Source organism: Drosophila innubila, chromosome X (genome assembly GCF_004354385.1).
Source record: "Drosophila innubila isolate TH190305 chromosome X, UK_Dinn_1.0, whole genome shotgun sequence".
Taxonomy (NCBI): domain Eukaryota; kingdom Metazoa; phylum Arthropoda; class Insecta; order Diptera; family Drosophilidae; genus Drosophila; species Drosophila innubila.
Window position 1 is genome coordinate 36,874,413 of NC_047626.1, and position 72,089 is coordinate 36,946,501.

At 36.9% G+C, this 72,089-nt stretch overlaps 2 protein-coding genes across 3 annotated transcripts; one reads left to right on the forward strand and one right to left on the reverse strand.

Annotated features, from left to right (window-relative positions):
- Nucleotides 1-3,030: 3,030 nt before the first annotated feature.
- On the reverse strand, nucleotides 3,031-25,725 carry LOC117793863 (sodium leak channel non-selective protein). 2 transcript variants are annotated; one of them, XM_034634293.1, is made up of 15 exons: nucleotides 24,832-25,725; nucleotides 24,662-24,774; nucleotides 24,490-24,600; nucleotides 24,287-24,430; nucleotides 22,695-24,227; nucleotides 21,707-21,832; nucleotides 21,278-21,616; nucleotides 20,461-21,211; nucleotides 20,100-20,399; nucleotides 19,841-20,035; nucleotides 19,535-19,721; nucleotides 19,224-19,478; nucleotides 18,889-19,162; nucleotides 4,600-4,762; nucleotides 3,031-4,544 (listed from the first exon to the last, which is right to left on the reverse strand). In XM_034634293.1, the coding sequence occupies exons 1-15, from the start codon at nucleotides 25,723-25,725 to the stop codon at nucleotides 3,777-3,779; spliced, it is 6,153 nt and encodes a 2,050-aa protein (XP_034490184.1). In that variant the 3' UTR covers nucleotides 3,031-3,776. The 2 variants fall into 2 exon arrangements, with proteins under 2 accessions (XP_034490184.1, XP_034490183.1); XM_034634292.1 differs by having other exon boundaries at nucleotides 21,278-21,643.
- Nucleotides 25,726-69,215: 43,490 nt separating this feature from the next.
- LOC117789428 (plasminogen receptor (KT)) lies at nucleotides 69,216-70,108 on the forward strand. The gene is made up of 3 exons (XM_034628459.1): nucleotides 69,216-69,364; nucleotides 69,438-69,678; nucleotides 69,731-70,108. Exons 1-3 carry the CDS (start codon nucleotides 69,275-69,277, stop codon nucleotides 69,862-69,864), a joined length of 465 nt encoding a protein of 154 aa, XP_034484350.1. The 5' UTR covers nucleotides 69,216-69,274; the 3' UTR covers nucleotides 69,865-70,108.
- The last annotated feature ends 1,981 nt before the right edge of the window (nucleotides 70,109-72,089 follow it).

Below are 72,089 nucleotides of genomic sequence, written 5' to 3' on the forward strand. Positions count from 1 at the left end.
GCAAAAGACAGCTTTCCCGTGACCCTAAACAATTTTACAAATTTGTTAACTTGAAGCTTAAATCCCCCAGTTTACCTTCCTCTTTTTTCATGGGATAGATAATGCCACCAACGACTCTGCAGCCGCTGTTCTATTTGCTAACTTTTTGAATCCACCTACTCTCCAATCTCCACTTCCAACTCATCTTATCCGTATTCTTTTAATCAATCAAACACTATGTTTGCTCCCTCTATTTCTTACAGCACTATAATCTCTTCAAAATCTTCTTTCATTCCTGGGCCAACCAACATTCCTATTTGTATCCTTAGGGACAAGCATAAGCTTTTCAATCTATCCCTTGAATCTTAAGTCTTTCCATATCTTTGGAAAGAATCTTATATCATTCCCCTTCACAAAAAAAGTGGTAAGTCTGATATTTCGAACTACATAGGCTTTGCATAGCTATCAGCCATTCCTAAATTATTTGAAAAAATCCATGTTTCTTATTTGCAGCATATCTGTTAATCGATAATTTCCCCTGCACAACACGGCATTATTAAGGGTCGGTCCACTACGACCAACTTGCTTGAATTTACCACCCTGGTAAATGATGCATTTTCACAAAAAAAGCTGATGTCATATTCACTGACATCAGTAAAGTCTTTGACTCTGTGAGCCATGACCTCTTACTTTACAAACTTAATTGCATAGGTTTCCCTCCCGCCTTTGTACGTTGGGTTTCCACCTACTTAGAAGGTAGGACCCAAAAAGTGCTTCTTAGGTCAACCATTTCGAGTTCGGTTCACGTTACTTCTGGTGTACCTCAAGGTAGTCTTGGGCCGTTTATTTTTTACTAACGATTTACCCATTATTCTGTCTGTTTCTTATATTTAAATGATTGCAGATGATGTAAAGCTTATCTTTTCATACACTGATCCCCTTCTGCATATTCGTCTGCAAGACGATTTGAACGCTATGCAACTATAGCTCTCGGCCAAAAAGTTGCATCTTAATTGTTCAAAGTGTATGTTCACGACATTTAGTCGTACTAGGCCCTATTAAGGTACTTATACGATTGACAATACCCCTTTGCAACGTATAAAATCTGTAAAGGATCTCTCCCTCTCCCTTCCCTAAAATCTGCAATTTTCCAATACCTTTCGTTAAACTCCTGACCTTAATAATTCTAATAGCTTGCTATATTACATTATACTAGTCTAAAATTCATCCTATTACTATTAATAAAACTAATCTTTATTGATCTGATTGGGTTTTTCTGGGTTTGCCCAAATCCTTGCAACAGATGTTGGATTATTTATAAATTTTGCAGGGGGTATGCAAAAATGTAACTTTAATTATTTTCTTTACAGTTCTTAATTTATATTTAATTTTATTTTTATTTGTAATCTTTAACTTAATTTTTATACCTGTTAATTTTTTCTTTGCCGACTGCTTTAAGTCATGCATAAATAAATAAATAAAAAAAAAAGTTGCGCTCGAAAAGTTAGAGAAATTGTAAAAACTGCGGCATTAGTTCGTGATCTGGCTTTCGATTCTTTATTCCACCTTTGGGCAAGTGCAAGTAGTGTGTCGAGATAACCGCCGGCCAAACACCCTGTTGCGCGGAAAGCATGTAAGTTTGTTTGTGTCTGTTTTCCATTGATTTCTTTTGTTGAGGCTCGTCATGGGCATTCAAAGAAGGTGAATTTCGAGAGTGAGTCGGATACCCTAACTTTGGCGGTTTTGTTGGGAGTACTTGTTTTGAAAGCGTTTTGGTTTTTTGCACAAATATAAATTTCTTGTGGAGAAACCCCTGGATAAAACTGAGTTTATTACCTCAGCATAAATTCACTAATTTACAATTTATGGTAGTGTTTCGATCAAATATTAAAAGCAAACTTAATCTGCATACCAAGTTTGAAGTCTCTAGCTTCAAACGCGATAAACAGACGAACATGGCTAAATAGACTCGGCTATTGAGGGGGCCAGCCACGCCTCCTTCCGTTTAGCAAGTTTTTTGTTTAATTAAAACACAATTTTTTTATTTAATTTTTATTTTATTCTTGTTCTTGAAAAAAGTGGCTTGGCTTTTCTACGTTTGTTCTTTTACAGTGTAGAGTGTAGACAATTCGATCGGTTCCAATGTACTGCCTTGAGTAATAAGACAGATGTGAAAAAAGTTTTATCGAGCTTCAAAAATTAAAGTCGCATAGAATCAATCGGACAAACAGACAGACGGACATTGCTATATCAAATCATCATTGCTATATCAAAATATGCCATCCTAAAATAAGGTGCGACCGTACTTGAATTCATACCGTTTCGTTCTTAAAATTTTAAGATTGCTGTGTACTAAAAATCTTGAATTAAGTATGAATCGATCTTAAATTTAGAATTCGGACTTCACATTCCTATGGCAGCTATCCGAAATAGTAGTCCGATTTTGTCCAAACTTAGTCAGAATATATAAGACCATGATAAATATATAATCTGTGAGTCTCGTAAAGATACCTCCAGAAGCAACTAAGTTATTTGTGGTTAAAATAGTTTTTGTTAAGATTGAAAAGAAGTTAAAAATTAGATCGTTTCGTACTAAAAACAAGTACGTTTTGGGATATTTCTTTTTTATTGTCGCACCTTAGAATTCTCAAGTGGTTCTAGCTAAGCAGACATGACGCTAAGGTTGGATCGCTGGTAAAATCAGCACCTATTTCGAAAGGTCGCTAACCAAGATTAAATGGTATTTAATTTCGGTATTTTGCCTAATTTTAGTACACATACTAGAGTATGTTTTAAGATTAAAGTTAATTAATTATGACAATGTTTTGTACTAAAACCAAGTACATTTTGGGTTTAGTTCAAGATTTTTGTGTACTTAAAGTAGTATGCTTACAATTTTTTCAGACTTAAGTTAAACCCAAAGCGTACTTAAAATATCCCCGAAAAATCTCATTTTAAGATTTCCGTACTTGCGAAAACCAAACTTGAAATAAAATTTTTGTTCTCAACTTTAGAAATTCCAAACTTAGACAGCTTTTGAGATCGTTTGTACTTGAAAATGTCCTGTTTAAGTACGGAAATCTTGATTTTTTTCCTGAGTGTACTTTATGGAGTCTACCACGTCTAATGCGTTACAAATTCGTGACAAAAATATAATATAAGGGTATAGAAACGGATTTAGTAGAGGTGGCATACAAAAGATAAAATATACATCATCTGCGTATGGTATCCAGAAAATACCAGGAGATCGACGGGTTCATTCAGGCAGACGGACAGGGCCAAACTGTCTGTACCCTCTTTAGTCCAAACGCTGTAAAAGCAAAAATTTGTAATGGAATGAGGGTACTTGATTTGTGTACCAAATAATTGATAAAACCCCTTTCAATAGACTTTATATGGGCATGGGTGTAATAAATAAAAATCATCTAGTATGTTATATCAACATTTTAATTACCCTGTCTCCAGCACCACTGGTATAGTCATGTCCGTCTGTCTATCCATCCGACCGCCCGTCCATGTGGGCGTCTAGATCTTAAAGACTTTAAGTGATGGAGAAACCGAAATTGGCAACCTCAACCGTTTTTAGAACATACCGTTATATATATTTTTTTTTTTTTTTGGTAATTAACATTATCTTTTATTATCTAATATTCAAATGAATCGCAACAATATTGGTTAGTCTTTCCACCTAGTTTTAGACTGTAAATAGTTCTCTCATCTAAAAGTAAAATCTCTTCGACTAATTTAGAAAAAAAACAATGTTAACAACAGTTGCATTGATCATTGATACCATTTTTCTAAACTTCATCGTCGCTGGTTTGCGTGCACAAAACCTGCTCTTGCCACCAGTCATGTACTTCATAAACCGCGTTAGCCTGATTGTTGAATGGTAACAGCTTGCCACTACCGCCAATCAGTTGACTTATCATAGCGGAGGGACTACTCAGTGTCCCGTGACGATGGTGGTGATGATCCCCATAGCTATGCATGGCAGCTGCAGCTGCGACAGTCGGATTAATTGTCGGGTAGTGAAACAGGCCAGTTTCATTGTTAACTTGAGTAAAAAACCCAGATGCCTTGTTTGTGTCGCGCTGCTTACCCATCTGGGAGATATGTGGAAGGGTGGTCATCGAGTTCTTTTTACGCTGCTGACTGCTAATATGCAGTCGTTCCTTATCGCTTAGCGTGGAGCGCTGTTGTGGATCACTTGAAGTAGGCGCCAGAAATTTTCTTCCAGCTGAACTACCTGTGGAATCACTGCGATTAAGGACATAATTGCGTTTGCCCACTACCATGACATGGCGAACACTTGAAGCGTGTGCTTCAGAGTGAGGAAGTGCTATACCGCTACTGCTAGCATCCTTTTCATCATTTTCCGTAGAGCTTAACGTTGGTGAGAAAGCATCACTAGAAGGCGGGCAGGTGCCGGCTACCGCACCACTTATCGTACTAATTGTTAATTTATCTATGACTCCACTAGCCACCTTGTCGTCTTGCATATTAGGACGCATCACAGGTTGTTCATTGGTGGCGCGAAGTCCAGCAATCAGCGAGTTTTGTTGTTTCTAAAATGAAAATAATTTGAGTAATTGAATAGATACAAATGTAATTGGAGTTTACACTGGCATTTTGTGCGCGTATTTTTTTGAGACAGCCTTCCAGCCAGGTACGTATTGTCATCTTAGCAACCTCCTCTTCTACCAGGTACTCGAATTCCTCACGCGCTAGGAGTTCCTCCAGCTGCAGTGCCTTGCGAATATCAACAGACCGATAGGATAACATGCTAAATATATATTGTTTTAAATGGTTATGATTGGTTTCGATGACCACGGTAAATACAAAGTTTTTCAACTGAAGCAAGTCGATGTTGGAAGCTTGTACTATATAATTTGTTTTGGCGTCGTCTGTCTAACCTATTGGTGACAAATCACCATGAGAATTTATACGATTGAGCAAAACTACCAAATAATAAAATCTATTGACAAAATTAATGTTCCATAGCTCAAAAATTTCGTGGTACGTCCGAAAAATCTTTATTAATTACCGTAAATGACAGGAAGCGAAACTTATATATGGTAAGCTAGATAGCAATACATCCATAAGAAGTTATTTAAATTCTCTAGGATTGTTCTTCGAAAGTTTTCTGAATTCGTAGGTCTGTTTAAATGAGCCGGAAAGTCTATATAACATAGGCCGTCGTTCAAATTTAGTAGCAGAATCATTTACAAAGGGAAGTATGAGGTGCTAAGAAGCAAACATAATGATATACATGTACATTTTTTAAATAAAACTAGGGAGCACAGTTTTTCTACAATAGGTGGCCTAACTATTTCCTAAATAAACAGTCAGTTAAGTGCCAATGTTACTTCTTTTTTATTCCAACTCGAAAGAGAGAGCAAGCTATCCTGTTGAATTATCAGTGCAGGCCATTAGGCATTTACAAATGATATCAAATTTCAAAAAAATTATTTTGGGCCGGCTTTTCATTGTCTACTTAAACCCTATATGATAGTCAATTTAGTTTTTTCCAGGAACGGTAAATAATGATTATTTTGTTGTTTTTTTTCCAATTGGAAAAGTCATTCACTTCTAGTAACTTTAAAAGAGCGTAAAATATAGTATACCAATCCTTTTCTAAAAGGGTAATCTACGCGATCTCACAATGATCTTCAAATTTATGATTTTTATTTGGCCACAATATACCTAAAATAATTTCATCGTGAGATAAGGCGACGTTTTTGGAAATTCGACTTGCGCTGAGTTCGAGGTCAAAGTTTGCATTAATTTTCCAAGACTTTATTTTTAGACCCCGTACTTAAAAAAAGTACAGGGGTCTATTGGGTTTGTTTTAAAGAATATGTGCGTAACAGGCAGAAGGAGGCGTGGCAGACCCTATAAAGTATATTCTTGATCAGCGTCAATAGCCGAGTCGATATGACAATGTCCGTCTGTCCGTATGTCCTGACGTCTGTATGAACACCTAGATCTCACAGACTATAAGAGCAAGAGACACCAAACTTAGTATGTAGGTTCCTAATTTTGGAAGCAACCGCCCACATTATAAGAGCAATTTAAAAGCTAGAGACACTAAACTTTGTATGAAGGTTCCACCTACTTGCAAGCAGATAAAGTTTGTTTTAGAATTTAGCCTAAAAATCCACTTAGAAATTTTGATATCCATATTATAAGCACAATCTAACAGCTAGAGATTCCAGAGATGTAGAGATTTTGGCTAGACGAAGCGGGAAGTCATAGATGTTTGCTGAAAATTTCACTCCGATCGGACAGTAAATAGGGAAGATATTCAAACCATAAATTTTACTGTTTGATTTGATGAGGGAAGGCAAGTAATTAAATATTGAATATCTTGATAACATGAAAATTGAGTTAACATATTATGTAACAAATTGGCGTCCGATCAGTCATGGGCTTCTGTGGCGTAGTGTGATAAGCGGAGGAAAGTCAGACAATGTTCGTGGGTTTAATTTTTATTCTTTTTCAATTAAAATTCAGTGTTTGGTCAGGATATATAAGACTGACTTTAATACATTCTCTATCAGATTGGTTGAGGTATCTCAAAAAACGAAAATGTTTTTAGTAATAAAACGTGATTTTCGACCTACCGTAAAAAACCCCCATAATTACAGATACCCAATTTTGTGAAATTTTAAGTAAAACTAGTGGGCAGGTGCTACAGTCGAGAATACTCGACTGTCGGAGGCCCCGTACTTACTTTGGCAAAAACTAATAGTGCATAAACTTAATAAATATTTACTTAACTTAAATGCATATTCTATCTGTTTGGTTACGATATCTCATTAAACAAAGAAGTTGCTCATACTAAGACTTGATTTTCGCCCGATCGGTCCTATGACAGCTGTATGATGTAGTGGTCCGATTTGAATCAGAATATATAAAACCAAGTAATAGCTTATTTTATCAGTTTGCTTTAGAAATCTCATAAAACAAAAAAGTTTTTCATACTAAGACTTGATTTTCGCCCGATCGGTCCTATGACAGCTATATGATATAGTGGTCCGATTCAACTCTTATAGTCTCTGAGATCTAGGTGTTCATACAGACGGACGGGCTGACAGACAGACGGACATTGCTATATCGACTTGGCTATTGATGCTGATCAAGAATATATATACTTTATAGGGTCTGCCACGCCTCCTGCTGCGTGTTACGCACATATTCGTTAAAACAAACCCAATAAACCCCTGTCCTTTTTTTAAGTACGGGGTCTTAATAAAAATAAATACAAAATAAACACGAAAATTTTAATTTTGCACTGTGCGCAAAAACGGTGAGCTACCACGAACATAAAAATTTATTTTTGCGCAGTGCCGAATGCCAATTTTCGTGTTTATTTTGTTAAAACAAACCCAATAAACCCCTGTATTTCTTTAAGTACGGTCTTAATATAAATAAATACAAAATAAACACGAACATAAAAATTTATTTTTGCGCAGTGCCGAATGCCAATTTTCGTGTTTATTTTGTATTCAAAAGCTGTCTGCTACATAGGTTTGGTGGTATGACACTTTATTGCTGCTGTCATCATTGAACTCTTTGTAATATAGATAAATAAATAAATAAATTGTTACACGATATGTGTGATATACCAAAAAACGCGGAGTTTTATTGACTAGAACATATTGAAATTTGATTAAAATGTCATGTGTCATTTATCAAAAATCTCCCAAATTTAAGGTAGAAAACCATATTTCACCTTTAAAATGTTACCATAGTACTTAAAAAAAGAGGTACTGTTAAAAGCTCTCAAACATACATTTTCAATGATATACGTACATGGGACATATATAGGTTGGAAACTGTGGGGGTTTCAATATTAGAGGGACTTAGCGTTTTCCGCTTAACTAGCGGGAAATTCAAAAAGTCGTAAAACAAAAGTTTCTAGATTTTTGAAGGGGAATCAATCCCCATCATTAAATCCACTCTTTTTTTTAGCGCTTTGATACAAACAGACAAGCAAACTGACTTTTAATTTTATTTGGAGAAGTCCACTAAAAATTGTAAATTTAATTATCTTTTGAGCTAGTTGTCGGAAAATAAAAATTTTTCCCAAAAGGCCCCAACGGCCCCATTAGCTGCAATCATTTAAATTTTGCACCTCCCACTTACACCCCCTTATCTCATGAAGGGTGCGAAACGCGACTAACAATATATACATCTACATATATTGTTAGCCGCCTTTCGCACCCTTCGTGCTGCCTTTGTCACTAGCGAGGACTGCCGTCCGCAGTGATCATTAAAAAAAACGTAAGGAATCAAAAATTTAAAAATCATAGCGAAAATGCAGAGATTGTAAAATTATAAGGGTCTTGGTGTTAATCATTATTTTCTATGACAATTATAAGTTGGTGTTTTTTTATTACAAAAAATAAATCATTATTTTGGAAAAATCGACCTACAAGTGCGTTTAATTCGAGGTCAAAGCTCGAGCCTATTTTGAATTTACATTTAAAAGTGATAAGCCAGGCCGCGGACTAAGTGCCTAAGTGGCGCAGAAGATGTTGTGTTAGACTCAGACGCAGGGGTCGTGAGCTCGAATGACGCTTCAATAGACGGAGAATTTAACATATGTTTATTCATGAACAACATATCTCCTCAAATATCTATTAAATGTATTTTCTTAACTTATCTGGAAGTTATTTTGTAGCTATTCATTGTATAAAATTATCTTTATGCAAAAAAATTCCATATGCAATTTCAGTCTATCATTCGACTTATCACTGCGGACGGAGAATTTATTTTCTTATGTTAAAAACAGGGACCGTAAATAAGTGTTATGTTAGCAAATTTTAACTACATAAATCAATAGGATAGAATTATGTTCGGATAACATGCAAAACATCAAAATTTCTTATTTTTGTCGTAATTAGCGATCTAAGCTAAAAACTTTTATTTCCGATAAAAAATAATAAAAATTCATTTTAGCTCTTATTTTTAATTTTTATTAAATAAGTAAAAAAAAAATAATTTTTATTTAAAAGTTGGAAAATAACACTTATTCTTGATTTTTTCAATAAAAATTTAAAATAATAATGATAATTTTTTTGAGATATCTTAATCAAGCTGATAGAATATGCATTTAACTTGGTTTTGTCCTTCCTGGCCGAAGTTCGTTCAAATCAGTTGACTATATCATATAGCTGTCATAGGGGAGCCCCCTTGTTGATTCTTATTTTAAATGTCACAAATAAGAGTTATTCAATAACATTTAAGTAAAAATCAATGCCTTTGAACCTTTTTGGTGGAAAAAGCGCCAAGTCTTTTTGGCACAAATAGAATAAGAATATTTTTAAATTTTTTTAACACACCAATTGACTCAAAAGACATTCAAATGAATTTTTTTCTTTTTTTTTCTTAAATGTTATTGAATACTTATTTGTGACATTTAAAATAAGAATAAAAAATAACACAAATTTTAAATTTTTATTGAAAAAATCAAAAATTAATGTTATTTTTCAATTTTTAAATAAAAATTATTATTTAATTATTATTTATTACTATTTTAATAAAAATAAAAAATAAGTGTTATATCGTAACTTCTAAATAAAAGTTTGGAAATAATTGTTAAGTTGCAATTTTAATTTCTAAAACTTAAAGCAGTTACCGTCCCTGGTTAAAAACTATTTGACAGAACAATGAAACACACTCTCGCTAATAAATTTGAACACAAAAAAAATTTTTGACAGCAACCAGCGCGCAGCAGCGTTGAACCTGGAAGTCATCACCCGCGAGTACGCTACTCTACTGGGCTATTCCAATGCTCATGGTAAAAAAAAAGAAAAACATATTTCGGCAGTAACCGGGTTCAAACCATGACCTCCTGCTTTTAAATCTGTTGTTTTAGTCTTAGAGCAAAGCGCCGCTTGGATACCTGTCCGAACTATCAGGTTGTCCGATTTATTAAAATTGTATAGTAATTTATTTTTGTGTTAAAGAAGTTTATTTAATAAAAGTAAAGGAAGTGCTCCCCCTTTTTACGTTTTAATTTCGAGAGCGAAGCGAGTATATTATATTTCAATATAAAAGAAAAAGCAAACTGGATCTGCGTGCACAATACAGCAGTATTATCAACAAATTTGGTAGCTCTAGTTTTAATAGTCTCTGATATTAAATCTGAGTGTAAATCTGCACTTGAACTAAGTCGCGATGTAAGTCGCAGCGTTAGAACTAGTGTGTAATAGAGCTGGGACTTTCCGATTTTTTTTCGAATTGATTGGTTTCATTTTTCTTTTTATACCCAGACCCTATTGAAAATGGTCAAAAAAGGGTATAATGTGTGTGGCAGAATGTACGTCACATGCAGCAGAGGGCGTGGCAGACCCCATAAAGTATATATATTCTTACTCAGGACTCGATTGAGCCATTTCCGTCTGTCTGTCCGACTGATTGAACACATCGATCTCAGAGACCATAAGAGCTGGGACTTCAAATTTGGTAAGTAAGTTCCTGGATACCGTACGCAGATCAAATTTTTTGTTTTTGTTTTGGATCGGACTTCTATTTCATATAGCTGCCATAGGAACGATACATCGAAAATGAAGTTTTAATATTAAAAACTTATAGGTTTTTTGAGATATCTCTGACACACTATACATCTTTGAGGGTAATATACATCCTGACCAAATTTGGTTCAAATCGGACTACTATATCATATAGCTACCATGGAGATGCTCAGTCGAAAATCAAGTTATAGTATAAAAAAGTTTATTGTTTTTTTGAGATATCTTACCAACCACATTTAAGTTGGTGTTATATATCCCAGCCAAATTTGGTTCAGATCGGTTTCCTATATCATATAGCTGCCATATGAACAATCGGTCGAAAATCAACTTTCAGTACAGAGTACCTGGGCACAGGGTATCCTACTGTCGAGCGTGCTCGACTGTATCCGCCCACTTGTGTTCTTATTTAAAGTATATTTTAGTTCGAGTTCATCATTTATACCAAAATAAAAACAAATGAAAATATTAACATAAATATAAATAAAAAAAAAACACATGAGATCCAAATTAAATCACTACAAAATGAAAGCTAGCTTAATTCGTATGACGAGAATATAGAGACTAGGCTTTGTAATAACTAAATTTAGTTCAACAATTGGTTTTTGTTACACAAACCACTAAGCAACTAACCTATAGAGTTTTCATTTAATGCAACGAAAATTACGTAAGTAACACCCGTGGACGTAATGTCTGAGGACATTTTCGTTGTATGAAATCCAAACTTTAAAGGTTACTAGGGGGCTCCACCCCCTGCTCGCTTCGCTCGCTGCTATTATACGCAGTTTATAGTTTTACCTTTTTCCCCCCTTTTTCTGTTTTACTTTCATTTTATTTTTGTAATTTTTGTCATGGACTAAAGTCTCATTTGTCCTAAAAATATTCTTAATTTTGCGGGATAGTCATTGGACTAAAGTCTAATTTGTCCTGAAAATAATCTTGTTTTGCGGGATAGTCCACAGTAGGTTAAAAAATCGATTATGTGCCATTACTATTGATTTTTAAAGACGATTCAATGTAGCCCTGTCCGTCTGTCTGTACCGTACGCAGATCAAGACTATTTTTTTTTTGTATCTGACCTCTATATTATAAAGCTGTCATGGGATCGATAGATCGAAAACTAAGATTAACCCGAATATTCCCAGCGTTACCATATGGAGCAATAGGCATTTACTAAAACTAATTTTTAAGACAACATGTAAACATTAGAATAACTTTATTATGATATTCTAGGAGTAAATTGTTGTCTCTAACTTATAAAAAGTTGATTGAAACATTCTCTTGAAGCTAGCTAATCGAAAAATGCGCTTTAAGTTACTCACTATATTCTGCAGTGCAAAATTTCAGCATTTGGCAATTCGTCGCAAGTAAATTTAAATCGTTTTACTAATTTTAGTACTGAACTATAGGCAATGCACACATCATTAGAAAGATAAAAGTGCTCTTTTCAATTATAAAAAAAAAATCGCGAAAGAAAACACTTTTTTCGGTAAATTTACGCTTATTATCTTCGTGTTACCATATGGTAACGCTGGGAAGTACAGGGTACAGGTTTTTTTCCATACATTTTACTCGTGTTTCGGTACTGTTTTGTTCATAAAATATAATTGTGCCTATGACAGCTATGTGATATAGTAAGCCGATTTGATCCAAATTTGGTCAGGATGTATAAAACCAACTTAATCGTATATTCTGTGAGTTTGGTTGAAATATCCCAGAAAACAAAAAAGTTTTCCACACTAAAGGTGAATTTAACCCCGATTGTTCCTATGACAGTTCACTGTATCTTATGATATAGTGCACCGATTTGAACCAAATTTGGTATATATATCAAGGAGGAGCCCCCCCTGTTGGATAAAGCTGTGTTTATTAGACTTTTTCGCAAATATTCGTATTTTTTAGTTTAAAAAAAAACTGTACCCTTGTATTCCCAGCGTTACCATATGGTAACGGCCGAAAAAATGGTCCTGTCGATTATCCTGACAAGGACGAATAAAAAGAATGTCATTTTCGGATTCAGCAACAAGTCCTAAAAGTTTCATGAAGAAACACGAAAAACAATTGCCCAGGACGATTCGGGTTAAGTATGATAAACTTCTTTGTTTTTGGTTTTTCCAACCAATCTGACACCATATACATTTGGCTGGTATTATACATCGTGAGCAGAAAATTGCATATTCAAATTATAAGAACAATTTGAGAGCTAGTGACACCAAACTTGGTATGTAGATACTTCTATATTGCGGGCAGATCAAGTTTGTTTCTTTTTTTTTGGTCTGACTACTATATCATATAGCGACCATAGAAACAATCGGTCGGCGTTAGTGACGAAAGCATCACGAAGGGTGCGAAAGGCGACTAACAATATATACAGCTAAGTTGGAAAATTTGCTACGACTGTCCGGTCAGGTCAGATTTATATACCGATCGAAAGGTTTAGTTCTAACTTACAAAATGGCGTACTAAAACTTTTTCTAACCAACCTGGGTCATGAGATACAGGGGTGTAAGTGGGAGGGGAAAAATTTAGGTGATTGCAGCTTATGGGGCCGTTGGGGCTTTTTGGTAAATTTTTAATTTTTTAAGAATTCTACTTAAAAATACGCGTCGATTGATACCTCAATCACCCAAATCCGATAACTGGTTCAAAAGATAAATAAATTTGAAAATTTTAGTGGACTTCTCAAAATGAAATGAAAAGTCAGTTTGTTTGTCTGTTTGCATTAAAGCGCTAAGGAAGCTTAAATGTAATGATGGGGATTTATTCCTTTTCGAAAATCTAGAAATGTTTCTTCTACGACTTTTTCAAAAAACCGCTACACTTTATTTCTAAAGTACTCAGGTAACATTTTACAGGTGAAATAAAGTTTTTAGCTTACATTTTGGCGATTTCTGAAAAAACGGCTCTAACGATTTCTGTTAAATTTTAATATGTTGTTATACGTACAATTTCGCGTTTTTTGTTAAATTTAAATGCGTTAAATTTGGGTTGAGGGGTTTGGAAGATATTACCTGTTAAGTGAATAAATACATTTTTTTATCGGTCGAAAATCACGTTTTAGTACGAAAAACTTTTTGGTTTTATGAGATATCTCAACCAAACTGATACAATATGCATTAAACTTGGTTTTATATATCCTTACCAAAGTTGGTTCAAATCGGACCACTATATCATACAGCTGTCATAGGACCGATCGGGTCAAAATTAGGTTTTAGTATGAAAAACTTATTTGTTTAATGAGAAATCTTAACCAAACTAATACAATATGCATTTAACTTGGTTTTATATATCCTGACCAAAGTTGGTTCAAATCGGACCACTATATCTTATAGCTGTTATAGGACCGATCGGTCCAATATTAAGTCTTAGTAAGAAAAACTTTTTTGTTTTACTAGATATCGTAACCAAACTAATAGAACATGCATTTAATTAAGACTTATATATCCTGACCAAAGTTATATAAGTCTGGCGAAATCCAAGTCTTAGTATGAAAAACTATTTTTTTTCATAGTAAGTACGTGGACAGTAGAGTATGCTCGGCTGTAGCAACGCGAGCAAAGCGAGCAGGGGGCGGAGCCCACTAGTTTTTCTTTATAATTAAAGAAAAAAATTTTTTTAATATGAAATACGTTCAACAACTAAATTTTTATATTTTACTATTTGCCTGCATTAATGATAAAGTTACAATGTCAAAAGCAAAAGCAATTGCAAAAATTTCTGATATCCCACAAAAAAAACCTCTAAACGAGGTAAAAGTCTAGTGACGAAAGCAATTTCTAGCCCCAAAATTTCTAATATCCAATTTTATGACGAACAAAATTCAGTTCAATCTAAAAATTTAAAATAAAAATATAAATTGATAAAAAAAAAAGCGAAAATTGGCTATCGGCACTGCGCAAAAAGTAATTTTTATGTACAAAAAAGCTCACTCTCTTTGCGCACAGTGCACAATGCAAATTTGGTGAACATCGGGTAACTATATAATATAGCTGCCATTGGAACAATTGGATAGAAATTAACTCTTAGTACGACAATTATTTTGTTTTTTGAACTATCTCAACCAAACTCACAGAATATGTCTTTTTTACTAAATGTTACACCCTGATAACATTTGGTCTAAATCGGATGACTATATAATATAGCTGCCATATGAACGTCGGTTTCAAACTTTTTTAATTTTTGCAATTTCAAAATTTTTTCTAAAAACTGATAATAATTGCATCGTACGAACGGTAAAAAACGTATAAGTCTGATTTGTATAAGAAGGTATCATGACATTTAGCAGGTTCTAATTACTGACCTATCAGAAGTAAAAAATAATAATAAACTGATAAAACACGTGCTGTATCAACCCAATTTTAGAAATAACGACTCTTTGCTCTTAAATGGCAGAAACTGCAGTTTAAATGCCTTTATTTGCACATATTTTTGTTACTTATATTTTTTTTCTTACATACAAACACGTTAATGTGATCGGGCTACAGAATATTTTATATATAAAAATTGAGTGTCCGAATTATTAGGTTGTCCGAATTAACAAGTGTCCGAAATTTTGAAATGGTACAGTAATTTAGTTTTGCGTTAAAGAAGTTTAGTCAAGACAAATATAAGAAGTGCTCCTCTTTTTCACGCATCAATTTCGCGAGCGAAGCGAACCGGGGGTTGGCAAGCGAAGCCAGCAGGGTGCGGAGCCCTCTAGTTGTTTTATTAAATTGTCAATTAAGAAAATCAGAAAGCTTTATTCCGTTAATAGAATAAAGATATTTTCTGATGGATGTGGAAGTTAATTTAAAAATAAGTATATTCTTAGAAACATTCCACAATTCGTAAAAGAATGTGGTGTAAATTGTTTCGAATGGAGTTTTTTCGCTACTTCCCATTGAAAAGGTGCGGCTAACGGTGTTGGCGCTGTTGTTAAGCGAAAAGTTTGGCAAATAGTAAAAGCACAAAATATGATATTAAGAAATGCTAAAGATTTTTTCAAAAATATAAGTGGCGTTTCATTAATTTACGTTTCCAAAAATTATGTAAAAACTGTCTCTGAAAAAAATTAAAAAAAAAATGGACTAATGTAAGATTTTTGAATAACATACATAAATATTTTTCATTTACACAATTTGGCTTGATGGAAAAGTGTAACGTCCGTAACGCAACGTCCGTAACAGACACAAAATACGATTTTGTTTAACGGATTTTATGTTTATGCAATTTTTTTTTTTGTTTTTTATGCAAAATAAACCCTGAAAAACATATGAAAGAAATTAACACTATTAAGGGAAAATTTAACCAAAAACTCAAATAACCTAGCATTAGGGTAATTCATAATAATTCATAACAATTCATTTAATATCTAAGCTTATTATTTACGAAACGACCGAACAAGTTCCCCTAGCCAAAATAATGATGAAAAACACAAATGATATAACACATTAAAGAAAATTAATTGATGATCTTGAAAAAGACGGCATTCGCCTAAAGGGTCTACACTTCCATAGCTTTAGTGAGCATTCAAATCTAATATTAATTATGATTCTTATAATTATTGTATTACTCATAGCTAACTCGGTTCTCAAAAAAATGGGTACTAGTGCCTACTAGATTCGTGACAATTATGGTACACTACTTTGAACACCTTTATCTCCGAGACTATAAGAGCTAGAGCAACAAAATTTGAAGACAATACTCCGAGGATGTTGACCTATATCAAGTTTATTTTAAAATTTAGCCACGCCCACTTCCGCCCACGTAAATGATATAAAATCTAATAACAGGAGCAATTTTAAAGCTACAGCCTTGAGACTTGGAACAGAAGTGGGGAAGTCCTGAGGTGTGCTGAAAATTAATCGATATCGGATAATAAACAGGGGAGATAATTGAGAAAATATGATATAAGGAGGACATATAATAACCTGGATCTCAGAGACTATAAGAGCTAGAGCTACGGAATTCGGTGAGAACACTGCTATGTTGGGCACGCAGATCAAGTTTGCTTTAGAATTTTGTAATTGACAAAAAACTAAAATATCCAATTACAAGCCCAATTTAATATGTAGAGGTTTCAGTTTCCAAACCATAGAAGCTACAGGTATTTATCATTGGAAAAATGTGTTTGAAGGCTTTTAGGCGTACCCTTAATCTTTTTTCTTAAGTCCGCAGGTAACATTTACAGATGAAACAAAGTTTTTTAGCTTACATTTTGGCGATTTCTGAAATAACGGCTCTAACGATTTTTATTAAATTTGAGTATGTTGTAGTATGTAAAATTTTTTTTTGGTATATGAAACAAAAACTTCGGCTGAGGGGTTTGGAAGATATTACCTGTTAACTGAATATAGACATTTTTCTATCGGTCGAAAATCACGTTTTAGTACGAAAAACTTTTTGGTTTTATGAGATATCTCAACCAAACTGATACAATATGCATTTAACTTGGTTTTATATATCCTGACCAAAGTTGGATCGAATCGGTGAACTATATCATATAGCTGTCATAGAACCGATCGGGTCAAAATTAGGTTTTAGTATGAAAAACTTGTTTGTTTAGTGAGATATTTCAACCAAATTGATGGCATTTGCATTTAATTTAGTTTTAAAAATCCTGACCGAAGTTAGTTCTTATCGGACCACTATATCATATAGCCAATCGGTCCAATATAAAGTCTTAGTATGAAAAACTTTTTTGTTTTAAGAGATATCGTAACCAAACTAATAGAATATGCATTTAAATTAGACTTATATATTCTGACCAAAGTTGGTTCTAATCGAACCACTATATCATATAGGTGTCATAGCACCGATCGGGCGAAATCCAAGTCTTAGTATGAAAAACTTTTTTTTTTCATAGTAAGTACGGGGTCTCCGACAGTAGAGTATGCTCGGCTGTAGAAACGCGAGCAAAGCGAGCAGGAGGCGAAGCCCCCTAGTTTTTCTTTATAATTAAAGAAAAACTTTTTTTTAAATATGAAATACGTTGAACAACTAAATTTATATATTTTACTATTTGCCTGCATTAATGATAATGCTACAATGTCAAAAGCAAAAGCAATTGCAAAAATTTCTGATATCCAACAAAAAAACCTCTACATGAGGTAAAAGTCTAGTGACAAAAGCAATTTCTAGCCCCAAAATTTCTGATATCCAATTTTGTGACGAACAAAATTCAGTTTAAACAAAAAAAACTTCTACACGAGGTAAAAGTCTAGTGACGAAAGCAATTTCTAGCCTCAAAATTTATGATATCCAATTTTGTGTAGAACAAAATTTAGTTTTATCTAAAAATTTTAAATAAAAATATAAATTAATAAAAAAAAAAGCGAAAATAGGCATTCGGCACTGCGCAAAAAGTAATTTTTATGTTCAAAGAAGCTCACCCTTTTTACTCACAGTGCACAACGCCAATTTTCGCTTTTTTTAAATTAATTTATATTTTTATTTAAAATTTATAGATAAAACTAAATTTTGTTCTACACAAAATTGGATATCATAAATTTTGAGGCTAGAAATTGCTTTCGTCACTAGACTTTTACCTCGTGTAGAGGTTTTTTTTGTGGCATAAAACTTACACCATAATCATTACTTTTAATAAAAAAAACAAATTAAAATAAAAAACAACTAAATATTAATCATTACTATTGATAAAAAAAATCAAAAGTGATCATTATTATTGATAAAAAAAAATCAAAAATTATTTTTTTTTTCGCTGAAAAAAAAAACTCAACTGTGATTTACGGATTCTGTGTTCGACTTTTCAGCAATATTATTGCATATCCTTATAAAGGAATCACAAAACTAAGCCCCGGTACTATTTTCGAGTTTTATTTTGAGCAAAAAGATAAAAATCATTTTTTATCATCATAGCTGATTTTTATTTTTCTTTTTGATCAATAATAATGATTATATTTGATTTTTATTTATTTTTAGATTTAAAATAATGGTGTAAGTTTTATTAAATTACTCAAAATTAACGATTATTCTTGATGAAAAACATAAAAAATTTTAATATAATCATTACCAAGTAATTATAGCCTGAGCAGATGCTTTAATGCAAAAAGTTTCTTTCGCTTATATTTTTTATGATTTTTCGAAAATCGCTAAAAATGACAATTTCGTCTTCCTTTTCATACAAAAGTTCTCTAAAATTATCACATACAAAAAATAATAAAAAATACAAGCGAAGAGATTATTGGAAAAATATTGTCTCATACTTTTATCAAAATACTTATGCCCACTATTGTAGAAAAAATTTAATAGACACTTGAACTTTTTTTAAGTATGGAATCTAATTAGAAACTCTTTATAATCACAAATACAGTTTGATTATCCATTGCAACATCGACATGCTCTTGTTGAGAAACCCTTTAGAATGACCTACTTTATAACATCGTGAAATGTTACATCTTCGCCATTATGAAGTTTGTCAAGCTCGTAGCACATGTACTTGAAAAGTAAGCGATCCTTTTGCGGATCACACTCTAAGCGACCTTTCAAAAGTCGCAAAATGAATTTTACCCTTCTTACGGGTATAACTCCACGCTGATGTATGTCGACGATGTTCCAAGTGTTTTGAAAGTTCCGTATGTCTGCATAGGACAATAAGGCATCCTCTTCATTTGAGTAAAATAAGGAAAAGTTCTCCATGATAATAGCTAAGTAAGAAATGTCGTGACAGTCTTTCAAATGCTTCAACTATATATCTATGCTTCTTACCCACTAGCAGATTAAGGACAATGTACGTAATTATCACGTAGAAAGTGCAAAAATATATTAAACTTGCAGTAAAGTTTCCACAATCAGTTTCCCAGTAATTTTCACCCAGGGTACAATATGGTGGCTGAACCATACAGTCGTGCATAATTTTATTCCAATCCTCGCCAGTAACAATGCGAAACAGCATAGCCACGCCAGTCACCGGAGATCCAAAGTTAGCACGTCTTCCTATACCTTCACCATATTTAACAGTACCTTAAAAAAATACATTAAATTTAAAAGAAAATTCTGTTAACTAACACCAGACTTACCAAATAGTATGGTTCCGGCTAACGCATAGAAAAAGACCAAAAGAAACATTCCAAAGATGATGAAGAATGACTTGCACACTGACACACCTACCGTCAGCATGAGCATTTTTAGCGTGGTATGCTTTCCAGTTATTGTAAAGAAACGCAGAATAACTACCATAAAACCGAAAAAATATGACAAATCGTTCTACAAACCATAAGATTTAGGGATAAAAAAAATAAGAAAATATCGGTGAAAAGAAAAGATATGTAGTATTATAATATTGATAAGTTTTTTTCATTATTCTATGTATATTCAAATCATACCCTAAGAATTGTTTGCAGTATAATCCAGATAACTCCGGCAACGGTTACAAGCAGATCGTATCGATTGCGTCTGGACTGCCAGTATCCGCGAGGCGTAAAGGCAATATTTTTCATGACCACCTCAATTACAAAAACAAAGGTGAGCACGGCGCTCACAATGACCAAACGTTCTGTGTGCACCTCACCCTTAATCCACTGTAAATAGGTAAAGTGGTTGGATTCAATTAAATCCATTCTACTGCCTGCTATTGAAACTCACTGTTATAGACAACAACATACTGTTGATCAACACCACCACAGCAATAACCCGCTTGAAAATAATGTGCTGAGTAATATCGTAAGTAAAGGCGCGGATCTTTCGACCATCCGGACGCGGGGGCAGGTGAAGTGGCTGAGCGATTTTAAGTCGCTTCTTTAGGTCACACCATCGACGCTGGTCGACAGTCAGCAACGCTGTGCCCTTGTTCTCTGAGTAGTTTGCAATGACAACACCCACGAAGAGAGTCAATCCTATCATGCAACCTAAAAATATGTATATGTGAATGTAGATTGCATGAATCTGAAATGAAATATGAACTTATCAGGAAGTAAAATTAAATGAGGAAGTCGATTTGAATTACCGGTCCGACAGCTTTAATAAGTACATCGCGCACATCCAACCAGCCCTTGAATGATAGTACCTCGAACAGCGTTAACATGGCATCGCCAATGTTGTCAAAATTAAAGCGACGAGGATTGGCCCAGACTCTTGGAACCAACATAGCTGGGTAGGACTCATCTGCTCCCGGTATCAGCTTCATTTTCGTCACAAAGACGCGCCGCATAAAGACACCAACACAATCCTCACGATGAAGTATTGTAGGATCATTACATCGCGCCAAACGACCTCCATAAAGCTGTACACCGTAGCTTGCAAAAATGAACATAAGCAGAATAAGTAGTGTGGATACCAACAAGATTTCTTTAAAGCCACGGCATAACTCATAAACCACTTTTCTCATATGGGGAACTAATGTAAAGATTCTTAGGGGGCGCACACAGCGAAGAATCATTAGCAGCTGAGCTGCCGAACTGGTGGGTATGTTGTGTGGCATCCAACAGAGAAACGAAGTTGATACTACATAAATGAATACGTCTAGAGCAGCAGCAACGTCCTTAATATATGCCTTGGGGGTGAAGAACAAGCCATCAGCCAGAATTTTTAAAGCAAGCTCCAGACTCATAAATATCACAAAGCCGTATTCAGCAATCTGCAGCGTGGGATGATTCATTAAACGATAGCTGGGTGTCTCAAACATCATGGAAATGCACGAGAGTGTTGTGGCAAATATCATTACCCAGTCTAGATAGGTGACCAGACCAAGGAAATTACTATAAAATTGAACGCAATAAGATAATATTTATATATGGCTAGAAAAAACGTGAATTTCGACTCACTGCAAGCTTTTGTACTGCACTTTACGCTCCTTTCCAGTAAGTGGATCCTTAAGCCTCGCATCATACCGTGCATGAACGATTTTCTGGAAAATCTTACGAAAGCGACTTTCGCGCGGAACTAGAAACAGTGGGGTGTCAAAAAACGGATGATTCTCACGTAAATCCTCCTCTCGCTGATTGCGTCGCATCTCTGCTTGCTGTCGTTTTGCTTGCAGTAACTTGATATCCAAATCGTGAGGCCTGGCTCGACCAGAATTAGCACGTGGTGCGGCCGCAATGTCACCGTTTTCCATTAGATGCTCATAGGTCTGCTTGAGTTTAATAGAGCCAGAGCGTACGCTGCGGCGTATGGAGCGTGAACCAAATCTGTGAATTGGTAGCGCACACACATCAAACGAATCATGCCACCTACGGGCAAGAGGTACTTACTTTTTTTGATCAACCCTCCAAGGCTTTGAATGTGTAATAGTTCCCTGTGATTTGAGGCCGCCTTTGGTACCTACCACTGGTAACATCGCCGAATCACCCAACATAAGACGCTGATTGTTGCTATCGCTGTATAAATGAAAAAATCTGTAATAAAATCATGTAAATTGTGCTGTTAATCAGGGCTTGATAATGCTTTGCTACTTCGTAGTTTTGTAGTTTTTCCCTTGCTACTGCTCTGACTTTGTATAGAGCAGTAGCAGAGCACATAGCATAATATTTGAATAGCATATGCTATGCTTTGCTCTCCGCTATGTTTCATATTCGAGCAGAGCAATAGCAGTTGCATAAAAATTTAACAATAAGCTATCTGTAGTTATAGCAATAGCAAAAATTTGATGCACAAAAAGTAACAGAGCAATCAATATTTTCGACTCCTGCTACTGCTGCTGCTATAGTCATAGTTTTAGTTCTACTACTCCCGTAACTACTCCCGCAGTAGTTCTCCAACATGCTCCCGTAGTTACTCTGGTAAATGCTATGAAAATTTTAAAGTCATAATTAAAATATACAAGCTTTATTCCGTCACTTCTATTTGAAGACATATAGCAGCTACGGGAGCAAGTACTAGAGCAACTCCGAGAGAATATTGAAGAGCAAATATAAGATCTACTACGAAAATTACTACGGGAGTAGTAAAACTATAGGTAAGACTATAGCAGTAGCAGTAGTCGAAAGTTTTGATTGCTCCACTACTTTTTGTGCTACAAATTTTTGCTATTGCTATAACTACACATAGCATATTGTTAAATTTTTTTGCTACTGCAATTGCTCTGCTCCAATACGAAATATAGCAGAGTGCATAGCATAGCATAGCATCTGCTACTGTTTTATGCAAAGTTAGAGGAAGTAGCAAGAGCATAGCAATTTTTGTACTGCTCCTGCTGCTTTGGAGTAGTAAAGCAAGCCCTGTTGTAAATATGTTATTTACTTAATTATATGAGTAATTGCCAGCTTTCGGAGGCTGCTTCCAGCGGCTCGCACCTTGGCAGTTTTGTTCATAATGCGCACTGGTTTCTGCTTTCGAAAAACAACATTGGACTCCCAGCATTCAGACATGGGCCGCTTGCAGTTTTCAACCAGCGACGGGTCATCTGTTTCCAATTCAATGACAAAGTGTTTCATAAAACTTTCACGCACCTTAGGCAGTATAAAGTCATTGGGAATGCGATGAAGAATCGTCATTTGTGGTGAGTCTGGGAACTTTTCGAAAATGCGCAGACGAAAGGGAAGAGTCTCTTTGATTTCAGCACTTTGCTCACGAAACTTGAGTTGTTTAAGTTTCTTGATATCCTCATCTAACTCCAGATTGTCCAAAATAACCGCCACGAAAAGACTGAGCACGATCAGTGTAACAAATAGATGATAAAGTATAAAGTATACTGCTACTAGTGGCGTCAGGGTCTTACTAGTTCGTATCATGGTCTCATCCATGACCTCTACCCACGCCTCTTGCGTGAGAATCTGAAACATGCTCATAAAGGCCTCGGGGAATGACTCAAACTTTGTAAAATCACACAAAAAGCAAAACAGTTGCATTGATATGCTCGAACTTATAATTAGTAAACACATGGTGAAGATTATCAGGGAGCCTAGTTTTTTTCCTGGTCCAAATATCTTATAAACAAATCCTTCCAGCATAGGTGAGGCCTTAATTAGTCGCACTACTCTGAGCACTTGAAAATATGTTAGTCCAGACAGATAGAAGAGAGGAACTATATGAAGTGTAGTACCCGCTGCCAGCAACAGCTCGAACTTGTGAATTGAGTGCTTATAGTAGCCACGCCAACCCAAACAATAAATTTTAAAAAGAGTTTCAAGATCGAGCAGACACGTAAAAGCTACTTCGATGTAGTAGTATTTCTCGTAGAATACATGGCGTGGTCTTCCATCATGCTTAAAAGCCATAGTAGCTGTCACAATTCCATTGGCAAGGATCACCGTCATAACTAGCATTCGGAAGTATGGAGATCGTAATATGGCATGGCAGGTCTCTGGAGCCAATCCGCCATGCTTATTGTCATCAATTGTAACCAACCTCCAGCCCGAATCGTTACCGCTGAGTATTTGAGAAGCAGCCGTTTTCTGTATGTGACCTCTAGCGCCCCACATCTGCTGGAACTGAACGCGAATTTCATTGAAGGTCTCCGTTATCACAGCTATGAAAACGTTTTTCACAAGCCATGCCAGAAAGAAAATCATAGTACTAAAGTAAAAAGCGGCACGCCAAGCCGGCAGCGAATCTATTGCCCGGTACATTATAAAAACCCAGCCCTCTTGCGATGCAGCCTGATATACTGTAAATATGCTTGTCGCAATGTCCTCGAATCCATTAAATCCAATCACATAGCTGCTCAAGAAGTCCATCTTCATACAGCGCATGCCTGGGGAGCACTGATAGCCCGAATCAGGATCCATCGAACAGAATGTGTCTGGTATGGCCAACGAGTTAATTGTTAATTTACTGTAGATAAACGTGTCGTATTAAATTTAAAATATCTGTGATTTATGCGCCAAACTTACGGTCTGCCCAAAAGATCGTACTCTGTATTGTTCATCACACAGTGATTTTTCAGCTCTCCAAAGAACTGCACTCCGAGCAGTCCATATAACGACATAAAGAACAAGAAGAAAAGAGTCACATTGTAGATTTGCTGGCTCGATCGTCTTTAAATAAAAAAACATTCTGTGAAACGATGCATTATGTGCTTGAGGTCAATACCTACTTGAAAATCTGATTGATGCGACTCTTAGGCATACTAAACTTAAGAAAAACGCGTAGAAAGCGTATCATAATTAGAGGGCGCGGTGCCCGCATTATAGATAGGTAGGAGAATCTATAAATAAAATGTATATACATATAGCTAAGACGTTCGTGCGTGAAGTATATATACTTACTTTGGCACAATTTCAAGCACTTCAAAAACTTGCAATATGATGGAGACCCACAGAAAGCTAACCATGGAAGCATCGAACTGACACCAATGATCTTTCAGATATGGTACTTCACCCTGAAAAGTATGCAAAGATTATTTTAATACCTGAGAAACAGAGCAGGACTAGCTCACATGCAAAACGCCACGAATATGCATTTTAGCAATCATTTCAGCCGTAAAGAGAACCGTTACCGCTGTATCCGAAACAAAAGTTATGTACTGCAGCGAAGGATGACGTTCAAAAGTTTTGGGCGTATTTAGTGAGACGGAAGTTAGTGAGACCAGAGCACACAAACGCATCAGCCGTCGCACCCACAACTTGTTGACCCACTCAATGTCGGCGCTCTCATTAAGCGATTCCTCCGGTCCGTAATCTGCTAGAAAGGGCTCTCCACCCTTCAGACTTTGTTTTCGGCCCAACATAATCTTATTTCCAATTCCAGTAGCGATACCCAATCCAATGGGGGGTACGCCTGTAATGGCAGCGCTGCCCACAGTGCTACTAATCCCGCCACAGATTCCCATTCCGGCGGTAGCGGTACCACCGCCCAGGCCGCTTATACCTCCCAGAATATTGAGACCACCTCCTACGCCTCCCACTGGACAGACTGTTGCTCCTGCTCCATTATTGTGGACGTTAGTCGCCGTTTGACTGCTTACGACCGCCGTCGGACCCGTCCCTATTCCCGTTGATGTTCCTCCAATTGGCTGCTGCATTCCGAAGACAGTGCCGCTGCCCGAGTTCACAATGTTCGTTTGACTGTTAAGCATGCTAGCCGCATCTTGACATGTACCCAGTCCGTTGCCAGGACTGCTAGCTGGCGATGGATGCGGGTGTTGATTCTGATGTGGATTTGGTAGTGAGTGCTGATGCTGTTGCGGTGTTAAGCAGTTTCCGCTGGAGGAGCTGGTGCTAGCCGTCGCTGGCGTCGTAATGCCGCTTGCCGAGTGAAAACTTCCACTACCTACCGTGCGTTTATTTTTTGCAGCTGCACCCAAGCGACGTATTTGTAAGCGGTCAATCATTCAAGCAGCGCATTTTGTTCCTAACTGTGGCGTAGTTTATTGTCACTGCGTCTAAAAAAACACATGAAAATCATATACCAATCAATTTATCGCACAAGGGTCAACATAAATCTCCATAAATTTCTCGCCGCTCAAATAACATTCAAATTAATGCATATTAAGCATATGTAAACCATTAACATACAGAAACTAAATTTTCAACTTGAAAAATGTTGAAATAAGCTAATCACTTTGGATGTCAGTTTATTTATGGGTGTTTAAAATACTCCAAGTAACAAAGAAACAAAAATCCATATGCTAACAAAATTAAATGAAACAAATTAAGAAAACCAAAATATTATAATTTAATCAAAAACAAGTAGTCTTTGTTCTCTCCAGGGTCCCCCGGCCCCCTTCAGTCGCGGTAAGGTGTAAGGCACCTGGATTCCGCTCGGCACGCCAAAGATATTATGCTCTTGTATTAAATTTTCGACTGTTTGTTTCAATGACAGCTATATAGTATTATATAGTCAACCGATTAAAGCCTTATAAGGTCAAGACTTAAAAAAAAGAAAACATTAGAATCTGCGAATTTGCTTTCGGGCCTGGCCGCTTTTGTGCCCAACTTTGAGGCAAAGCCTGAAAAACATTTAAAATTAACGATCTAAACTCAAAAAAAAAAAAAAACAAAATCTTTGCGTCAATTCAATTTACCTGAAACACTAGGCAACAAATTTGGACTTTTTCCTTCTGAATTGAGCCAAACCCACTTTTTTGGATAGATATGGGGCCCTAAACGAGAAAAAATATTTTTTTTTTTCCTATAGCAGGGGTTTTATTAGAATTTTTAAAAATTGGTTTTTTTTTTTGCCGTTTTTTAGAGGTGCGCCCAATTTTGTCACCATTACTCAAGAATGCCACAACTTATTTTCAAAAGCTTTATTTTTCCTAAAAGCTTATAAATATATCTGTAATTCATCCATACACAGTCTAAGATTTAAGCCAGTAGTTTAAGAGCTATTAGTTTTTGAATTAAGAAAATTTGGTTTTTTGTAAAGCTTTTTTAATTAATCAACAGTTTTCAAACCATAAAAGCTACAGATATGTTCTATACATCATTGGAAAGGTGTGTTTGGAGGCTTTTAGGCGTATCTTTAAACATTTTAAAGTAAAAGTAAATGTTAAAATAAATTCTTAAAATTTTTTTAAATTTTTGAAAAATTTTAAGTAAATAAAAAAATTTTAACATTTGTTTAATTTATATAGATTCATAATATATATTTTAATTTTTAACATTTTTAAAAAATGTTATAATTTTTTAACATTTTTATAAAATATTAACATTTTCCTTAACATATTATTTAATTTTTAAATATTTTTTTACATTTTTTTAAATTTTTTTAAAATTTGATTAAATTTTTAGCATATTTAAAATTATTAATTTTTTAACAAACTTCTAAAATTTGAACATTTCTTAACATTTTTAAAAAATTTTAAATTTTTCTTAAATTTTAGCAGTTTTTAAATATTTTATTAAATTAAAAAAAAATGTTTACGTTTTTCCAAAATTTAAGAATTTTTTTAAATTTTTAAAAAAATTTTAACATTTTTTAAGTATTTACATTTTCTTTATAACATTTTTCATAAATTTTCAAATTTTTTAACATTTTTCATAAATTTTCAAATTTTTTAACATTTATAAAAAAATTTTTAAGTTACCAAATTTTCAAATTTTTTTATTAAAAAAACTCAATGCTTATGCTAATTAACATCCGATTTTATTAGCAATATACAATGCCCAAAACAAAAATAATAAATTGATTTTAAAGCAATACTAATTAAAAAATTTTCGTTTTGGTTAAATTCAGAATTGGGCTGTTGGCAATTGAGATCGAATGCTTTAGAAAGTTATTTTATATCGATGGGTATAGGACCAACACTTCAGGTGAAACTGTTGCCTGAGTGTCTTAATGAGAATGAATGAGAGGCTTATATCTTGAAGAAATGCATCGGAATTAATAATAAAAATTTTCCAGTCCCATCACTTTTATCACTGCTAAACTTATCATCGCTTCTACCGAAACTATCAACTCAAGCAAATGTTCAATTAAAATTACTTACAAATTTATATATTTTATAAATAATAGACACTTAAATTTAAGTAAATTGCATATTTATGGTTATATTATATGCATATAAGTTGGTCTTATGACTCCTTACCAAAGTTGCTTCAAATCGGTCTACTATATCATATAGCTGCCATAGGGCTGATCGGTAGAAAATCAAGTTTTAGTATGAAAAACTTTTTTTGTTTTGGGAGATATCTCAATCAAACTCATAAGTTGGCTATCTTTGATTGCCCACTACATCCTAACCAAATTTCCATAGATTTCAATGAATCTTTGCCTGAACGACGAGTAATTAATGCAGCTATGTAAACAAAAGAGAATATGAAATGTAATAAATTTTTTCGACTTATCCTAGAATTTTAAACAACAAAAATTTAAGAAAAAAAAATCAAAAAATCGTAATTTTCTTAATTCGAAAATTTATGTCTCTTAAACTACTGATTTAAGTCGTAAACTTTGTATTATTGAATTATAGATATATTCACTAGCTGTCAGAAAAAGTAAAGCTTTTGAAAATCGGTTTTGTCATTCTCGTGTTATGATAACAAATATGGGTCCACCTCTAAAAAAAAGATAAGAAAACAAGCCAGATTTTTAAAAAATATTTATAAAAAAAATCTCGTCATATGGGGCCCCAAATCTATCCAAAGAAGTTTGAAGTTTGAAAGGGCGCAAAGTAACGGTAAGGACCTAAATTTTTTTAACAACTTTATAATTTTCTAAAAATAAAAACAAAAAATGAAAAAAAAAAAAGTTTTTTTTTTTAAGTTTTTCTAAAATTTTGTTATCGCATTTTAAATGTTGAAAAACATGAAACTTTGCGTTTGAACGTTTATTTACTCCGTTTTCCATGCCACGATTTTTTTTGGTCTAAATTTTCTTTGAAGTGTTAAGAATATACACGTATATTTCAAATTTTAGACCGATATCTCAGCGGGCTTAAAAGTAACATATTTTTGCCACCTAATTTCTGAAATACGCCATAGTGCTTCGCCATAGTGTTCACTTTAAAAATCCGACTTTGTCCGATTGTGCTTTCTGTTTTCGCCTAGCGTATGCAACAGAATGCGAATTCAAGTAAAAGCGAAATTAAAGTAAAAACTACTCGTTGCATTAACAACAACATGGCTTTGTTATTGCAACGCTTCACGATGAGGTATTGGAAATAGGTTTTAAACCTATTTTCGTCTATCAACAATGAAAAAAAGATCGCTCCAGTTACGAACCCATCAAAAAAGCGATATTATGATGATTTTGGAAAAGAGGAAAAGATGAATCTAATAAATGCCGATAAAATGAAGAACGCAGATATGAATAAATATCAAATAAATTAAATAAAACTTCCTTTCAATGATAATATAAAATAAATTAAATCACTGCGGACGGCAGTTCGCGTTAGTGACGAAAGCAGCACGAAAGGTGACTAGCAATATTTACAGATCGATCAGATCGAGTTCTCGAAAGGTTTAGTTCTAACTTACAAAATGGCATACTTAAACTTTTGCTTACTCATCCAGTTCATGAGACAAGAAGGTGTAAGTGGGAGGGGCAAAATTTTAATGATTGCAGCTATTGGGGCAGTTGAGGCCTTTTGGTAAATTCTTATTAAAAGTGCGTGTCGATTGATACTTTGTAATCGTTTCTATGGCAGATATATGATATAGTAGTCCGATTCAAAAAAATAAACAAACTTGATCTGACTATGGTATCCAGGAGCCTACATACCAAGCTTTAAGTCTCTAGCTGTTATAGTCTCTAAGATCAAAGATTTCAAACAGACGGACAGACAGACGGACACATAGACACACTCACACATAACCACGTACACACAAATACAAATAATACAGCAGTCACCGTCCTTGCTCTCAGTGAGGTTCGTCTAAAGTTGATCACGGTGTATTCTGGTACTTTATACAAAAAGTTGAATTTCGACGGATTGTTCCTATGGCACCTATATGATATCGGGAACCGATTAAAGCCAACTTTGATCTGGATATATAAGAACGACCTTTATGCATATTCTATAAGTTTGGTTAATTTAAAAAAAAAACTCAGGGGCTCCGCCACCTGCTCGCTTCGCTCGCCAACCCCAGGCTCGCTTCGCTCGCGGTGCTACTGTCGACCATACTCGACTGTCGGACTTCCCGTACTTACTATGAAAAAAGCAAAGACTGCTAAAAATTAAAAAAAAAATAGGTTACTAGACGCCCTTGCAGAGCGCTTTATTAAATTTTCGACTAATTGCTCCAATTTTAATTGGTAAGGATGTCTACGACCAGCTTAACAGCATATTCTGTCAGTTTGGTTACGATTTTCGCCGGATCGATCCGATATGAACCAACTTCGGTCAGGATATATAAAACCGAGTAAAATATTGTAATAGTTGGGTTGAGATATCTCATTAAACCAAAAAGTTTTTTGCACTAAAACTTGATTTTCGACCGATTGTTTCTATGGGCGCTATATGAAATAGTGGTCCGATTCGAACCAACTTTGCACAGGATATATAAAACCAAGTTAAATGCATATTCTATCAATTTGGTTACGATATCCCATAAAACAAAAAAGTTTTTGGACCCCGTACTTCAAAAAAGTACAGGGTTTGTCTTAAGGAATATGTGCGTAACAGGCAGAAGGAGGCATGGGAGACCCTATAAAGTATATATATTCTTGATCAGCATCAATAGCCAAGTTGATATAGCAATGTCCGTCTGTCTGTCTGTCTGTCTGTCTGTCCATCCGTCTGTATGAACACCTAGATCTCAGAGACTATAAGAGCTAGAGACCCCAAACTTGGTATGTAAGTTCCTCTATATTGCAAGCAGATCAAGTTTGTTTCAGAATTTGGTCACGCCCCCTTTACCGCCGTAAAATCGACATAGAAAATTTCGTATCCAAATTATAGGAGCAATTTAAAAGCTAGTGACACCAAACTCTATATTGCAGGCAGATCAAGCTTGTTTCTTTTTTCTATTAGACCACTATATCATATAGCGCCCATAGGAAGAATCGGTCGAAAATCAAGTTTTAGTATGAAAAACTTTTTTGTTTAATGATATATGATAACCAAACTAATAATATATACATTAAACTTGGTTTTATATATCCTGTCTAAAGTTGGTTCGAATCGGACCACTATATCGTATAGCTGTCCTAGGACCAATCGGCCGAAAATGAAGTCTTAGTATGAAAAACTTTTTAGTTTTATGATATATAGTAAACAAACTGACAGAATATGCATTTAGGTTAGTCTTATACATTCTAACCGAAGTTGGTTCTAATCGGACCACTATATCATATAAGGTAATCAGAATATTTTTAAATTTTCAGCAGTCTTAGCTTTTTCTATAGTAAGTACGAGGTCTCCGACAGTCGAGAATGATCGACTGTAGCTCCGTCCAACTAGTTCATACTAAGACTTGATTTTCACCCGATCGGTCCTATGACAGCTATATGATATAGTGGTCCGATTCGAACCAACTTTGGACAGGATATATAAAACCAAGTTTAATGCATATAATATCAGTTTGGTTACGATATTTTATAAAACAAAAAAGTTTTTCATACTAAAACTTGATTTTCGACCGATTGTTCCTATGGGCGCTATATGATATAGTGGTCCGATTCAAAAAAGAAACAAACTTGATCTAGTCTCTAGCTCTTATAGTCTCTGAGATCTAGGCGCTTATACAGACGGACATTGCTATATCGACTTGGCTATTGATGCTAATCAAGAATATATATACTTTATAGGGTCTGTCACGCCTCCTTCTGCCTGTTACGCACATATTCGTTAAAACAAACCCAATAGACCCCTGTACTTTTTTTAAGTACGGGGTCTAAAATTGTTCATACTAAGACTTGATTTTCGCCCGATTGGTCCTATTACAACTATATGATATAGTGGTCCGATTTGAACCAACTTTGGTAAGGATGTAAAAGAATAACTTAAATGCATAATCTATTCGTTTGGTTATGATACCTCAGAAATCAAAAAAGTTTTTCATACTAAGACTTGATCGCCCGATCGGTCATATGACAGCTATATGATATAGTGGTCCGATTTAAACCAACTTTAGTCAGGATATATAAAACCGAATTATATTCATTTCGTATTAGTTTGGTTGATCTGCCTGAAATATAGAGGAATCTACATACTAAGTTTGGTGTCACTAGCTTTCGATTTGTAGGCGATAAAAGGAGCTTGGCCGAATTTAGAAACAAACTTGTTCTGCTTGCAATATTGATTAGCCTACATACCAAGTTTGGTGTCTCCAGCTCTTATAGCCTCTGAGATCTAGGTGTTCATACAAACAGAAGAACAGACAGACGTTCAGACGGACAAACGGACATTGCTATATCGACTTGGCTATTGATGCTGATTAAGAATATATATACTTAATAGGGTCTGCCACGTCTCCTTCTGACTGTTACGCACATATTCGTTAAATCAAACTTAATACACCCCTGTACTTTTATTAACCCGAATCGTCCTGAGCCACTTTATTTCGAGTTTCTTCATGAAACTTTCAGGACTGATAAATTTGAGGTCGCTGAATCCGAAAAAGATATTATTTTTGTTCGTCCTTGTCAGAATAATCGACAGGACCATTTTTTCGGCTGTTAAAATATGGTAACGCTGGATATAACAGGGTACAGGTTTTTTTTAAGCTACAAAATAAAAAAATATATAAAAAAGTCTGATAAGCACAGCTTTATCCAACAGGGGGGTTCATCCTTGATATATATGACCAAATTTGGTTCAAACCGGTGCACTATATCATATAGCTGTCATAGGAACAATCGGGGTCAAATTCACCATTAGTATGGGGAACATTTTTGATTTCTTAGATATCTCAACCAAACTCAAAGAATTTGCATTTAAGTTGGTTTTATACATCCTGACCAAATTTGGTTCAAATCGGCTTACTATATCAAATAGTTGCCATAGGAACAATCAGTCAGTCAAAAGTCTAAAAAAAATTTTTTATACTCGAGATGTATCATACCAGCCAAATGTTTATTGTGTCAGAATAGTTAATAAACATCGAAATCCAAGAAGTTTATTGTACTAATTTTAGTTTTCGATCTATCGATGCCATGACAGCTTTATAATATAGAGGTCAGATACAAAAAAAAAAAAATCTTTGAAGAAATCTCATCTCTTAGATATCTTAAGAAACTAAAAAGTTGTTCATACTAAAGGTAAAGTGAAGCCTATTGTTCCTATCTTGACCAAACTTGGTCAGGGTGTAACAGGCTGTTTCAAATAAGCAATCTTTGAGTTTGGTTAAGATATCTTTAGAAACAAAAAGTTTTCTATACAAAAACTATATTTTTCCATACAAATGCCCTGTGGTGACATTTGACCCGTTTTTGGGTCCATGAAATGATCTCCGATCGGGCTTAAATTATTCAAGTGTATTTTAGGGGTAAAAACGAATATTTTTCAGCCAGGCGCTCATTGATAACGCCAACTTGATAAAATTCCATATATTCCATATATTAGTGACGAAAGTAATTTCTAGAACCAAAATTTCTGATATCCAATTGTGTGACGAACAAAATTCAGTTTAATCTAAAAATTTTAAATAAAAATAGAAAATAATAAATATAATGCGAAAATTGGCATTGTGCACTGTACATAAAAATTACTTTTTGCATAGTGCCGAATGCCAACGCAAAATTGTACGTATTACAACATATTAATATTTAACAGAAATCGTTAGAGCCGTTTTGTCAGAGATCGCCAAAATGTAAGCTTAAAAACATTATATCACCTGTAAAATGTTGTTAAAGGTACGTATAAAAGTCCTTTACCACACCTTACCAATTATATATAGAACATAGCTGTAGCTTCTATGGTTTGGAAACTGTTGAGGTTTCAATTTTACCGGGACTTAGCGTTTTCCCGCTAACAACAAACATTTTTAGATTTTTGAATTGGAATAGATCCCCATCATTACATCTAAGCTTTTTTAGCGCGTTGATACAAAGAGACAAACAAACAAACTAACTTTTCATCTCATTTTGAGAAGTCCACTAAAAATTTCAAATTTGATTTTCTTTTGAACTAGTTGTCAGATTTGGGTGATCGAGGTACCAATCGACGCGTATTTTTGATAAGAATTAGGAATAATAAAAATAAAAAAAGGACCCAACCGACCCATTAGCTGCAATCATTTAAATTTTTCTCATCGCACTTACACTCCCTTATCTCATGAACTAGGTAAGTTAGTAAAAGTTGTGTTAGTTAGGAACAAACCTTACATCTGTATATAACTCGATCTGATCAAACAGTATATATTGCTAGTCGCCTTTCGCACCCTTCGTGCTGCTTTCGTCTCTAGCGCGTACTGCCGTCCGCAGTGATGTGTGTATGAAGATGAAAGGGTGTGTACGAAGTGTGTTTGCGATGACTGTGAATGTTTTCCAAGATGAGTTTGTATTCTAGATTTGAAAGCAGAATATACCCTTTAGTACGGCTAGTGCACTCAATGTATTTCCGTCAACCCAGCGTTGTACGGTGATGCATCGTGACAAAAACGATTGATTACGAACGCTAGTAAAGAGAGAGAGAGGGGCGGACCTTCATTTTTTTTTCATGAGAATGCGTGTGCAAAGAAAAGAAAATTAATAAAAAAAAAAATGGGGTATACGAATTTTTGATCACCCTAGCAGTAAAGTATTTCACAACATGTCAGTGGAATGTATTGCAATGAGCACTTATTATTAAAATGAGAATTAATAAATACCAAAATAAAGAAATATTCCATAGTTTGGTGAAAATATTTTGTTGCGATAAGTTATTTTTACTGTATAAAATTTTCAATTTCGGGAAGGGTACACAAACGTCGCCCAATGAGAGCGTTTGACGCGTGCCAAGTTCAAAGGGAACCAAAAGTGATACAAAAAATGCGTGTTTTAATCGGTTGTTGTTATGCTTTTGTCTTTTTTTTTGCCTTTTTGTAACATTGACATTTGTGGTGCATAAATTTGGCCTTTGTGGCGTGTGAACTTTAATTTTAATTTGGTGATTAAAAGCAAGTGTTTATATTAGACTAATTAATATGGTTGGGGAACAGCAAATGCGGCGCTTGAAAACAGCAGAAAGAGAGCATTTGCAAAATTTATTGTGCATAGGAGATAAAACGGAGCGTTGGAGCGATTGAGTGAGCCGAGTCGAGCAGCAGCAGCGGAGGGAAAGGGAGAAGGAGGAGAGAAAAAAAAATAAGAAGAGCACATGGTTTGTACACCCACACAGATATGCACATGTCCACTTGTAATTCCGGCGAATCTCAAGTAATTGGAATTATACGAGTGTGCACATGTACGAATGTATATGTACATACATACATGAATGGGGAAAAAGTGAAAGAAAAAATCCCACGTGTCTCGTGAAAATTTTTGCCATTTGCCGTTGGCATTTCGGCACCCAGTGAGAAAGCAGTCATCAACATAATATATATACAACATAAATATATATACACTCTCTTAGCGAATGCCTGATGTAAGGCAAGAGTCCGTATCAACCCATATACATAGATGTCATTTGGATCATAATATCATCAATCAGATGTCATTACGCAAAAAGTGAAGAAGTACAGTAAGTTACGAAACCCGTAACTTTTGGGGTAAGTCGCACTGTTGTCCTTTTTTCACTTATAATCACCCTATGGGCATACAGTCCGATACGTGAACATATAAGTTAACTAAAGTCAACAATCTCTGGATTGTTGACCGTAACCCGATGCCAGCCAAAATTGCTGAATAAGCTTTTGGCCGGACGTCGTTGCATAGCAGGGAAGCGCTGCATATTTGAGCGGCCGCTATGAGACGATTGCGAAACCATAAGTTTCGCTTTCGAGTAAATTGAAAAATATAAATTGTATCAGTTCGAAATAAAGATCCAAAGAATCACAACGCACTCCGACTCGACGTCGTTAAAATAATCAAACCGTTTTTCTTTATTTGATCTATGATCAAAATTGAATAATTTATACATATATATTCACACGCATTTCTCGCAACTTGTACCTGTACAGTTGCTGATCCGAAATTTCAAAAAATGATCACATTTGAAAGCACTTGTGAAGTTTTTTCACTCGTCTTGCCTTGTTCTTTCCTCTTTATTCGTTTCGTTTCGATTTCTTCGGTTCGTCTCGTTTTTTCGCGTTTTCGCCCTCTTCTGCGCGCGGTTCACTTTATATTACCTTTTTCTGCACTACACGTGTATTTACATAGTCATTTCGTGCAGTTGACGGCGCATATAAATTGTCATATATGCAAATATATACTTTTGTATATATATAATTTTCATAGTCAAAAAGCGCACTTGTCGGCGCATATAAATTGTCATATATGCAAATATATATACACACACACACATGTGTATATATATAATTACTGACCAGTTCATTGCATATATATTAGGTGCGCAACTAAGTTCTCGCTGTTTTTTTTAAAGGAAATACAACTTTATTCTGAAAAAATGGTTACATTTGAATCATTGAAAGTATTGCCCATCGCTGGCTACTACTTTTGCCCATCTTTCTGGCAGATCTCGTATACCGTCCCGGTAAAACTGTTCATCTTTTGAGGCTATCCACGAATCAAGCCATTTTTTGATGTCTTCATATGTATGGAACTGCTGGTCCATGTGCCATCGATCGGAACAGGTGATAATCGGACGGCGCAATATCTGGAGTTAAGATTTCCCATTTCAGCGTTTCCAGGTAGGTTTTAACGGATTTGGCAACGTGAGGCCGAGCGTTGTCATGCTGTAGAATCACTTTTTCATGCATCTCCGCGTATTGCGGCCGCTTCTCGCGCAGTGCCAAAGCATGCAATCGCTTGGAAATGGATTGGCGGGTAACTCCTAATACTGAAGCAAGTTCTTCTTGCGTTTGACGCGGATCCTCATTGAGCAATGCCTCTAATTCAGCGTTTTCGAAGGTTTTTGGCCTTCCTTCACGCGGACGGTCGTCAACATTGAAATCACCGTCTTTGAAGCGACGGAACAAATCTCGGCAAGTTGTTTCACTTAAAGCAGCATCTTTATAAACATTTTGTAGCTCTCAATGCGCTTCAGCCGCTGTTTTTTTGCGAATGAAAGAGGAAAATTAACACTTCCCGCAAATGACGATTATTCGTCACAAAATCAGACATTTTCACAAAACAAAAAGTATATGATACAAAAACAAAATCACTAATGTGTCGAAGCAGTTTGTTTACCATATGTCTAAGCTTGGTTAATAACGTTTACGTAATGTTAGAATCGACTAGCACACACTGTTGGCAGCATCTATTGACAAACAGAGGGAACATAGTTGCCCACCTAATAAATTATATATAAAATATAAATATATTTTATTACATGTGCATATATTCATATGCTCAGTGCTGTACTTTTCATTCCCGTCCTTTGCGTACACACCCACACAGTCATATACTCTATTGCGTGCAGTTCTTTTGACTCTCTGCTCTCTGCCCACCACTCTCTGGATTCAACGCCAATTCTGCCCTTAGCCGCTCAAACAGCTCGGCTAACATGACACTTTGGTCGGGAGGATCTTTAGGACTCGAGTTGGATGCAACAGAAGCATCAGCGCAGGGGTCGACTAGCATTTCATCGGGCGTCTGCTGCTGCTGTTGCATTTCATTTGCTAAATGATTTTGAGCAACAGCGAAGTGGGCAAAAGAATTCTGGAATGTTTTTTCCAGTTGCTGACATTGTAGTTGGACAAGTTGCTTTCGCGAGAGAGACATTTGTCGTTGCCCTTGCTGGCATTGTAGTTGTTGCTGCTGTTGCTCGTGCTGCAATTTCTCAACCTGCGCCCACCTGGCACGAGGATCTAGAGTTTTTGCGGCAGCAGGTATGATGGGAGTGGTGGCGGAAGCGGAAGCAATGCCAACAGTTGCAATAACATTGCCATCGCCAACAGCATTTGAGCGATGCTGTTGTTGTTGTTGTCGTCGCGACTGTTGCCGTTGCTTTCGCTTGGCATTCTTACGGGTTTTTCGACTCTGGGCCGGGCCTGATGTTGTCTGTGCAAATGGATTTTGCCTAATTGACTGAGTAGCCTGCTGTTATTGTTGCTGGCCATGATTCTGCTGAGTCTGCTGATTACAACGCTGTGGCTGACGTTGTCGTTGTTGCTGCTGCTGCTGTGGCAACTGACGCAGATTCTGACTAGGTTTTCGCGATTTTTGCGACCTGACAGGTGGGGAGTTACTCGGCATTTGCCGACGCAAATCTATTTTAGCCTGACGACGATTATCGGCTAGGAGCTTGGCTTGCAATAGTTTCTGGTAGACCTCGCAGCCCTTGAAGTTCGCAGTGTGTTCCTTGCCACAATTGGCACACCCGCGTGGGGCATTGTTGGGTTTCTTGCATGACTTGGTTGGATGCTCCATGCCACACTTGACACAGCGTGCCGTGTGTGAGCAGTATTAAGCTGTGTGATTAAAACGTTGGCAGCGGCAAGCAAATGCGATTGCGTTGCGGCCACTCAACGCTTACTAAGTGCTTGCACAACGTTTGTACACCGAATATCCGAGAATTCTTACCAGTTGGATCAGGTGCCAACTCCAGGAAGATTAGATTGGGTGCGTACGTACCAGAACCGCTACGGTTCTTGTACTGCGGGAAATACACGCTACGTACCGTGTAGCCCATACAAATCAGCTCGTCTCTAATGGCCTGTGCCCTGACATTAGCATTAATGCAGCGGACGACCACTCGGAACGAGCGATCCTCACGCAACTGATACGTATTGTATTCGAGCGAATGGTCCTGCTTAAGGACCTGAATGATGAAGCGATATGTATCTGGCGTTTTGGGCAGTATACGCAAGGTGCCAGGGCCACAAAATTTAACGGAATAATTTCTTATTCGGGGTGAAACTCACTGAATTTCGCGAAAAGCACATTGGCATCACTATTAGCTCGAGTATTTGGGTCACTCTGACCTTGAGGACTGGGTATAAAACGGACAACGATTTGGGGAGGCTTATACTGCCTTGCCTGATCGGGTCGTTTGCCTGATTCAGCTGTCGAGCTGTGATTGACCGTAGCATTTTGCGAAGGGGAAACTATCGCTGCTTCAACAACTATGGATGGAGTTGGGACAGAAATTTTGGCAACGGCGACGTCCGCTGGGGGGCTAGGAGTCGTGGCAATTTCTGTTTCTTTTGTGACCGGTAGTTTCTTGAACCGCTTGGGCTGCGGTGACAGTGTTTGTCCAATTGGTGCGGCCCCATCGGATTGCTCAAAGTCTGACTTGTTAAGCAAACTGAATCGGTTTGCAAATTTCTGAGGGGGACTTACCCGTGGGCACGCCGCATCCAAATGAGCATTGCAGGATTTAACAGAGCTTCTACGTTCCTCGAAATGTTTCAGGTTCACCGTTTTTTTTGTACAGGGCAGAGTATTCAGAACGTGTTGCTGCTGCTGCTACTGCCGATGTACTGGGAGTCTCTTGATTCGCCAATAATGGCTCTATGGGCCTTACTAATGTGGCTTGTGGCGGTAGTGGAGGTGGAGGTGTTGAAACGTTCGAGGAGGGTGTAGCAGAGTGTGTCGGTGGAGAGAGTATCGATACGCATGATGATGCGCAATCCCCCGAGTCAGCGGAATTAACCGGACTACCAACGACATCTACAATGACAGTGCTATCACTTTCATAGTGACGACTGATGCACCTTCGAGACAGTCGCTCAATGAACTGCAAATACATGTCACGCTTGGACTGTATGGCATCTGGGGCGGGAGTGGTATCCATGTCCTGAACGACATTACTGTTTCCGCTCCCACTTGAACAGTTTACCGGAACATTTCCATGACCAGACCGCGAGGCTGGGGAAATGACAACCGGCTTGGGAGCAACTGTATCTGTTACTGGCTGTTTATCTGCCATTTCTTAATGACTAGGTTTTCCAACTGCATAGCTAAGTGGCTGACTCTAATGAGTGCGTCGATGCCCTAATTAATAGTAACATTAAGATGTATATACTATACTATATATATTTATGATCCGAGTATGTAGAATAAATTAGCAGCTGATATTATTTCTAGATTATCGCATAAGTTAAAGGCTAACAATTTTAACCTATAAGGTATGGCTAGATGAAGATTAATCAGAATTTTAATTTTAGGATAAAGCTAAAGTCTAGTACAAGGGTCAATCTAGGCTGTATGACTATGTTACTAATTTTTTAGGAAATTTATTTATTAAATATAAGTGGCAATAATGCGCCGTAATTAAATGTAAGCCTAGAATAGTTGACGAAAATCGCACAGTAAGTCTAGAAAATTAATCGACAATATTTTAATCCTAGAGTTTTTTGGTGGCCAGGCCTATAACAAAAGCTGATTGTTAAAATTTGAATATTGGCTGCTTAATACAAAACAAAAATAATAGTTAAGACTTGATACCTGAGAAGCGATGGCGTAGCAAATGCTTGCTGGGCAGTAATAAGTTTGTGTCCACACTATGCACAAGCTTTGAAAGCTTAGTCAAGTCAGGCTATAAGCGCGAGCGAGAAGAATATACGTGAGCTCAACAAATGACTGCTCAGTAAGTGTATAGCGCAATCACTCACACATCGACAGCCCGTCCGACTGTATATGATAGCGTGAATGTGTGACGGCGTAACCCAGCAAACAGCTCGACTTGACGTCGAACAAGCGAATAACCAAAATTGATGGAAAACTAAATGTTTTCGTTTTGGGGACTCTACTACACCGGTCCGATGCAGAATATCAAGTCCAAAATTCGTGCACGCCAATCAAATATGCAATATTTCAAGTTGCGTAAAAGGTCGCCTAATGACCTTTAATTTCAGATCCGAGTATTCAAAAGGATTTGTTGCTAGAATATTTTTGTTTAGCACTACAAGTATTTTCCTAGCATGGACATTGACTGACTGGACAGTACATATGACGAAAATCAAATTAGTTTGACAGATAAGTTGCGCAACTATGACTAGCATAGCGCGTGGATGAAAAACAGAAATTAACGCAAAAGCTTAAATACGAAATCCCTCTTGTATTAAAATCCGGTAAAGAGGCAAGCGGGTCAATTCCTAAATCCAGATCAAGGTCCTGATACATTATTGGCGACCGTGACAGGACTTATCTCCAATAGATAAGTAGTATTCCAAGCCCGAATCTCGTCTTCGTCAACTTAACCGCTTTTCTTCTCAAGGAACCGCCATCTTTTTCAACACGCTGGAAATTCTTGCTGTGTTCATCGGCCAGGGCTTCACAGACCAACCATCGCAAGTTTTCCAAGGCTTCGCTGGACAACGATCACAGGCAGATCGTCTCAAGCTTTTCTGACCAAATCATCGGACCCCAAGCGTCAAGGCTCCGCTGGACAAAACCCACAAGAATTCATCCACCATTACACATTCATACAAGAGAAACCCACACACATCTCAAGTTTGTATGCAATTTCACAGTGAGTAACGCATGTGCATAGCGAAAATACAGCTACATGCACAAATAGTAACGGCTCAATATCGGCGTTTCTTCTTTGTCATTCGGCTTGGGTTTTGAGTTTACCGTACATCGTTGTGATTCTTGCTGTTGCCCTTTTCTAATCGTCAGCGCGTGCACACGTGTAAGACATACGCGGTACAGGGAAATAGATAAATTAATTTGCACGTTGATAGTGAACCTTGAGTTACATTGGCAGACATTGGTAAGCTTACATAATCAATATGAACGACAGTGCGAGTACATTCCATCTTCCACCAGCCGAAATAAACGATATCAAATTATTTAAATTACGCCTACAAAGAACAACCATGGAGCGGAATATGGAAAACATTAAAACCAGAATTATGTCAATAGGCGAAAACGTGGAGCTGGCAGTGCTTAAATGTAATTTGCAAGTATTGGAAAGCTATTTTCGGACTCTCTGCCAATTCCAAACACAAATTGAGGATATGTTTTATGCAGATGCAGGCAGGCCAAGAATAGAAGAGGCATTTATCGAAAATAAGTCTAAAATCCTAACTCTCATGAACAGAAGAAGGCGGACATGCATCCCCGACGCTAGCTATTTAAACTCCAGTTCTTCGGGAAACTATTAAGATACAGATAAGCGTTTTATGACTTCATTTACAAATCTCTTAGACCAAGATATCTCCGTTTAAACTCTTGACAAGTTCAATCACTTACTCAACTGTCTTTCAGGACCAGCTTTAGAAGTTGTACAGGATTTCCAAGTCACGGAGGAATATTATTTAAAGGTATTGGCGCGACTAAAAAGTCGATATGACAATGACGTTTTGATCTTCCTCGACTATATTAAAGGCATATTCAATTTGCCACAAATGCAGAAGTCAAATGCACCAGCGCTACAAAAATTGCTAGATTATGCTGGAGCAATTAGAAGTTCGCTTTTGTCATTAGGAACTGGGGAAGACATCATGAATTCGGGCATCATACACATTCTATTGTCGAAGATAGATTCAGACACCAAATATCATTATGACGAAAAACAGTTATTCGAGTCTCTTCCTTCTTGGGACGACTGTTGCAAAATTCTCACTCATAGATGTCAAATCTTAGAAAGCCGTTCAAAGAGCCAATCAATTGGAGACTCACAAGATACAAAATCGAAGTCTAATTCCGAGCAACCTTCGAAGTCATTTGTAACAACAAACGGCAAATGCGAATATTGTAACTCGAGTGAGCATTACATATCAAATTGCTCTACATTTGCTGCCTTGATTCTTGACCAACGTTTTGTTTTAATTGCCTAAGGAAATCACATAGTCAAAGACAACGTTCGTCCAATCCTCGTTGCAAAATCTGTCGTGCAACTCATCACACTCTGCTGCATAAGTTTGATATAGACGTTAAGGCAGGAGCTGAAACTCGAGCTGCAAATCCGAGTGTTCAGCAATCTCATCAACCTTCTCAACCAACCGTGTCAATGGTAGTACGAGCTGCCAAACGAGGCATTCTACCAACAGCTATCGTTCAAGTCAGGGACAGGTTTGGCGAATATCACTTGCTTCGCGCCATGTGGATTCTTGTTCGGAAGCGAATCTTAAAACAGAAGAAGCTGTTAAGCGAATGCAGCTGGAAAAATGTCTTACAAGCCGTGAGCGGTATATCAGATGCCATTGAGAATATCATCTTCAATGTTTCGACAACGTTAAAATCAAGGATTTCTGCATTTCAATGGACATCAACATTTGCAGTTATCAAGTCCATTTGCACCAACCAACCAAGTGGTGTGCTCCGGGCGTAGAGCCTAGCAACGAAGGGGCGAGTCGTGTTCGGTGGATTCTCTAAGTCATCTTCAGGAAAGTCATTAAATGACATGCTGATGACCGGTCCAACTATTCAGCAGTATTTGATCACCACGTTACTAGCCTTTCGTTTGCACAAATTTGTACTTACAGGTGATATTGTTAAAATGTATAGCCAATTTATGATTGATCCCCCCGATAGACTCTTTCAACTCATCTTATGGAGAGAACCAAACAGATGTTGTTTAAGTATACCTGCTATATACGGTGACCTATGGCCTATCATCAGCACCATTTTTAGCAATTCGTTGTTTCATCATCTCGCTAGTTTGGACGAGGACGACTTTTTTACGCCGACTACCTACTTACAGGTGCAGATTCTATTGATGACTTGAAGGAGAAAAGAGATCAGATCATTCCGCTTGTCGAAAAGGGAAATCTACGTATGACAAAATTTCAGAGCATTGTAACTGAACTCATTTCAAATGAGCGTGAAGTTCCCATTAAAATTGAAGACGAAAGTGCAACGAAGGTACTTGTATAATCGTGGCTAACCAATCATGATCATCTGTGCTACAAATTCCCCATTCAACAAAGGGAACCAGTCACAAATCGGATTGTATTGTCAACAATAGCAAGGATGTATGATTTTCTAGGACTCATGAGTCCAATCATTATTAGATGCAAAATTGATCTCCAACGATCTTCATCATTAACCATTTCACGTTTTGTACACACAGCCCTCACAGTCAAGGAAGAGATACACGGATTTGCGGACGCCTCGGAGAGAGCGTACGGGTGCTGTGCGCGTTCGTATACAAACTAATTCAACAATCAAGACAAGTCTGTTAATTGCTAAATCAAGAGTAGCTCCTGTGAAGCTCATATCACTACCAAAGCTAGAACTATGAGCGGCAGTACTCCTTAATAAAACATATAGCAAATTTCAAACGAAGCCGACGGCATATATCAGCACCATCACCTTTTGGACCGATTCAAAAATAGTTCTTCAATGGATGCAGATGCACACCTCCAAGCTGAATTGCTTCGTGGCGAACCGCATAGCTGAGCTTCAAGAGGATTATAACGACGTACAATGGCACCGCGTTCCATCGACACAGAACCCAGCCGACATAGTCTCCAAAGGTTGCAGCACAACTGATCTTCAAGACAACATGTGGTTTTCAGGGCCTTAGTTTCTGAAAAGGTCACATGAAGACTGGCCACGTTTGAGTGAACCTCTGCCATCTCCAATCGAAGTTTGTGAGCGAGCAACAATGATCTGCACTGAGTATTTAGCAGACCGCTCTAGAGTGTTCGTGGTCTGCAGGAATACATTAGGATGCGGCGAAGGATCTGAGTGTGCTTAAGCACCAATGATCGAATTACGAAAGGATAAACTTATCGACGATTAAGGTCGATAATCAATCAAATCATCGAGAAATCATCATCGCATGTAAAAATTCTACGAATTCTCTCTTATGTGTATTGGATGTATAACAATGTCATGCCAAATCGTCAACTCAAGGCTAGCGACGTTGTATATATATCAGCATCAGAGCTAAATGTGACATTCTAGCGAATAGTAGGGGGTTTTCAGCAGTCAGCGTTCAGTGAAGAAACTAAGTTGCTATCAAATAAAAAAACTGTTAAGCCTTCCACCATTCATACATGAAATGCAGCTTGAAAATGGTGTTATTGTAAATGTGGTTAGAGTAGGTGGAAGGCTAGCTAGATTGGAGATGCCTTTTGATGCCAAGTTTCCAGCGATTTTACCAGCTTCACATTGATTTGTATATCTTTATCTCGAATTTCTACACCACGAACACTTACATGCCAACTCCAAGGTCTTGATATCCTTATTGAGAGAAAATTTCTCGACGAGGATTGCCTTTAAGGATCTACTGCGATAGTGGCAAGAACTTTGTGGGCGCAGCAGCTCGACTGGCGGAATTCAACCGAGAAATATTAGACTCACCAGCAATAGATCTCGTCAAAAATTACAGCGCACGAAAAGGATTCGAGTTTTCATATATCCCCCCAAGAGAGCCACATTTTGGCGGGCTTTGGGAAGTGTCAGTGAAATCTGCAAAAGCACTGCTTTCAAAAAACATGGCCGAAGCGAATCTTACGTATGAAGAACTTCAGATGCTGTTCACTGAGGTGGAAGCAATACTGAACTCAAGACCTATAGCGTCACAATCGGATGACCCCAACGATGAAATTGCTCTGACTCCGGCACACTTACTGATTGTATCTTCACTTTTAGCTGCCCCAGACGAGTCCTTATATAAAGCAGGTTCAAATTCTCAACTGCGCTATTTTTTTCGTTGGCAAGAGGTTACGTTTTTGAAACAGCAGTTCTGAGATTTATTACATCGCGACTACCTTCACACGCTTTATCAGAGATAAAAAATGGACGGCAGCCCAGCCCAACATTCTAGAAGCCAAATTGTAATGATTCATGAAGATAACATACCGCCTCAACAAAGGAACTTGGCTCGCGTAACATCAGCGATTCCAGGTTGGATGGAAGAGTCGGAGTGGTCGATCTGAAAACCACCAAAGGTATCTTGCGACGTGAAAGCAACGTGGATTTTTTCAACAGGAGGAGGATGTTTGAGCAACAGTATTAGTTAAGTAATTAAGTATCGAATTTTAATTAACCGCTGTAATGAATTATGCTTAGAATTTTGTAAGTGTTTCTTTGCCCATCTGGCAACACCAATTTTGTATATTTTGTATTGCCTATCTCTGGTCACACTATTCTGACTGGCATAGCGCGTGGATGAAAAGCAGAAATAAACGCACAAGCTAAAATACGAAATCCCTGCGGTCAATTCCTCAACTTAGAGCAAGGTCTGCAAACAGAAATAAAAAGTCAGTTTGTTTGTTTGTTTGTGTGTCTGTATCAAATCGCTAAATAAGCTCAGATTAAATCATGGGGATTTATTTCTTTTCAAAAATATAGAAATGTTTATTCTACGACATTTAAAAAAAACTGCTAGTTTAGCGAAAACAAGCTAGATTCCGCTAAAATTAAAACCCGAACAGATTCCAAGCCATATAAGCTACAGATATTCCTATATATCGTTGAAAAGCTACAAGGGCTTTTAGGCGAACACTTAAACTTTTTTTCTTAAGTGATAAGGTAAAATTTTACATATGGAACGTTCTTTGTCAAACGGAACAAGCCTCTGCCCAAAATTGACGTGGATGGATTTTGATGATTTTAGTCTTTAAATTTTCGTTAATGATTGATCTTTCGAAAGCTGATGGGCACTTTTTTAAATTCCAAAATGGCGGCCCGAAAAAGTCTCAAAAGTCTAAAAACTGAGGTTTCCGTATTGAACAAATTTTAAAACCAAAATAAAAGTCAAATTCGACTAGTTTTGGGCTTAAGTTATGAGCAATGAATGTCACTAAAAATTTAGTATGATAGACTAGCAAAATCCAACATGGCGGAGCGCTCTAACGTTTTCGAACAAAAATTGAAATCCCCCAATATAATCGTTTTCCCATTTAAAAATTCATTTTGCCGAAATAGATCCTCAACTTCTGTTCTAAACACTGGTGGAGGATATGTAGGATTTTTATATATAATGAGAAAAGCTATAGCTATATCTAAATATGACATACTCGAAAAAGCACGAATGAGTTATATTCTTGCCTGTTACGAATTCCGAAAACGAGTGGAATTGCCGCAAATCGAGTTGATTGCTGTTCCGAATTCCGTAAATCGACAAGAATTGTCGCTGTTGAGCGAGTGGAATCAAAAGTAAATGCTACATAAAGCAATAAAATAATTCCCTTTAACAATAAACTGAAAATTCAAATAACCTTGAACGTTTTTAGAAGCGCTTAGCATCACTACTTTAGCTGTTTAAAGTTGAAGTATATTTTAAAAGAATTTTTTTATTAACATCTACAAAATATTGCATACAAAAAAAAAAATCGAGCGGCAATGACTATACCGAGCTGTTCTGAATTTTACTTTTCTTTTTGGTATCGATACTAACTCTCGCAATCGAAAGTTGCTAGAGTTACTTCAATTGATAAATAAAATTCGAACAACGAAATTTTAGTTTAATTTACCTTTTATGTGCTATATTTAACATGAAATATTAAAAATTAATTTTCAAAAATAGTGTTAAGTAATTCTAATCGGATTTAAGAAAAAAAATTGAAGATTGAATGTTTTTATTATTGAATTCATGACAACTCTGGTTCATGTCGATATGCACAAGCCAGGCAATTAGCTGGTGACAAAAAAATTTAATGCAAAAAAAGCAAGCAAGCAATAACCATAATTGCCGGCATTTTGCAGAATTATTTAAGCAATTTCTATTTCTTCATTGGCTAAAATACCTGGTACAGTCGATGACTTACTGCTATCGAAACGTTTTCGAAACCGAGTTCGAAAAGTAAAACCAAGTTTAGGTCGAAATTGGGAAGAGCAAATAGTAAAACGTTTGTTTTCGTTTCGTTATTACTTTATGAAAACGTTCGAAATTCGGAACAGGCCCGATTATTTCTACCGCTTACTTTAAAAGAAATTCCATTCACTATTTCATTCTTGGCATAAAATAAAATACCTGTTAAACGTCGCACAGACTCAAGCTGGACAGCAATACTGAACCCAGGAATTTCTATATTTATATTTCTAAAATTAGAGGCTTCCACAAAACACAGAATAGACGAAAGAAGCATAGGTCTATCTGATTGAATATCTTCAAAGGAAATGTCTAAGGCGGAACTGTTCGAAGAACTTGAGCAGTCCGCAAATTTTCTAATTGAATTTTGACCTAATCATTGTCTTGGGGAGGCTAAGAGGGATTGAAGTTTCCTATTATTTGTGACTTTTGTGAATAGTAATACCTTCTGCAGGTACAACTGGAAACTGCCTACGGTCAATTGTAACTTGCTCATTGTTCTTATAATGAAAGCTTCTTACTAATTTCTGAATTGGGGTCCATAAAGGTTCAGATCGGTGTGCACGTTTTGAGCGAGCAATTTCTCGTACGGTTTCCTCTGAAAATGTAATCCATAAAATAGTTGGAGTAATGGATGTATCAAAATCTATTTGCATCAATATGCTGGATGCTTCGTTAACTAACCCATCACCTGTATCTACATTGACCGTCATCATATATTTGGCAGTGGTTTTTAAGAGAAGAGACATACAAAGTCCCTGCGTTTCTGGCGTTTTAAAACTCCTAACACCTACAAATATATTATTTCTTTGTGCCGCATTTAAGTGGACGGCTTTTAAAAAGTCTTCAGCGGTAGAATAAAACTGTTTCGTTGGAATTAAATTAAGTTTTGTTGTGTTGAAATGATTTTTCTCATTATTGCTAGTAAAGAGATGAATTGCGTCATCGGGCACATTGGATGGTTGACAGATTCGTGATCGGATAAGTTGAATATCATCAGCAGTCATGCAACCCGATGCCATATTATTAAATGCTGACGGGAATTTGTTTTTATCGGGGTTCCAAGTGTGAGAACATTAATGAACTAACCATTGAAATTTCATCAATAATAATTAATATGAGGTCTATTAAGTTTGAATGCAATGTATTAACTAAATTATGACTTAATGGTCTCAAATGAGAGCAAGACTGGTTGACTGCAAGAGAAAACATAGAATGCAGAGTTGACCCACTGATTTCGAATGTGGCTTTTCCGGTAGGGGCACATAAAATAATATATTTATTATTATCATTAACAGGACCATGAACGGCTCCTGCCTTCCGGTTGTACATATCAGACAGGGATTGGAAAATTGCTAATATAAGTCGGCTCTTTCCAACATATGTGACATGTGTTAAATAGGTTTTCTGTTTTAAATTGAGGGACCCAACAATATTAGATAACGTTTCTTCTGAAACTAAGCGTGGGAGCTTAATCAAGCGATCATTACTATCACCTACATTGTTATCATTCCCATTGACGTTTAAGACATTTAGTTGAGGATCTTTCTCAGGCAATCCTAAGACTAAACTAAACTCTAAGCTCATTATCTTCTGGGCTTTCTATTTTATTCTCATTTTCTTATCCAATGCATTCTTGAGTTCATTAGCATCTAATACAATTTATTTCCTACGACTGTTTTCTATTGAATCTTTGTAAACGTTACAAAATGAAGCTGTTCTCTGGATTTCAGAATTGAAACTGGCTACGAAGTATTGTAGTACTGAACTGCTTCCTAACAAACTCATCCCTAAACAGCAATAAACGGCTTCCTGAGCAGAGATCTCAGTGCCACAAATAAATTTGTGTCCTATATGTTGTAACTTTTGCTTGATTGTTACATTACCCCGACTAATTTTACTAACTGCTTCTCGCAATAAATTTGAAATTCCTCGCTGGGACTTGTTAATATAATTAACAACATAGAAACAGCAAGCATAGGGCTATAGAATAAACTGAATATCTATATTTGCTCGCTGCATCAAGAGAAGATGCTTTTTATAGCCGTTTACCTTAATAGCACTAAAAGATCGCTTTAAGAAAACTTTGGGTTTCTTTAGACTCGATCTTAGTGCATTTATATACTTCTCATAGGTTAAGTTAGGATGCACGTGGGACAGGAAGTTTTTAAAATCTTTGAATAGTTCCAAGTATTCATTATTTAAAAATTTCTTCTATGCTCCTCTATATTTTGAGTGTTGTCGCCTACCGGGAACCAAATTTCAGCTTGAGGCATAGGAGGGTATGGAATACCGAATCGACAAATTAGGTTTCCTCTAACTTGTCGTCTGCAAGAATTTCCGTGATTGTGAGTTTGATACTCCAGAAATGGTTGAACTTCTTGGCAATTAGTATCAGTTGTGATAAACTGATCAATAAATGACTTGATAAGTTGAATACTGGATTCATCATTTAAGTCGAGCTTTGGGGCGTCTTTCAGCCAAAATATGCCATGTACATGTGGAGAGCCACTCTGCTGAAATTCAACTCGCCAATAATATTAAATGACTCTATGGTTACCGAAAACACCGCCATCCTTCTTAGTTGCTTTCAATAGCTCCCTATAGATCGCTATACCTCGAAATACCGAGCACATGTTACAGGATCTGCTCTAATAAGACGGTTTTTTCTATTAAAACTTAAATTTGATGCAGCTTCTTTTGTTATAGTTTGCTTATCTACATTATTAGATAGCAAGACTAAAAGCTCAGACCATCTAGTCTCAGCTGCCGAAAATGTTATGAAAAAGGTTGGCAGACCAATCTGCCTAATCATAGCCAAAACCTTTTTCTTTTCGGCTACCCAATGGACAGGAGAAGTGCAAATACCCTTTAAAACTCTAAAGCCATCGTCATGCATTATTGAGGATTCAATGTGATTCTCACTACAGGCGTTTGCAGCCGAAATGCCATGAGAAGCGCTATGCTTACGTAGGCAAATAGAAGTATTATTCCTAATTTTAATCATTTCTAATTTTTATAGCTAAGAAATAATTTGTCAGCTCTACAACTTCTCCTTTCACTATTCCTTAGCTCTGACCTCACTATGGCTGTAAAACTTTCCTGACACTTTCTTTTATTGTCAGCAAATATAGTTGGAAACGCTAACTCCTCAGAATCGCTGTCTTCAATAAAATCTATTAGACTTCTCCAGGAGCAATAATTATTCTTTGCATGGCAGTATTTTCCGTAGAGACATTCTCTTACAGTGTTTCCTGACCTCCTGGGTCAATATTTTCCTCCTCTATTCTATTCCATAAAATCATGGTTGTATTCCAATCTCCGTTCTAAGTGAAGTTGAATTACATCAGCTTGATCAAACGCTCTTGGAAGTGACGTTACAGCATTGGCCACTGGAATTGGCACATTTACCACTGCTCCTTTAATAGCATTTTAGCGACTATATCCCAAAGACTTAATTTTCATAAAAGGAAGACGTGGACATTTATTAAGCTCTGGGAAATCAAGGCCATTTGTTAATGAAGCTCTTGGATTTTTGCCTTTTAAAATTTTTTTTCCGCAAGTCTTGCAAAAGTTATATTTATTATCCGTTGGGGATACAGATGCAAAATCCAAGAAATTTGAGCTACTTGAAGGTTTAAACTTGCTTTCAAAAGTTGCACGAGAGAGTTATGTACTTTTTTTTAAACCTTAAGCCCTTGCAGCAAAGGCAAACGTGAATGGGCCCGTTTTTGACGCTGTTGTTAAATTTGGCTATCATTTTATTTGAACTGTTGTTTCTATGCTGAGATTTTCGCGCGTTGTTAACTATTTCGTGTCGCATTTCTCCTATTTTCTGCTGCTCTATTTTGACTACTGCTTCTATACTGACATACTCTTTGTGATACACTCAAAAGGGCATCAATGGCCAGCTGTCTTGCAAGTATTCGAGCACTATGCCTAGCATTTGAATTATTTGTTTGCTCAATAATCCTATGAGTTCGATTTCCTCTAGCCACAGCCTTTTGGCTTCTATCCCTTTCATTTTCTAAAATTCTTCTATTAAAATCTTGGCGCTGTGAAGCCCGCCGAGCTCTGTCTATTTCTCGTTCTTTTTCCCTAAATTCTGTGTCCTGTCTGTGCAACTGGTGTTGCAAAGCATTAGCTGTTTGCTTCAATTCTCTAACTGGAGTATCAGCCCGACGAGCAGCATGTGCTAAATTGTCGCTTTGTCTTTCTCTTTTCCGAAATTCTAGATTAAGTCTGTGCAACTGGTGTTGCGAAGTATTAGCTGTTCGCTCCAATTCTCTAACTGGAGTATCAGCCCGACGAGCAGCATGTGCTAAATTGTCGCTTAGTCTTTCTCTTTTCCAGGAATTCTGGGTCTTCTCTGTGAATCGCATGTTTTAAATTGTCTCTCTGTCGTTCTCTTTGCCGAAATTCTTGGTTTTGTCTATTCACCTGGTGTTGCAAAGTATTAGCTGCCTGATCAGAAACTGCGAGTATTCTATAACTTCTTCTAAGTTGATGTCTTGTATTGTCCCTAATCCTTTGAACATGACCATATTCATCATTTTCCCTACGTTCTCTTTGAGATAAAGCATTATCTTGCCTCTCGCTCTCAGCGTATTCTGAATCTGACCTATTTAAATTGTTTTTATTTTGTTGTCTCCTAGACCTAGCGGAAGCTGACAATCTTTTCTGCCTTGGCATTTTAATAAAATATTATAATACTTATGTAAAAATGTTTGTATATATAAATATAATATATATAAAATATATAAAATATGAAAATATTTAAAATTATGAAAATATAAAAAATATTAAAATAAATAAAATGTTAAATAATAATAATAATAATTGGTATTATATTTAAAAAATATTAATTAATAATAATTGCTATTATATCACTGCGGACGGCAGTTCGCGCTTGTGACGAAAGCAGCACGAAGGGTGCGAAAGGCGACTAGCAATATATACAGCTAAGTTGGAAAATTTGCTATGACTGACATAACGGCTCTAACGATTTTTATTAAATTGTAATATGTTGCAGTACGTAAAATTTTGCAGTTTTTGGTATATGAAACATAAATTTTGGCTGAATAAATAAATTTTTCTATCTGTCGATAATCACGTACGAAAAACTTTTTGGTTTTATGAGATATCTCAACCAAACTGATACAATATGCATTTAACTTGGTTTTATATATCCTGACCAAAGTTGGTTCAAACCGGACCACTATATCATAAAATATGCTCGACTGTAGCAACGCGAGCGGGGCGGAGCCCCTAGTTTTCTTTATAATTAAAACAAAAATTTTTTTAAATATACAACAAATTTTACAATAAATTTATATATTTTACTATCTGCCTGCATCAATGATAAAATTTCAATGTCAAAAACAAAAGCAATTGCAAAAATTTCTTATATCCCACAAAAAACCCCAAAACGAGGTAAAACTCTAGTGACGAAAGCAATTTCAAGCCCCAAAATTCCTGATATCGAATTTTGTGAAGAACAAAATTCAGTTTAATATAAAAATTTTAAATAAATATATAAACTAATTTAAAAAAAAACGAAAATTGGCATTATGCACCGAGGTTTTTTTTTTGTGGGATTTCCAAAATATTATAATAATTATTAAAATTTATTAATATTAATAAAAATATAATTATTATAAAAGGGGGACAAGGATGCAATGAGAACTAGGTAAAGCTCCAACTTAATCAAGATGGAGTGATTTTTCCTTGCCCTCTGAACATCAAGTCGACTCATAGGTGGAAAGTCCAGTAATGTTCCGTACACCCGTTTCCTTCGGGATTGGACCTCCTCGTGGTGTCTCCTGGTAACGTACAGTTGTACGGCTAAATTTTAGCAGCGATAGCAATCCCCGTCTTCCCCAAAAACCCAATATCCTGTCGACAACCTATCCTTATCCAAGACCTGGGCAAGTGTCTTTAAACGGCCTACCCTCAAGTCAGGGGCTTTCGTGCAAAGTTCGCAGCTGAGGGTCAAATCCAGCTGTGTTCGGACGGAGCCTTCCTGGAGGACGGGCAACCCCGGACGTAGCTAGCCTTGCGGGCGTTTATGATCATGAAATGAGCCCCCCAACACCCGTCTCGGATAAACCGAGGCACCAGGAGGATGTCGATACTAGTGATATCGACGAGAAGGCACTACTCGGCTCCAGCCAGGATACGTTAGTGCAACAACCAGGGGGTGTTGCTCAGACGAGCACGCCCCAAACCGACAACACCATCAAAGACCAATCCATCGCTGCTAATTCCGGAGGGGATGGGGAAGCAAAGTCGGAATACCAGCTGCTGAAGGCAAAGGCCAGTCGTTGCCGTTTCGTTCTGCGTAAGATCGCAAAGAACGAGGCAAATGGAACGATTGACCCGCGCGACGCAGAGGACAAAGCACGTTGTCGAGAGACGATAGCTAAGTTCGAGGCACAACAAGCTAGCTTAGCAGCGGTGCATGCCACAAAGTCGATGCCGAAAGCAAAGATGGTGGCGAAGGAGAAATGGAAGAGCAATAGGTCCCAAATGGAGGGGCTCAATGCGCCAAAGAGAGCGAGATACGCACTTGGTGGTCCCCAGGCTACCTCGTTTGGCAAGGCCGAGACCAGGACCTTCAGCGGGGTGGCCAAGCATAACAACGCTGACGGAAAGCTGCTGGCGGAGTAGTGGGGTGAGGTGGAGACTAAACTCTCCGATTTGGTTATGGACCATGTCCAGACGTGACCCGTGGCCACAGGGTAATCACCTGCGTAGACGAGGCGTCACACCCTCGACCTCGGCAGAATGTGTCATCAAATTCGGCCACGCATGGGACGGACTTAAGATAAAGCTCGTCCCAGCCAAGGACATCCCCCGGCGTCCTCGGGCGCGCATCTGGCTACCCAAGGGGCAAACGGATCATGACAAGCTGATCTGGACGCTGAGAGCAATGAACCCAGACATGAAGACCGATGACTGGGCCGTCTTGAAGGCAGATCAGGTCATGAAGGCGAACCAGCCATTCCTATTGTTGATCAATGAGGAATGTCTGGCGCAGCTGGAAGCCATGAACAACAGATTGTGGTATGGCGTACGGAAAGCCAAGATTAAGGTTACATGGCGCATGATGAACCGGCCCCACCAGCATCAGTGGAACGGCTCTTCGAACACGCGGAGAAGAACCTATCAGACTTACTGGTAGGCTGTGACGCAAACTGTAGGCAACAGTATGGGACAGCTCCGAAAACCATAATCGAGGTGAGTCCCTCTTTGATTACATTATCAACAGGAACATTACTATCTGTAACAAAGGCAGCACCCTAATCTTTGTATTCCCCAGTAGTGAGGAACACTCGGGTTGGCAAGAGGTCCTCGACCTCACGCTGCTTACAGGTAACAACATGTTTCAGGTAAAAAATTGGCGAGTTTCCACGCGCCACTCTTTTTCTGACCACAGGTACATAAAATGCATGGAAGCCAGATATCTAGGAAGACTTTCAACCATAGCTATGCTAGCAAGGTATGGCAACCATATAAGGACGCCCTGAAGACATATAAACAGGCGCTTTATAAGGCCAAGAAAGAATCGTGGGCCAAATATTGCGAATCCATAGACAACGTGAAGCACACGGCCAGAATCACCAAGATCCTATCGAAAGAACACAACAACCCGAGCCTGTTGAACAAGTCGGACGGGAATAGTACAAAGTCTATCAGGGAATCACTAGAGATACTGGTAGACACGCACTTCCCAGAAAAAAATAGAACGGAGATTGAAACTCCCCCAGCTACTAGCAGTTACCAAGATGGCAACGAAAAATTAATATCCAGAGAGCGACTTCTCTAGGTAATAAATACATTTGATCCATACAAAAGTCCAGGACCGGATGGAATAATACCAAAGATGCTACAAGTCATAGGGGAAGACTCACTCTCGTGGCTGACTGACATATTCTAGGCCTGCATTAGGATGAACTATGTACCAAGAGCCTGAAGGGAGGCGAAAGTAATATTCATTCCGAAACCAGGAAGAAGAGGGCATGTTCTCGCAAAGTACTACAGACCCATAAGTCTAACATCATTCAGCCTTAAGACTTTGGAAAGAATATTGGATATTCATATACGTAATAAAATTGAGGGGAAGCAGTGCAAGCCCCAACATACGTATACAAAAGGGAAATCCACGGAGACAGCATTACACGAAGTAGTGCGACAGGTGGAAGCATCCCTTGAAGCGAAACAGTACACACTGGCCGTCTTCTTGGACATAGAAGGAGCCTTTAATAATTTAAAAGCGGATTCCATCCTGAAATCCCTCTTAGACCTAGATGTCGAGGGATACATCAGTTCATGGATCGCGTCTATGCTGAAGAGTAGGAAGATAACAGCCAACCTATGTGGCGATAATCTCACGCGATACGTGAGCAGAGTCACACATTAGGGGGGAATACTGTCCCCGCTACTTTGGCTAATAAATATGATCAAGATACTTCAACAGCTAAACAAAGGGGGGGTCAGAGCTATAGAATACGCTGACGACGTGGTATTGCTCGTATCCGGACCCTTCGTAGACATAATCAGCAACATAATGGAGGTAGCACTTAGGAAACTAAACGACTGGGGTAAGTCGTGCGGCCTAGGTGTAAATTCTGAGAAAAAAGAACTAATTTTTTTCACCAGGAAAACAAAAGTTCCCATCTTCAACCTGCCAAGGCTCAGCGGAAGCACGCTGCAGCTATCGCGCAAAGCAAAGTATCTAGGTGTGATACTGGACCCAAAGCTATCTTGGAAACTAAATATTGAGGAGAGAGTTAGGAAGGCATGCATAGCCTAGTACTCGTGCAAGAAAACCTTCAGCAAAAGCTGGGGATTGCACCCAAGAATGACACTGTGGTTTTAGTAGTCAGATCCATACTGACATATGGAGCTCTGGTCTGGTGGCCAGCCCTCTCAAAGAAATATAACATAGAGAAACTATCCAGAATACAGCATTTGCTGGAGCCACAGGTGGAATGAGATCATGCCCAACACAACAGCATACTACAAAAGACACGCATAGAAACGTCCACCAAGACTGACTATGTGGTAACCAACACAAACTTTGAACAAAAATTCAAAACCAGAATACCGTCTAGAGATGAGTGGGCAACAGGGAAACTCGATGACACCTTTGGGATATCACTCTACACCGACGGATCCAAGATGGACTGTGGTGTGGGTGCCGGAGTGTACTCGCCGGATCTAGAAGTGGAAAGACATTTCACCTCCCTGGATCTACGAGTGTGTTCCAGGCAGAGACCTTCTTAATAATGGAAGCAGCCAAACTTCTATTGACGGGAAGTCTCGTGAACTCGAAGGTGGCATTCTTCTCTGATAGCCAAGCGGCCATCAAGGCCCTCAGCTCAGTCAGACAAAATGCCAGGTGAACAATAAACTGCAAAGACATGTTAAATGCAGTTAGCCGACAGAAAAACGTTACCCTTATATGGATCCCAGGCCATAGGGACCATGAAGGTAACGAAAAAGCAGACGAACTGGCCAGAACAGGGTCAGAACTACCTACAACACCGGAGGATGTACGACCGCCTTTGAACAGCTTAAAACGTAAGATACACGGTCGGCTCGTAGCCCTAGCAAATTAGAAATGGAAAACTCAAATAAGGTGTAAAAGAGCCAAACAGACATGGCCAACCTACAACAAAAAACGCGCAGAAGAGCTCCTCAGCATGTCTAGGAAAGACATTGCTAGACTAACGGCCACAAAAACAGTACACTGGCATATAGGATCTCATGCTATGAAAACAGGACTACCATTCAACCAACACTGCCGTAGCTGTAAAGACGTACGGGAAGTGGAAACACCGGAGCATCTGCTCTGTCACTGCACAGCGCTCAGCAGAGGTAGACGTACGATGCTCGGGAAGTACACACTAGAATCACTAAGCGATGTAAGCAACATCGCTCCAGACCAATTACTGAGATTCCTAAAATACAGCAAGTGGTTATAGCTATCGCAGTCACAGCCGGTTCTCATTCAGGTTCATTCGAAAGGTCACCTACTGTGGAACAAAACGGAGCACAGCTTGGTTGTCACCAGCTCACCACACTTACCTACCATTAAAACTAGTCGGCCAGTGCTACAGTCAAGCATACTCGACTGTCGGAGACCCTGTACTTACTATGTCAAAAACTAATAATGGAAAAAATTAAAAAATATTTAGATATTTAAATGCATATTCTATCAAATTGGTTACAATGTCTCATAAAACCTAAAAGATTTTCATACTAAGACTTGGTTTTCGCCCGATCGGTCCTATGACAGCTATATGATATAGAGGTCCGATTTGAACCAACTTTGTACAGGATATATAAAACCAAATCATATGCTTATTGTATCAGTTTGCTTAAAATATCTCACAACACAAAAAAATTGTTTCATACTAAAACTTGTTTTTTGACCGATTGTTCCTATGGGCGCTATATGATATAGTGGTCCAATTCAAAAAAGAAACAAACTTGATCTGCCTTTAATATTGGGGAATCTACATACCAAATTTGGTGTCACTAGCTTTTAAATTGTTCTTATAATTTGGATATGACATTTTTTTTTCGATTTGTGGGCGAATTTTTAAACAAACTTGATCTGCTTGCAATATAGAGGAACCTACATACCAAGTCATACAGACGGACAGACAGACGGACATTGCTATATCGACTCGGCTGTTGATGCTGATCAAGAATATATATACCTTATTAAGTCATATTTGCCTCCTTCTCCCTGTTACATACATTCCAACGAATACAATATAATTTTATACTTATTTCAAAAGTAACGGGCATACAATACCCACAAAAAAAAACCTCTACACGAGGTAAAAGTCTAGTGCAGAAGGCAATTTCTAGCCCAAAAATTTCAGATATCCAATTTTGTGACCAAAAAAAAAGTTTAATTTTAAAGTTTTAAATTATAATATAAATTTAAAAAAAAAAACACGAAAATTGGCATTTGGCACTGCGCAAAAAGTAATTATTATGTTCGTGGTAGCTCACCCTTTTTGCGCACAGTGCAGAATGCCAATTTTCGTGTTTTTATACCTTGTGCCCATTAAAAGTGGGCATAAAAGGGTATAATGTGTTTCGCAGAATGTATGAAACAGGCAGAAGGAGGCATGGCAGACCCCCCCCAAAGTATATATATTCTTGATCAGGATCAACAGCCGAGTCGATTGAGCCATGTCCGCTTGTCTGTCCGTCCGTCTGTTTGAACGCGTCGATTTCAGAGACCATAAAACCTAGAGACCTATGTAGGTTCCTGGGTACCAAACGCAGGTAAAGTTTGTTTCCAATTTTGGATGCCATAAATAGAGAAGATATTTGGGAATTACATTTAATTCAATAATTCAATAATAACATTTGCATGGCAAGTTGAACGTGCGAGCGAAACAGCATGTATACGTTTATAAGCAAGGCGCGCACAAAAACAGTACGAATTGGGTACCGAGTAAGAATCGAGCGATAAGCAAAAGTAATATCGATATCATGTAATAAAATTGTTGATTTATAATTTATGTATATACTAATATACAATTAGATTAAAATATATTTGTGTTAATATATAAATATGTATTTTTGCATGGCAAAATTCCTTATGACGTCACAATTTTCAATATAGACGGCCAGAAGCTGATTGCTATGCATGAAAATGCATGAGAGGAAAAGCGATCATTTTGCAGCACTACTTTTGCATCTTAGCCGATCACTGAAAGCTGCAAAATAATAAGTTTAATTATATATATTTCCGACTCCTCACACACATATATAATAAGTATCTGCTTATTATCATTGTAAAAAAAAACTTAGCATTTTCCGCTTTAAAAATCCCATAAAATTGGACATTGTCTTTAATTTCAAATTTTGCGCGCACTGCAGCAGCCTTTGGCTGGCTCGAATTTGTTTCATGAGAGAGAGAGAGAGAGAGAGAGTGAGAGAGGAAAATGGGTGCTGCCAGAATGCAGGCTGAACAAAGTTGTAGATTGTGGCTACTCTTGGCATCTCTACATTAATAACGTAGTCTGCAGTGATAAACACAGTGACTTAAGAAAGCCGAAAGTTGTTCATAGTTTCGCGTGTGTCATTTTTCTGCAAATATTTATATATATATATATATATATATATATATATATATATATATATATATGTATGTACATATGTATATGTAGAGGGCGCGCGCGAATTTGAGTATGAGTGTAACAATCGGTATCGGTGTCGGTATCGGTTGTGTTCTCTTGTGCTGTGACCATTGAACTAATAATAATCGCCAGTTATAAAAAAGAGTGAAATATTAAATTAATGGTCCATTTATAGCATAGTCTGCAGTGATTTAATAAAGCAGAGTCGATCATAGTTCCGCGCGTGCAATTTTTCTTCAATACATGTACATATGTACGTATGTAGTGTGCGCGCGTGAATTTGCTTTAGTCCGTTAAGCATTCTGTGTACATTGAGTGAGAGCGCTTAAGTGCAATTATCGGTATCGGTATCGGTTGTGTTTTCCTTGAGCTGTAACCATTGACCTGATAATAATCGCAAGTTATATATTTGATTAATAATTTATTTAATATTTATATTTTCCAAATTGTATATTTAGACCCCGTACTTAAAAAAGTACAGGGGTCTATTGGGTTTGTTTTAACGAATATGTGCGTAACAGGCAGAAGGAGGCGTGGCAGACCCTATAAAGTATATACATATATATATGTATATATATTTGCTTTAGTCCGTTAAGCATTCTGTGTACATTGAGTGAGAGCGCTTGGCATTCTGCACTGTGCGCAAAAAGGGTGAGCTACCACGAACATAATAATTACTTTTTGCGCAGTGCCAAATGCCAATTTTCGTGTTTTTTTTTTTAAATTTATATTATGATTATAACTTTTAAATTAAACTTTTTTTTTTGGTCACAAAATTGGATATCTAAAATTTTTGGGCTAGAAATTGCCTTCTGCACTAGACTTTTACCTCGTGTAGTGGTTTTTTTTTGTGGGTATGTTATGCCCGTTACTTTTGAAATAAGTATAAAATTATATTGTATTCGTTGGAATGTATGTAACAGGGAGAAGGAGGCAAATATGACCTAATAAGGTATATATATTCTTGATCAGCATCAACAGCCGTGTCGATATAGACATGTGTGTCTGTCCGTCGTAGATAAAGTTTATTTTAAATTGTACTACGCTTCCTTAATCAACAGTTTGAAAGATATATTTCATGTTTTTTAATAAATATTTTATTTACAGTAATATTATTATCATGCATGCAGAAGGCATTTATTTGCTCCGTATAGGATTTATTGCGTTAATTCACTGCGTTTGGTAACAATCGCCACCGTTTATCGTTGATGTTGGATGCATAGTGAAAATCAGATATCTTCGGTCATTCTCGCATTAAGGTTTTCGGTTAAAGGTTACGCAAAATCTTATAATATCGGTTTCGTACCGGTTACCGGTTTTTGGTTAGTTTCGGCTATGAAATACCGGTTCGGTTTCGGTTTACAAAAAAATAAAAAATTCTTTACAAAAATTACACTTTTTTTCCTTGTTAAAACTGTTACTTGACGCACTGTGTGTAAGTTAACAAGCAAGTTAACTAGCGACCCTCGCCAGAACTTCTCGAGTAACCCGCGCGCCCGGAACGCTGACGCATCAGATTAACGATTGGGTGCAATAACCAGACGACAGTTTATGTCGCAATTACTTTGCTTATATTATGTTTATGCTGAGTCGGCTTGCCGACCATGAGCTCATGACATGTTCTGTAGATTTCCGTTTAATGTATTTAGCTTTAGTTTCATATTCTTCTATTTCATAAATTCAGTCTTGTATCTAGCTTTAAACAGAGCACTTCAATCATAAATGCACTACTCCGGCTTTAGCCGTACTGAGCTTCATTTGTTTAATTGCCAAGCCCCAAGGCTGGCAACAGGAGATCTTTAAAGTGATCCCACCACAAGCTTCATTATTATACCCATTAGACTCTAGCTGCAACCGGCGGAGTTACTGGATCAACATACCCGAGTGGAGCCACGAACATTGGACCTACACTGCAACCAGCAAGGGCCACTGGACTCGACTAAGGAAATTAATAATTTGTACTTTAGTTGTACACATGTACAAACACAAACACGCACTTCTGCACTTTTCAAAGCCATCACCGATTTAACTGGAGTAACAAAGGCAAAGTTGCGCGTTTTTTTCAATCGCGAGCAGTAAGACGAAACGTGAGGTGCCTACGAAATACGCTGTCCCCAAATAATTTTATTTGCATATGTATGTATATATGTAACTAAATAATTACAATTGTATGTAAATATTAAGGTAAAACGTAATTTTACATAAAAACTCCCATTGTTAATATATATTTATTTTATGTACCTATGTATGTTAATATAAATAAAACTGATGGGTATTTCTATAGTCGCATTTTCATATGTGCACAGTCCACCCTAAGAAACAAACACACATATGTACATACATACATATGTGTCTTTGCATATCGTGTGCAACGGTTCGCTGTCTCGCTCGCAGTTGCTCAATCCTTTATTTTTCTGCGACGCGTGGCGACGCCAAGAATACGCACAAAAGTAACCGCCGATACGTCACCACGAAATTCGTAAGAAACTCACACGAAGACAAAAATTGAAGTTGCACGAAATTTGCAACACTGAGCACTACAACAACATCTACAACAAACACAACTTTTGATGTCATAAATTTAAAAAAATAAACACTTTTATTGCCCCATCGTCGCGACGAAAATCTGTGTGGTTGTTTTTGCCTTCCAGTGTCTCGCCATTCTCATTTGCTGTGTGACTGGTTGTTCTTTCGTTTTATAGAGGGGAAGGGGGTCATAAGATATTTGCGCTCAGCGTCAAAAGTTGTTGTTATATCGTCGAAAATCGCGAGCAAGCCAAAGTAACGGTCGGCTACCTGTTTAGAGGACTGGTAAAGACATTAAGTTTTGATCATCTCCTGCCACGCTTCGCGACGCCCAGAACCGAAATTAACCCTTGTAAATGAATCGGTTACTAAACGATTATTTCGGTTTGAAGAGTTTCAGTTTTTAGGTTTTCGTATGGCGAGACAAAATTTTATCGGTTACGGCTTCAGTTACGGTTACAAATTTAAATCGGTTTTTACCTGTTAAAGGTTACGGTTTCGGTTAAGGTTTTAATTCCTGGTTATACCCTAAACCCATTGAAACCCATTGTTTGGCAGAATGTATATAACAGGCAGAAGGGGGCGTTGCAGACCCCCATAAGTGTACATGTTCTTGATCAGGATCAACATCCGGGTAAATTGAGCCATGTCCGTCTGTCTGTCTTTCCGTCTGTTTGAACGCTTCGATCTTAGAAACCATAAAAGCTAGAGACTTCAAACTTGCTATGTAGGTTCCTGGATACCATAGGAAGATCAAGTTTGCTTTTATTTTGGATCGGACTACTATATAACATAGCTGCCATAGTAATGTTACATCGAAAATGAAGTTGTTGAGATATTAGAACAAAACTGATAGAATATGCATCTGGGCTGGTATTATACATCCTGACCAAATTTGGTTAAAATCGGTCCACTATATCATATAGCTGCAAAAGAGACGCTCAATCGAAAATTAAGTCTTAGCATAAAAAAGTTTTATGTTTTTTGAGATATCTTAATCAAACTGATAGAATCACTGCGGACGGCAGTTCGCGCTAGTGACGAAAGCAGCACGAAGGGTGCGAAGGGCGACTAGCAATATATACAGCTAATTTGAAAAATTTGCTACGACTATCCGATCATATCGAGTTATATACCGATCAAAAGGTTTAGTCCTAACTTACAATATGGCATACTAAAACTTTTTCCAACCCACCTGGTTCATGAGATAAGGGGGTGTAAGTGGGAGGGTCAAAACTTAAATGATTGCAGCTAATGGGGCCGTTGGGGCGTTTTGGTAAAACTTTTGATTTTTTTAAATTTTTATCAAAAATACGCGTCGATTGATACCTCGATCACCCAAATCCGATAACTGGTTCAAAAGATAAATAAATTTGAAATTTTAAGTGGACTTCTCAAAATGAAATGAAAAGTCAGTTTGTTTGTCTGTTGGTATCAAAGCGCTAAAAAAGCTTAGATGTAATGATGGGGATCTATTTCATTTCAAAAATCTAGAAATGTTTGTTCAACGACATTTTGAAAAAGCCGATAGTTTAGCGGGAAAACGCTTAATCCCTCAAAAATTTCCAAACCATAGAAGCCACAGATATGTTATATATATATTCCATTGGAAAGGTGTTTTAGAGGGCTTCTAGGCATACTTTTAAACTTTTTTCTTAAGTACTGAGGTAACATTTTACAGGTGAAATAAAGTTTTTTAGCTTAAATTTTGGCGATATACTTTTATTAAATTTGAGTATGTTGTAGTACGTAAAATTTTGCGTTTTTTGGTATATGAAACATAAACTTTGGCTGAGGTGTTTGGAAGATATTACCTGTTAACTAAATATATACATTTTTCTATTGTTCGAAAATCACGTTTCAGTACGAAAAACTTTTTGGTTTTATGATATATCTTAACCAAACTGATACAATATGCATTTAACTTTGTTTTATATATCCTGACCGAAATGGGTTCAAATCGGACCACTATATCATATAGCTGTCATAGGACCGATCGGTCCAATATTAAGTCTTAGTATGAAAAACTTTTTTGTTTTACGAGATATCGTAACCAAACTACTAGAATATGCATTTAAGTTAGACTTATATATCCTGACCAAAGTTGGTTCTAATCGAAAAACTATATCATATAGCTGTCATAGGACCGGTCGGGCGAAATCCAAGTCTTAGTTTGAAAACATTTTTTATACCCTGAGCCCATTGAAAATGGGCAAAAAAGGGTATAATGTGTTTGGCAGAACGTATGACCCCATAAAGTATATATATTCTTGATCAGGATCAACAGCCGAGTCGATCTAGCCCTGTCCGTCTGTCTGTTTGAACGCGTCAATCTCATATACTATAAGTGCTAGAGACTTCAAATTTGGAATGCAGGCTTGTGAATACCATACGCAGGTCAAGTTTGTTTCCAATTTTGGGTGACACGCCCCCTTCGCCCACAAATTTCACAAAACGATTTACAGGCGCAATTTATGACATAGCACTCCCTGACTGAACAATCAGTTGAGAAGTATGCGTATTAAACGACCCTGAAAGTTTCAAAATGATTGACCCATAAATAGAGAAGTTATTTCGGAATTTACATTTAATTCAATAATAACATTTGCATGGCAAATCAAACGTGCAAGCGAGACAGCATGTATACGTTTGTATGCAAGGCGCGCACAAAGACAATACGAAATAGCACCCATTTTTTATTTGGGTACCAAATAAGAATAAAGCGATAAGCAAAAATATTATCGATATCATGTAATGAAAATGTTAATGTATAATTTATGTATATATGAATATGTACTTTTGCATGGCAAAAATCAGCAGAAGCTGATAGCTATGCATGAAATTGCATGAGAGAAAAAGCGATAATTTTTGCAGCACTTCTTTTGCATCTTTGCCGAGCACTGAAAGCTGCAAAATAATAATTTTAATTACTTATATTTCCGATTTCTCACACATATATATAATAAGTATCTGCTTATTATCGTTGTAAAAAAAACTTAGCATTTTCCGCTTTAAGAATCTCATAAAATTAGACATAGTCTTTTATTTCAACATTCGCGCGCACTGCAGCAGCCTTTGGCTGGCTCAAATGTGTTGCGTGAGAGGGAGAGAGTGAGAGAGGAAAATGGGTGTTGCCAGAATGCAAACTGAGCAAAGTTGTAGTTTGTGGCTACTCTTGACACACTCTACATCGATTGCAAGCGATTACGATTACGACTTGCGATTTACCAATTCATCAATTTCTAATTAATTTTAAGTGCGTTAGTATAATACCGAGTGATGTATTAGTTCAGTGGAGCATTAATTACGTAGTCTGCAGTGATAAACACAGTGATTTAAGAAAACCGAAAGTTGATCATAGTTTCGAGTGTGTATTTTAAATTTAGTTTAACATAAAAACTTTAAATAAAAATATAAATTAATAAAAAACTAGTCGGCCGGTGCTACAGTCGAGCATAGTCGACTGTCGGAGACCCCGTACTTACTTTAGCAAAAAATATTAATGGAAAAAAGTTTATCTTACTAAGACTTGATTTTCGTCCGATCGGTCCTATGACAGCTATATGATATAGTGGTCCGATTTGAACCAACTTTGGACAGGCTATATAAAGCCAAGTTTAATGTATATTCTATAAGTTTGGTTACGATATCTCATAAAACACACAAGTTTTTCATACTAAGACTTAATTTTCACCCGATCGGTCCTATGACAGCTATATGATATAGTTGACCGATTTGAACCAACTTAGGTAAGGATGTATAAGACTAACTTAGATGAATATTCTATAGGTTTGGTTACGATATCTCATATAACTAAAAAGTTTTTCATACTAAGACTTAATTTTGGCCCGATCGGTCCTATGTTAGCTTTATGATATAGTGCTCCGATTTAAACCAACTTTGGACAGGATAAAGCCAAGTTTTATTTATTTTCTATAAGTTTGGTTACGATATCTCAAAAAACAAAAAAGTTGTTCATACTATGACTTGATTTTGACCCGATCGATTCTATGACAGCTATATGATATACTGGTCCGATTTGAACCAACTTTGGACAGGATATATAAAACCAAATCATATGCTTATTGTATCAGTTTGTCTTAAATATCTCTCTCCTTTATCGCCCACAAATCGAAAAAAAATTTCATATCCAAATTATAAAAACAATTTAAAAGTTAGTGACACCAAATTTGGTATGTAATTTCCTCTATCTTGCAGGCAGGTCAAGTTTGTTTCTTTTTTGAATCGGATCACTATATCATATAGCGCCCATAGGAACAGTCGGTCGAAAATCAAGATTTAGTATGAAAAACTTTTTTGTTTAATGAGATATTGTAACCAAACTGATAGAATATACATAAAACTTGGTTTTATATATCCTGTTAAAAGTTGGTTCAAATCGGACCACTATACCATATAGCTGCCATCGGACCGATCGGGCGAAAATTAAGTCTTAGTATGAAAAACTTTTGAGTTTTATAAGATATCATAACCAAACTTCTAGAATATTCATTTAAGTTATTCTTATACATCCTTACCGAAGTTGGCTTAATTCGGTCCACTATATCATATAGCTGTCATAGGACCGATGGGGCGAAAATCAAGTCTTAGTATGAAAAACTTTTTTATTTAATGAGATATCGTTACCAAACTGATTAAATTTGCATAACAATTGGTTTTATATATCCTGTCCAAAGTTGGTTCAAATCGGACCACTATATCATATAAATCAAGTCAAGTCTAAGTATACAAATCTTTTATGTTTTATGAGACATTTTTACTAATATGATAGAATATGCATTTAAGTTAACTAAATATTTTTTAATTTCTTCCATTATTAGTTTTTGCCATAGTTAGTACGGGGTCTCCGACAGTCGAGTATGCTCGACTGCAGCACCGGCCGACTAGTTTTTTTATTAATTTATATTTTTATTTGAATCGTATTTTAAACTGAATTTTGTTCGTCACAAAATTGGATATCAGAAATTTTGGAGCTAGAAATCGCTTTCGTCACTAGACTTGAACCACGTGTAGGGGTTTTTTGTGGGACATGCATTTAACTTGGTTTTGTCCAATCTGGCCGGAGTTCCTCAAATCGGTCGACTATATCATATAGCTGTCATAGGACCGATTGGGAGAAAATCAAGTTTTAGTTTGAATTTATTTTTTTTTTTGTAGACATTCTAACCAAACTGATAGAATATTCATTAATGTTGGTTTTGCACATTCTGACCAGATTTGGTTCAAATCGGTTCCATATACCATATAGCTGCCACAGGAACAATTGGTCGAAAATAAACTTTTATAAAAAAATACCTGGGCTCAGGGTATCCTACTGTCGAGCGTGCTCGATTGTAGCCGCACCTCACCGCGAGCGAAGCGAGCAGTGTGTGGAGCCCTCTTGATTTCTCTTATGTCCATCGTTACCGCGTTTGAAAGAGAGCCATTGGCCATTTATTGGTTATTTTCAAGGGGTACTAATGTAATGTTGACAACCTACTTTCACCACGAGTCATGGTGAATAAAATTGGCTCCGAAAATAAGGCCTGTGGTGAGTGAGCACTCCACCATGTTAATTTCATCATGATGACAAAAATGTATATTTTATTTTAAGTGAATTTTTATTTAATATAAGGTGCTTGGTCACACTGCTTTATGTTCCACAACTAAGCAAATAAATAATAGAGAAATAACACACAAAAAATAATTAGCAAATTCCTGGCAGTAATATTCCACAGTGCTTTAGATACCTTTAAGTGCTCAATTGTATCGGCTAGTTTCTATGCCAGCTATATGATAAATTCATCCGATTTTGACCTTATTTGATCAGTATGTTAAACGCCAGCTAAAAAACATATATTGTTAGAGATATATCACTAAATAAATAACCTATAGAGAACTCATTTCGTAAAACTGAATTTGTCCACAAAAAACGCCAAACATTGAGTCCATGGGTGAAATTGACTATGGACTTGTAAAAAAGGACAGTTCTTTTTTTTGTAATTAAATTCATTTTTGTGTTGTTATTCCAGAAAAATTATCGTTCTTAAGAAAACTTTATTTTTGTCTAAGTTATTAATTATGTTCCGCAAGATCAGCTGTTTCGCTCGCTGTGCGAGGTGGACTTTTTGAAAATGTATGTCTTAAATATTGTTTTCGGGCCCGTGCCCATCTCTACTATTTAATGTGCCAACCGTACGTACAAGCTCGATATTTACAACCCTCGAGCACTCTTAGTATAGCACACATCCATACATACATACGTGTATGCATGTGCAATTACATATACAGTGAAATTTACACACATACAATGTATGTGAATATTGTACATACATAGCTGTGAACATAATATATGCATACATATGCTTATATTTATATTTGGGTTAGTGTTCACATTCATAAGTATCTGTTTAAACATTTGGAAATTCGTACCTGTCTATTTGTATATTTATGCGTGTCGTCACTTTTTTTATTATAGACAAATACTCTTTTTTATACATAAAGTTGAATCACAATGCCCCCATTCATGAGGCGCTTACAGTAAATCTGTTAACAATAATTCAATTCAATTTACAAAACCAGAACAACTGCAGCGTACGTATGTATGTGTCAGGACACCACAGCAAAAATGAACTATTTTTTCTTCATACAGAAACATTGCAAAACTGTTAAACAAAAACTGGTTTAAAATAATCGAGCTCGACAAGTATTTGTTTGCACTTAAATATTTGCTTATATATATATTTATGTACATAATAACTACGACTTTGAATTGAAACGTAAAGGAGCTTGTCCTCGCAACACAAGCAAACAACTAATACAATCTTAAACAGAAACATGGGACAAACCTTATTCAAGGTACTGTCCAACACTTGCGTTCTGCCGTCCTCCCAGATAAAAAAAAATAAAAAAATTTGCTCTGGTTCGGCGTCTGCGCAATGGCACTCGCCAGTAACGGGTCGATTAAAAATGTAACTGTAACGGGGAAACAGCGGCAACTGAATAGTGGAGAACCTGAGTTTGTCAATCAACAAAAACGAAAAATGGGCGCCACGACCTCTTGCAAGAAATCCGATAGTTTGGGATATCCTAAGCCTGATGATACGGCATACCGTAAGTGCCAGGAATTAAAGGCAAGTGTTGCAAAGTACTTTTTGCATAATCGTTAGTGTACAGAATCTTTAATAATAATAAATACTTAACTAGATGGAACGCTGGATACAGATGCACTACCAAATTAAACAACGGGAACAAGCGCTGGCGATTGCCCATCAACGGGAGCTATTCTACTGGCTAAGCGGCTTTTATTTAAGTGCTTTATACGGCTGCGCTAGTTATTACCAGCGGGTTAAGCGAGCCTCAGCGTTGGCGCCTCTGCTGCCTCTCACCTTTGTTATGGGATACTACACAGACTGGGCATATGGCAGTAAACTGCATCGTATTCAAGGTAACATGAAAGCAGTAAAAGCATTATCAGTCTTATAATTATTGTCATCAAGCCGAAGCAAATATGATTATGGACCATGAACAGGAGCTACTACATTGGCCAGGGGGACTGCCCACCGTCGCTAGCATTGACGAGGCTCGAGTTGAAATTGAAATGGAGAAGAAGATGCACCCTCACCACATGTAATTTCCAGATGAAATATTTGAAATCACTTTTTAGTGCTGCGAATGTGCAATGAACAACACTTACATATATTATTCCATCGATTCATACGCATATTAGTACATGTGTTCATTGTACATACATACATCAATTTTTACATTGGGCACGTTCATCAGGACTTGTATTTGTGTATCTTTCTGTATCTTCATACATTTTTATGGCAACGCAGTTGAAAAATAAATATTGGCGTAACTCTCAGTTTCTTAAATGTTGGCCTAGAATGCAACCTGCATGACATTAAGCAGTACTAGCCTTCAGTAGGAACTGATCAATCCGACACCTTTTATACCAAGCGAGGTTTCGACAAAGTGACAAAGTCGAAAAAATGGGTCCTACGTGGGAATTTTTTGAGGTGTGGGAACAAATGGAAATCAGAGGGTGCCAGATCTGGTGAATATGGTGGATGTGCCAACAATTCATAACGTAAGTCACGCAATTTCCCATCGACAGAGCACCTTTGTGGGCCGGAGGTTTGTCCTGATGTTAGAGGATTTTCTTCTTCGCTAAGCCAGGTCTTTTTTCACGAATCATCGCATACAGTTGGTCCAAAAGACTGCAGTAGTATTCCCCTGTTATTGTCTTATCACTTTGCAAGTAGTCAAACAACAATATTCCCTTCGCATCCAAGAAAACTGAAGCCATAACCTTTTTCGATGATTTTAACCACCTTGGTTGCTTCGGAGCCGAAACACCGGCTTCAGTCTACTCTGAAGTTTGTTGTCGCAGTGCTGGATTATAGTGGTAAGCCCAAGTCTCATCCATAGTACATCCATCGACGCACTAAATCAGTTTTATTCTTCTGGAAAATATCCAAATGCTGTTGCGACAATTGCATTCGATTGCGTTTTTGATCCGAAATGCGGCACCCATCTTGCCATCAGCTTTCTCAACGCTAATTCGTTCTTCGTATCAGTGTCAATCGTCTGTCTGCTATAACCATATCATGAACAGCATCAATTACACTATGTAACAAGATTTTTGTCCTTGGGATGTAATTGTTATTTCCTAGTCAGTTAGGTCCCAAAAATATAGAAAACAGCTATTGTCCCAATATAACTTTGCTTTTGTGACCATGGCAGCGCTTTTTTGAAAAATACGCTATGTTCATCTTCAATAAAGCATACCAATTAAAGAATGCATTTGAAAACTATTTTACAAACTTTGGTTAAACCCTAGATGCAGTACACACTACATTAGAGGTTTGTTGTGGCTTATTGAGAGTTGTTTCTTATTATATTACAGATAATTTCGTTCAAACATGGCTTCACGAGGCTGCAAGTATCCTGCAGATGCCTGGTGACAAAAGCAAAGTTTTAGAGAAATATTAGGTGGTTTCCATACTTTTAAGACATAACAGACTAGGAAATAACAATTACATACCAAGGACTGAGAAATTTTTTATTTTTGTTACATAGTGTTATCAAGGGCGTACGCAGGATGAAAATTTGGGGGGAGGGGGGACAGAAACAATTTTTAAGTATTTATTTTAATACCCTGTGCGGGAAGGAGGCGTGTATAATATACATATATATATATATATATATATATATATATATATTCTTCATCAGCACCAACAGCCGCGTCGGTATACTTACGTCCGTCTCTTCGTATGAACTAAAAGATCTTAGAGATGGTAAGAGTTAGGCGTACATTTGGAATGTAAGCTCCCTACAATTTCAGGCAGATCAAGTAAATATTAAAATTTGTCCACGCCTACTGTGGGGGGCATAGTTCGCAAAAAACCGTCACTGTTAATAAAACTTGGTGGTGATATGTGAATAATGGCAAGTGTCTGCCTATGTCTTATACATCCTAAAAAAATTTTATTCAAATCGGCCCACTATAACATATCATATAGCTGCCATACGTAAAAGAAAACTTCTTTGTTCACCTGAGCTCAACTACATCACCACAATCGAATCGAGCAGGGGGCGATGTTCGCTACTTAATAAAAAAACTTCCCATACTTGCATTCTATAGTAATCACTGCGGACGGCAGCTCGCGTTAGTGAAGAAAGCATCACGAAGGGTGGGAAAGGCGACTAACAATATATACAGCTAATTTGGAAAATTTGCTACGACTGTCCGATCAGATCGACTTATATACCGATCGAAAGGTTTAGTCCTAGCTTACAAATGGCATACTTAAACTTTTTCTAATTCACCTGGGTCATGAAATACGGGGGTGT

Coding starts and splice junctions, on each gene's coding strand:
- LOC117793863 (XM_034634292.1), bottom strand. CDS start 25,725: ATGATTGACCGCTTACAAATACGTCGCTTGGGTGCAGCTGCAAAAAAT. Junction 20,036..20,099: donor GTATGTTGTTGTCTATAACA/GTGAGTTTCAAT, acceptor ACCTATTTACAG/TGGATTAAGGGTGAGGTGCA. Junction 19,163..19,223: donor TGTCCTTAATCTGCTAGTGG/GTAAGAAGCATA, acceptor TTTCTTACTTAG/CTATTATCATGGAGAACTTT.
- LOC117789428 (XM_034628459.1), top strand. CDS start 69,275: ATGGGCGCCACGACCTCTTGCAAGAAATCCGATAGTTTGGGATATCCT. Junction 69,365..69,437: donor GTAAGTGCCAGGAATTAAAG/GCAAGTGTTGCA, acceptor ATACTTAACTAG/ATGGAACGCTGGATACAGAT. Junction 69,679..69,730: donor TAAACTGCATCGTATTCAAG/GTAACATGAAAG, acceptor ATTGTCATCAAG/CCGAAGCAAATATGATTATG.